The sequence below is a fragment of the Nothobranchius furzeri genome, chromosome 12 (genome assembly GCF_043380555.1).
Source record: "Nothobranchius furzeri strain GRZ-AD chromosome 12, NfurGRZ-RIMD1, whole genome shotgun sequence".
In the NCBI taxonomy this organism is placed as follows: Eukaryota; Metazoa; Chordata; class Actinopteri; order Cyprinodontiformes; family Nothobranchiidae; genus Nothobranchius; species Nothobranchius furzeri.
The window spans coordinates 33,779,182-33,840,129 of record NC_091752.1 but is presented as its reverse complement, the minus strand read 5'-3'; the positions used below and the strand labels follow the sequence as shown (position 1 = coordinate 33,840,129).

The 60,948-nt window shown below is 40.0% G+C and overlaps 6 protein-coding genes across 10 annotated transcripts in view; 4 read left to right on the top strand and 2 right to left on the bottom strand.

Moving 5' to 3' along the window:
* Positions 1-2,579: 2,579 nt before the first annotated feature.
* On the bottom strand, positions 2,580-4,179 carry LOC107376019 (otoraplin). 2 transcript variants are annotated; one of them, XM_015944901.3, is made up of 4 exons: positions 3,980-4,179; positions 3,693-3,832; positions 3,004-3,114; positions 2,580-2,903 (listed from the first exon to the last, which is right to left on the bottom strand). In XM_015944901.3, exons 1-4 carry the CDS (start codon positions 4,104-4,106, stop codon positions 2,880-2,882), a joined length of 402 nt encoding a protein of 133 aa, XP_015800387.1. In that variant the 5' UTR covers positions 4,107-4,179; the 3' UTR covers positions 2,580-2,879. The 2 variants fall into 2 exon arrangements, with proteins under 2 accessions (XP_015800387.1, XP_015800385.1); XM_015944899.3 differs by having other exon boundaries at positions 3,950-4,178.
* Positions 4,180-9,061: 4,882 nt separating this feature from the next.
* Positions 9,062-19,865, top strand: gtpbp2a (GTP binding protein 2a). Of its 2 annotated transcripts, none has more exons than XM_015944898.3 (12): positions 9,062-9,483; positions 10,463-10,489; positions 10,863-11,047; positions 11,212-11,320; positions 11,417-11,614; positions 11,706-11,880; positions 16,558-16,777; positions 16,862-16,997; positions 17,081-17,139; positions 17,222-17,393; positions 17,488-17,652; positions 19,471-19,865. In XM_015944898.3, exons 1-12 carry the CDS (start codon positions 9,286-9,288, stop codon positions 19,630-19,632), a joined length of 1,806 nt encoding a protein of 601 aa, XP_015800384.1. In that variant the 5' UTR covers positions 9,062-9,285; the 3' UTR covers positions 19,633-19,865. The 2 variants fall into 2 exon arrangements, with proteins under 2 accessions (XP_015800384.1, XP_054606323.1); XM_054750348.2 differs by lacking the exon at positions 9,062-9,483 and adding an exon at positions 10,145-10,262.
* Positions 19,866-22,010: 2,145 nt separating this feature from the next.
* On the bottom strand, positions 22,011-27,139 carry polh (polymerase (DNA directed), eta). Of its 2 annotated transcripts, none has more exons than XM_015944897.3 (10): positions 26,788-27,139; positions 26,396-26,530; positions 26,033-26,271; positions 24,536-24,714; positions 24,355-24,458; positions 24,124-24,243; positions 23,761-23,884; positions 23,531-23,596; positions 23,244-23,416; positions 22,011-23,156 (listed from the first exon to the last, which is right to left on the bottom strand). In XM_015944897.3, exons 1-10 carry the CDS (start codon positions 26,922-26,924, stop codon positions 22,286-22,288), a joined length of 2,148 nt encoding a protein of 715 aa, XP_015800383.3. In that variant the 5' UTR covers positions 26,925-27,139; the 3' UTR covers positions 22,011-22,285. The 2 variants fall into 2 exon arrangements, with proteins under 2 accessions (XP_015800383.3, XP_054606322.2); XM_054750347.2 differs by having other exon boundaries at positions 26,396-26,522; positions 26,788-26,924.
* A 1,406-nt stretch (positions 27,140-28,545) lies between these two features.
* Positions 28,546-32,799, top strand: LOC107376016 (polymeric immunoglobulin receptor). The gene is made up of 9 exons (XM_015944896.3): positions 28,546-28,953; positions 29,051-29,368; positions 29,461-29,790; positions 31,284-31,323; positions 31,569-31,657; positions 31,736-31,770; positions 31,938-32,003; positions 32,095-32,151; positions 32,250-32,799. The coding sequence occupies exons 1-9, from the start codon at positions 28,908-28,910 to the stop codon at positions 32,292-32,294; spliced, it is 1,026 nt and encodes a 341-aa protein (XP_015800382.3). The 5' UTR covers positions 28,546-28,907; the 3' UTR covers positions 32,295-32,799.
* An 8,029-nt stretch (positions 32,800-40,828) lies between these two features.
* itprip (inositol 1,4,5-trisphosphate receptor interacting protein) lies at positions 40,829-45,858 on the top strand. Its single transcript, XM_015944894.3, has 2 exons — positions 40,829-40,899; positions 43,705-45,858. The coding sequence occupies exon 2, from the start codon at positions 43,762-43,764 to the stop codon at positions 45,364-45,366; it is 1,605 nt and encodes a 534-aa protein (XP_015800380.3). The 5' UTR covers positions 40,829-40,899; positions 43,705-43,761; the 3' UTR covers positions 45,367-45,858.
* Positions 45,859-46,055: 197 nt separating this feature from the next.
* The window catches only part of cfap43 (cilia and flagella associated protein 43), an 18,139-nt gene continuing 3,246 nt past the window's right edge, over positions 46,056-60,948 (top strand). For both annotated transcript variants that reach the window (XM_015944893.3, XM_070542017.1), the window contains exons 1-27: positions 46,056-47,374; positions 47,457-47,710; positions 47,789-47,885; positions 47,951-48,118; positions 50,628-50,685; positions 50,770-50,914; positions 51,011-51,093; positions 51,161-51,292; positions 51,364-51,480; positions 51,571-51,648; positions 51,722-51,870; positions 51,968-52,071; positions 52,199-52,348; positions 52,477-52,631; positions 52,710-52,874; positions 52,949-53,079; positions 53,683-53,848; positions 55,448-55,531; positions 55,974-56,051; positions 57,509-57,616; positions 57,703-57,807; positions 57,899-58,015; positions 58,403-58,582; positions 59,774-59,980; positions 60,120-60,206; positions 60,340-60,417; positions 60,880-60,948. The exon at positions 60,880-60,948 is cut by the window's right edge and continues 60 nt beyond it. In XM_015944893.3, coding sequence (XP_015800379.3) covers positions 47,346-47,374; positions 47,457-47,710; positions 47,789-47,885; positions 47,951-48,118; positions 50,628-50,685; positions 50,770-50,914; positions 51,011-51,093; positions 51,161-51,292; positions 51,364-51,480; positions 51,571-51,648; positions 51,722-51,870; positions 51,968-52,071; positions 52,199-52,348; positions 52,477-52,631; positions 52,710-52,874; positions 52,949-53,079; positions 53,683-53,848; positions 55,448-55,531; positions 55,974-56,051; positions 57,509-57,616; positions 57,703-57,807; positions 57,899-58,015; positions 58,403-58,582; positions 59,774-59,980; positions 60,120-60,206; positions 60,340-60,417; positions 60,880-60,948 — 3,294 coding nt within the window. In that variant the 5' untranslated portion in view covers positions 46,056-47,345. The remainder of the gene's footprint in view (positions 47,375-47,456; positions 47,711-47,788; positions 47,886-47,950; positions 48,119-50,627; positions 50,686-50,769; positions 50,915-51,010; positions 51,094-51,160; positions 51,293-51,363; positions 51,481-51,570; positions 51,649-51,721; positions 51,871-51,967; positions 52,072-52,198; positions 52,349-52,476; positions 52,632-52,709; positions 52,875-52,948; positions 53,080-53,682; positions 53,849-55,447; positions 55,532-55,973; positions 56,052-57,508; positions 57,617-57,702; positions 57,808-57,898; positions 58,016-58,402; positions 58,583-59,773; positions 59,981-60,119; positions 60,207-60,339; positions 60,418-60,879) is intronic.

The following is a 60,948-nucleotide window of genomic DNA, read 5'->3' as shown; positions in this document are numbered from 1 at the left end:
CTATTGGCTAAGAGGTATGCTATGATGTCATCTGGTATATTATGATGTCATAATGCCATTGTGAGCCTGTGTGTGTGTATTTGTTAGCGGCCCCGCCCTCTCGGTCTGCCAAGCAACAGCATTTGTTGCATTTTTCAAACATGAAGTGGGAGTGGAGTAAGTTTATTGTAGGGGGTGACTTGCTCTTTAAACTGTTCAAGGAGCTACAGTATTTTAAAAAATACAAGATTTGTATTGCTGATTAACATTCTATAGAATTCCACTTGAAAAGAGATAAATTGCTTTCAATCAACCCAGTTCAGGTCTATATTTAGAGCGAAAATCATGCTTTCTGTCCTATAAATTGTAATTAGTTCATTATATGTTTGCTGAGGTATTGCACAATAAGCTCAAGGTATAAAATTGTGCTCGTTTTCTCTCACAAACATGGTAGATATTTCATAATTTATGCTTTTTGATATTGTTTTTTTTTCTTTTTGCCAGTTTAGAATATTTCAGTACTGTAAAAGAGAAACACATTGCTGCAGTTTCAGAATCAAATGGTGATTGCACAAGTTGTAATTCTACCATAAAATTCCCATCATCCAATAATAAGGTTACACTAAGCATGAAATTTTGTTCTTAAAAATGCCATATATAAGAACAAAGTAAGAATGACATCCTGTGGTCAAATGTGGTTACTGCAGGCCACTTTTCGAAGCAAAAAATCACTTTCTCACTTTCGTTCAACAAGTTCCGTAGCTGTTGCCAGTTACGGATCCGTGCCATAACATTCTAGATGACAAGCAAAGATGAGTCATACACAGTAAGTTGATAAGTAGTTAAATACATATCTGGTGTTAGTACTCCTGTGTGTTTTACAGTAGGGAGCACTCACTACACTTGTTATGGTAATTTGTCTCCTTACACATTTCAGGAAGTGCCATTGTTTGCCGTCTTGCTGTTAGCTTGCTGTTATAGTTCTGACGGACTCATTAAAGGGAATAAAACGCCACAATTGACTTAGTATTCACGTCACACACAGCCTATAGAAATTAGACTGCCTGTTTGCCGATGCAAAAGGATGATGAAGCCTTGCTACATTTGAACCTCTGCAGCTGTAGACAGGCTGGTACCGGTCCAATCACAGTGCTCTATCTGTTTGGTGGGCAGGGTGTTGCATCTTCTTCGATAGTGTATGGTGGACTGCCCCGTGACTGACTTCTTTAACGGTCCAATCACAACGATCTTTCTTTTTGGTGGGCCAATCACAGCACTCTATCTATACTCTATCAGTCCAGTAGGTGGGATGTACTGCAACTTAGCAAAACTAAGATGGTGACGGCTCCACAGCGTTCTGATCACAGTGTTCTATTTGTTTGGTGGGACAATCACAGCACTTGGAGGGATGCTACTGAAAAAAACTAATTTGGCGACGACTCGTTTGAAGTGGCTTTGGCATCAAATTTGGACTATTTTGACTTGGGCTTTCCTTTGAATCAATTTATCTGAGTTGGTGAGTATGTCACATTGTTCCTTATCAATACCATGCAGAGACAGACAAAGCACAGATCCCACCAGGGGTGCAGCTACCTACTTTATGAGGGGTATACAACCACATAACTGAACCCCCCCCCCCAATCATTTTCCTTTTCCCTCTTCCATTTTGGCCCCAGAGAGCTTTTTTTTTTTTTTGGTCTTTCTATCGCTAGCTAACCTAGCTAGCTGATCAGATGACAGTAGATATCATTCAAATGAGAACACTTGCGACCCCAGTGCGTATTCGCGGGCGCACGTGCTGGACTCGTCAAGATTGTTCACGTTCTGCGTGTGTCTGTGAGTGTGGGGTGGGGGCGTGGAGCAGGGCTGCGGAGGGACACCCAGTCGCTTGCTTCTGTTAATAATCATTTAATTTACACATGCACAAATAGCTATGAAACACAAAAATGCCCTTTTCCCCATCATTGCTTAGGCGCCCCCACCAGCGTGGTGCCCCTCTGCATCGCATACACTGCATACCCACTTTTTGCGACACTGGATCCCACCCCACAACTAAGAGCTGTGAATGGACCGAGGCCAGACTAAATACTAACATATTTAGGATGGCTTGCCAGGTTACTTCACACATACATTTTATTGTAATACTCAGTTGTTGGTAGTTGAAAAAAGTATCTTGAGATATTTTGAGAGGCGAGCAGTTGCTTCAAATTCACCGTTAGCATTGTTAGCTCAATGTTAGCCTATAGCCTGCTTCACCTGATGTTAGAGTAAAACAAAAAAATGTCCCAGCTTCTTAGGGGTACAAGAAATAACATCTAGGTCACTCCTGTTTACTGGTTTTGGTTCTGTAAACAACTGTGGAGCTTTTTGCCAGCTGGTGTCGAATTATAAATGCCGGAGCTGCAGCACGAGCTCGGAAACCCCACAGGCTTGCAGATTGCAAACAGTGACTACATCCCTCTTTGGTTTTTTTGAAAGGAGAAAAAAAAACAGCCGGCTAAAAATGAAATTTGATACAATGTAGTTTTCTTTCCAAGATGGTTGAGACATTAGACTGTTTTGTGATTATTTCACTGTAGAATTATATTTTGCTCCTTAAAGATTGCGTTTATAGTTTCATGGAAGAAGAATATTACTGTACCACACATGTATGTGTTCTTAAGCATCTAAGCAGCCGTCTGGAAAACTATTTATATATTTTTTCCTTGTATTGACACTAAAAAAATGTCAACTACCTTGAGCCCCACTTGTACTGTAGTTGGGTAGAGTCAACAGCAAGCGTATCAGCCACAAAAGATACTCAACATAAAGGTGGCAGGAAAAGATAAAGCGATGCACACACATGGGTTCGACAGAGCTTCGCCTAAATGGCATCCCTAAAAGGCTGCATCTGCCATGTCCTAATCACAGTAGAAGTCCATGTCCTGAAACAGAAGTGAAGCAGATGTTGATCATTATCTGTATATTAATTATGAAAGATTAGGAAATAGCATCAATTTGTCTGTAAAAGACAAATATACTCACAGTTGTTGGCATCTGGATCGTGTTTTCTGTGAACTTGTGTGTCTCCTTCACCACAGGTGAAGGGAAGTATCCAATCCTACCCATCTGGTCCACATACTGCTCACTGTAAACCTGAAAATAGTAATAATAATAATAATAATAATAATAATAATACATTGCACCAGTTATTTTTTGTTTGTTTTGTTTTGCAAAATACTTTTTTTCACTAAACTGAAAATAATGCAATGCTGGCTCTTTTCTGTCTAGTTTAACCCTTTGATGCGTAATGGTCACTACAATGGACAGGTACTCGAAATTGTTTTATTTCTTTATTTATTTATTTTGCTGTTAAGCACAGCTGTTGAAGACTTTATTGCATTTGAGCCCCTCCATTTGGACTTCAGTAAGTCAAGCCAACATATTTCGTGTTCAGAATGCACGCTGTCCACTGAGGTGGACATGTAATAAATTATTTGTAAATTATTAAATGTTACAAAAAATGTTTGTTGAAATTTGTTTCATTCACACCTATATATGAATGAAAAAAACTGTAAACAAAAATCATGGTTGAAGATTTCATAATTCATGCATCAAAGGATTAAAATAAATATTTAAGCAAATATGTTTCCAGAAATGTGGCTTTCACAAGCATCTAGAGGAAACATGTTTAAACATGTGCTTCTGTGATCAAATGAAAAAAATGTACATACACTTCCAGACCAGAAGACTCCAGTGCCATCTGGAGGTATGAGTTTAGAATACACATACACCATTTGACCTTTTTTGATGTTGATGAATCTGCAGTCCGGAGCTATGAAATCATCCAAAGCTGTGGCCATGGAAAGAACATCTATTGAAACAAAGGAAACATCTTTACTGTTTCAAAAATGCCACGTGCATTTTACATTTCTAGATTTAAAGTAATACTTTGTACACAAAACACTGACTCTGTAATGCCCAGACATACATGAACATTCTGCATCTTTGCAGATCTTACTGTCTGCTAGTTTGCCCATGAAGACGGCTGTTGTGCCCTGGTGCAGCAGTCCCACACAGAACAGAATCTTCAGAGGAAAATTCATTCTGATGAAAAAACAAAACAATGGAGAGCTGTGTGTAAACATGATTAGGTTTGAAGAAGCTAGAGATCACAATACTTCAAAACATTTCTTTCAGCCAAGGCAAAATGGGCGGAGCCCTTACATCACATGAAACTTAACCAATCAGAATTGAGCTTCAGAAATTCCAGACTCTGGAACTGCTCATTACTGGTGAGCCTGACCTTTTCACATCCCACTCTCTTTGCTGTATGAAGCATTTACAGGCCACATGCAAGTTTGGAAAATATTTTGGTTGATTTTATTGTCTTTTGCTGTAAATGAGCTAAACCAAAAGCTAACGCACATGAATCAAACACAAATTTAAAACTGCAGACAGACAGCTAAACATTATTCAATTAAATTCAATTTTATTTCAAGCGCACAAAAAGAAAAAGAAAGAAAAACAATCCACAATGTATCGAACATAAAACATTTTGTAAAAAGAAAAAAGGAAAACATGACATTTTTATAGTCACTGCTGCTTGAAATGGAGTGGGCTGAAGTTTAACTCTTATTACTTCCCACCCCCTTTCAAATTCTAATATAAAATTGTAGTACATTAATTGTATCCATACATTTTACAAAACCAAAAACACTATTGGGGCGACGGTGGCAGAGGAGTTAAGTGCTCGCCCGTAATCGGAAGGTTGCTGGTTCGAGTCCCGCTCAGTCTGTCGCTGTTGTTGTGTCCTTGGGCAAGACACTTAACCCACGTTGCCTGCTGGTGGTGGTCGGAGGGACTGGTGGCGCCTGCTGGTTCGAGTCCCGCTCAGTCTGTCGCTGTCGTTGTGTCCTTGGGCAAGACACTTAACCCACGTTGCCTGCTGGTGGTCGGAGGGACTGGTGGCGCCAGTGCTCGGCAGCCTCGCCTCTGTCAGTGCACCCCAGGGCAGCTGTGGCTACATTGTAGCTTATCCCCACCAGTGTGTGAATGTGTGTGTGAATGGGTGAATGACTGATTGTGGTGTAAAGTGCCTTGGGGGGTTATAGGACTCTAGAAGGTGCTATATCAAATACAGGCCATTTACCATTTATATTACTTTATACAAATTTTTCCAACAGAACTTTCTCCCAGTCATACATCCTCATTAACTTTACATTTCCACTTCATTGCCCTTCATTTTTATAACTCAAAAAAAAAAATCTTTAAATCTCTCCCTGCATTGTTTTATGCTTATACATTCCTTACGCTTTATATTTAAGTTATTCCACAATTTCACCCCATGTACAGAAGCACAAAAACTCTTCTTCCTACTAGGTGCCATTGGCAATATAAAATTTTGTCTTCCTCTTAACACGTACTCTCCTTCCCTCTGAGTAAATATTTTTGAACATTAAGAGGTAAGTCATTACACTTGGCCTAAATGAAATTTGAACAGTCTGTAGATCCACTAGATCTTTAAATTTTAATATTTTGGACTCCAAAAAAGTGTATTGAGCTGTAAAACCCGCTCCATGAACAATCCTTAAAACTCTCTTCTGTAAAATAACAAGTGGCTGCACTGATGTTGCATAATTATTTCCCCAGACTTCTGCACAATACGTGAAGTAGGGCAAGACCAATGAACAACAGAGCATACGTAGAGACTTCTGATTTAAAACTTTCCTTGCTCTACTGATTATTGCTATACTCCTGGACACCTTGCTCCTTACATGGCTAATGTGAGGTTTCCAGTTCACTTCACTATCAGTTAGAACTCCTAATAATTTTATTTCCTTAACATTTTCAGTATTCACTCCGCCTATTTTAGCTTAAATTTTCAAATTGTTTCAACCACTTCCAAACATCATTAATTTTGTTTCTTTAAATTTAATGATAATTTGTTTGTATCAAACCATAATTTGATCTTTTCTAATTCCGTATTTATCTCCTGCACTAACAATTGAAGATCACTGCCTGAGCAGAAAATATATGTGTCATCGGCAAACAACTTCAGTTTAACTGATACTGACACTTTACATAAATCATTAATATAAATAAGAAACAATATTGGACCCAACACTGCCCCCTGTGGAACACCACAAGAATTTTCCAAACTATCAGAACAATAATTTCCCTATTTCACAAACTGCCTTCGCTTGGTCAAATAACTTTTAATCCAATCTAAAGCCTTTCCTCTAATACCATAACATTCTAGTTTTCTTAATAAAATATCATGATTAATGGTATCAAACGCTTTCTGTAGATCGAGAAATATTCCAATAGTGTGCATTTTATTGTCTAGTGAGCTGGTTATTTCTTCTACAGAATCTAACAATGCAAGTGATGTTGCTCTTTTTGCTCTAAAACCATACTGGCATTCATTGAGTACACCATTTTTTTCTAAAAAGTAATTAAGACAAGAGATAAAAAGTTTTTCGAGAATTTTTGAAAATTGTGGGAGCAGGGAAACAGGTCTGTAATTTGTACACTGATGTTTATCCCCAGATTTATAGAGTGGAATAGCCTTAGCTGTTTTCATTTGATTAGGAAATGTACCAGATTCAAAAGATGTATTATAAATGTAGGCAAGAGGTTTCGAAATGGCATCAGTAACATTTCTCACTACCATCATATCAATATCGTTGCAATCATTTGATGTTTTGTTCTTACATTTCAAAACATTTCGAATTATCTCGCTTTCCTCCACTGGAGAGAGGAACATCAAATTTAAATTTCTTTCAATAAAACTACAACCATATTGATCATTTATAGGGTCAGAAATTGTTTATGCCAGCTCTTTCCCAATCCATCCATCCATTCATTGTCTGAACCCGCTTGTCCATGTGGGGTTGTGGGGGGGCTGGTGCCTATCTCCAGCGGTCAATGGGCAATCAGGCGGGGTACACCCTGGACAGAGAGCCAGTCCATCGCAGGGCAACACAGAGACACACAGGACAAACAATCATGCACATACACACACACTGAAGGACAATTTAGACAGACCAATCAACCTAACAGTCATGTTTTTGGACTGCGGGGGAAGGCCGGAGTACCCGGAGAGAACCCACGCATGCACAGGGAGAACATGCAAACTCCATGCAGAAGGATCCCGGGCTGGGAGGCAAACCCAGGACCTTCTTGCTGCAAGCCAACAGCTCTAACCACTGTGCCACCGCGCAGCCCCCTCTTTCCCAATATTTTTGAAAAATACATTGAAAGTATTTGCCACCTCATTCATATTATAAGTATTATTGTCTCCCATATTAAAATATTTAGGATAACTTAACTTTCCAGAAAATGTATGCATTACCTTATTTAATATTTTCCAAGTTTCTCTTAATTCAGATATATTGCACTCTATTAATCTATGATAATAATCTTTCTTAGCATTTCTCAAAATGTTAATTAATTTGTTTTTATATTTTTTATACTTATTTTCTGCCTCTTCTGATCTATATTTCAAGAACAACTTATAGTAATTCTTCTTCTTTTTTATAGCATTTTTTAATCCCTTTGTGATCCAAGGATGTCCTTTGTTCTTTGAACTTAAACATACTTTTCTCATTGGGCAATCCTTATCATACAGTTTTTTAAATATTTTCATAAACTCGTCATAGGCCTCATGAACATTGCTCTTATCATATACCTCATCCCAATTTTGTGCCAATAAATCATTCTTAAATACTTTCATAGATTTCTCTGATCTTAATCTTTTATAGGTAGTTCTTAATGAGGCTTACAGTTGCTGTCAATCCCTGTAAAAACAGGCGAATGATCACTGATGTCCCCTATTAATATTCCACTTACTGCATCACTGAAGATGTCATTTGTTAGAATATTGTCAATTAATGTAGTACTGTATGTCGTTATCCTCGTAGGTCTGGTGATTTTGGGATACAAATTTAGGCTATGAATTGTGTTAATGAAATTCTCTGTTAATTTATGTTTATTTGGATTAAGCATAAATTTAAATCTCCACAAACAATAATTGTTTTGCCTGCTTTTTAGCATATCCCGACGGTGACCAAACTTTGTTTTCCAGTGTTATCTTTTGTCCTAAAGCATTTGAATAGAAATAGGTGGTGTTATTTCAGAAGGTGTGGAAAATAAACTCAAGGTGTATTTGTTTTTCAGACTTGTATTGTTTAGAGTAGGATTGGATTTTTCTTTCTGTGGTACATCCATCCATCCATTTTCGGCTGCTTACCCAGGGTGGGGTCACAGGGGCAGTAGCCTAAGCAGGGAGGCCCAGACTTCCCCCTCCCTAACCACTTGGACCAGCTCCTCCGGGGGAATCCTAAGGTGTTCCCTGTCCAGCTGTCGTGTCCAGGGTCTTCACTTAGGCCTTCTCCACTTGGGGCAGCACCTCGTCCCTGACCCGGAGAAGGCCTTCTACTCTTTTCTGACTCAAGACCATGATCTCGGATTTAGAGGAGCTGATTCTCATCCCAGCTGCTTCACACTCGGCTGTGAACAGCTCCAATGAGTCGGAAATCACGTTTTGATTAAGCCAACAGGATCACATCATCTGCAAAAAGCAGAGACTCTATCCTTAGGCTACCAAAATGGATCCCCTCAACACCTTGACTGCACCTAGAAATCCTGTCCATAAAGGTTATGAACAGAATCGGTGGCAAAGGGCAGCCTTGGGGCCCCCGAGGGATGCGGTCGAAAGCATTATTTCTCTAGTGTTAGAAGAAATTAAGGTAAAATAATTTTAGCAAGAGTTATAATAATTTTAAACATTTAAATAGTTTCAGAAAACTACTGAAGCCACAAATGAGAATTTCTACACATAAAAGTACATTTGACACGTTTCGATATATTTTATATTTGTAAACTCTTGTCTGCGCGCGCATGCTTGTGTTTCTGATGCAAACCTAGGTAAATCGTCGTGCGAGCGTTTGGGGCTGTCGTGTAAACTTTGATAAGAACCAGTTGGGCGGTGTTTAGTCTAACCTGCAGTCAAATGAACGGCACGAACGAAAGCAGCCGCTCACTCGGGATTCGCAGTTGTACAAATCAAGCGCGTCGTGATATTTCTTGGTGACGTAGGTGGACTGTAAACTTAAACGAACTGCTGTGTAGCTGGGACGCCGCTGTTTGTTATGTTTGATGAGTATTAGGAAGGTCGCTTTGTTTTAGTAATGCGGAACATAAACTAGCCGTGTACTTCTATAGCTCACACATGCCTGGCCTGGAAGGGTATTTTAATATTAAAGCAGCATATTAGCACGAGTAGAGGCAAGCTAACAAGTCAGTAAGGTCCCAAAGAAGCCGATGGATGCGCTGGTATCGGAGTTATTTGGGTCAGGAAGTGGGCACTTCTCAGGATCTCAGGGAACCGCGTCCAACCACAAACCAGGAAATGGCAACGGAGTTATTTCTAAAAAGGCTAGTTCAAAGAACAAGAAAGCAAAAGCGCGATTCTCCCGCAACTTTAAGCTAAGCAATAACACTCCTAATCTTCCTCCAGAGGTAAGACTGTAATGATCCTTAACTATTAATAATAATAATAATGCCATTAATGAAAGACGATGAAGTCGGTAAAGCAGCGGACAAGCGGTTCTTTATTCGCTAGCAGGACGTGTTAAGACTTTGTTGGATTTCATTATGTTTTCTGTCGCTGGGGTTAGCCTTTTTTCTTAGAACCAGTGTGTGACACGTAGCTAGTTGTTAAAGGAGAATGAATGAGAGTGAAGGAGCCGTGGTGCTGTTAGAATAATGCTCTTTCTTTTTTCATAATCGACATTGTTTGGTTAACACACGTTTCAGCATCGGGGCAAATGTGCTCTTTAAAAAGCCCCTGTTGTAGTTGTGCGGCGGCTATTATTATGCTAGCTTAGCTAGAGGGGAACAGCTGTGTTTGTAAATAGGAGGGCGGGCGCGCGCAGGCAGGGGACGTGTCTGTAGGAAGGTTAGCGACTTTTGCATTTATATTTAGCATTTATCAATGTTATACTTTATCAATATACTTTATTTAATCACAAACTATCCCAAAACACCACAGGAGGAACTGTTTTGATACTGAACCACATACGTTCAGTTAAGCTGTGTTTACCGTCGGTGTTTAAATGATAAATGACCCGCACTTGTATAGCGCCTCTCAGAGTAAGGACTCCAAAGCGCTTTACACTACAGTGTATCAGTCATCCATTCACACACACATTCACACACAGATGGTGATGAGCTACGATGTAGCCACAGCTGCCCTGGAGCGCACTGACAGAGGCGCATAATACTGACCCATAATAGTGGTTAGTACTAACACTATTTTATTTAGGTTGCAAAAGACAGGTGCTGTTTTAGTAACATTTGTGTAAAGCTGTCAGCAGACTGCCTGTCCATTCACATCACAATGCTCATTCAGTCAGATTGCTTTGCTTTTTAAAACGGCTCACACTTTTCTGTCTGACGTCCGTTATTCCTCTTCTATTTATCTTTCCCTGTCTCTCAGGCTGAAGAGGGTAACATTGAGTACAAGGTATGTAAACCTGTTTAAGAATGTTGTTTAGCTGCATATCTGTTCGTTTTGGTTTACTTTAAGATATCTTGTAATTGTCGCTGAATACTTAGGAAGTGACTCACAAACATGCCAGCTGCATCCTATCAACACTATAAACAATATAAAGGCATAATAATAATAATAATAATATATGTATGTATATGTCAGAAGGTTAAAGTTGAGCGTCAGGGTAGATTAGAGAGCAGTTTTATTACCCTAGAGATGTCTGATCTCCTTAGATTTAGAATTGCTGTAATAAACATAACATTTACAAGTATAATCACTTAATCAGGCTGACTTAACTTTTCATCGTTTAAGTTTTTTTAAAGTTTGTTTTTTTCACGATTTTTAGTTAAAGCTAATAAACCCAACACAAAACCGCTTTGAGCACCTGGCAACACAGATGAAATGGCGACTGCAGGAGGGTCGAGGCGAAGCTGTCTATCAGATCGGTGTCGAGGATAACGGCATGCTGGTGGGGCTGTCAGAAGAGGACATGAGGGCATCACTAAATACCCTACATAGGCTTGCAGAGAAGTACGTCCAGGACTTGTCGGCATTATTCCTTGTATCAACTTGGTTTGACAACATTTGGACTCACAGCAGTTATTTCCATGGATCTGACTTCTGTGTTGATGAGACTGTTCTGATGAGTGGGTGATATTTTATGCAACAATCCTACAACCTTTTTCTTTAACCAGAGTTGGAGCTGACATTGCTGTTCTCAGAGAACAGGAGGTGGATTACGACTCTGATGTGCCTCGGAAGATCGCTGAAGTTCTTCTTCGAAAGGTGCCCGACGACCAGCAGGTGAGCTTTGCAGTTACCAAGCCATTTTTTTCTTAACTTATTTTCTTTTGGACACTTTTCTGCTTTTGTTTACCTTTTTTCCTCCTGCCTCCATAGTTCTTAGACCTGCGAGTGGCGGTCCTCGGTAACGTGGACTCTGGAAAGTCCACTCTGTTGGGTGTTTTAACGCAGGGCGAACTGGACAACGGACGGGGAAGAGCGAGGCTCAACCTCTTCAGACATCTACACGAGATCCAGACTGGACGCACCTCAAGCATCAGCTTCGAGATTCTCGGCTTCAACAGCAAAGGAGAGGTGAAGAAAAAAACACGGCACCTGATTATTTGCAATTACCTGTGAAATCTGTCAGTTTTATCTCATTTGATCTTTTTTTTTTTTTTTCTAGATTGTAAATTACAGTGAGTCTAGGACTGCGGAGGAGATTTGTGAGAGTGCCTCCAAGATGATCACATTCATTGATCTGGCGGGTCACCACAAGTACCTGAAAACCACCATTTTTGGCCTCACCAGCTACTGTCCAGACTTTGCGATGCTGGTCGTCAGCGCCAACACTGGCATTGGTGAGCAAACTGTTTAGATTATTCAACTTTTTTTACTTGCTAACCTTTATAATCATTTCCTGTACACGACTTTCACTTGACTTCCAGGTCACATTAATAATACATTTGTGAGTCTGGTAATGCACACCTCCACTCTGCAGTGGACATAACCAGCTGTAGCTTGGTACATTGCAGACGTGTGATATCTGAGCTTACATAACAAATCTGGCCTCCCTCCTGCCTCCTCATCTCTGGCTGGGACTGCTGTCCCCAAATATCTAAAATTGAATAAATGAATATAACAGCTGCTTGTCACTGGAGGTAGTTCTGTCTCCTCTGACTCTAAACCTTACTCCTGGAAATACATCTGTAAATTGCTTTGCTGATTTTCCTCCGTCATCTGAAGTTGCTTAGACAACGATTATCTGATTAGGGTTTTAGTTTTCCTGGACATTCAAAGGTTGTTGCTTCTGAAATGTAAGCCTTCCAGTGCTTAAAACCAAAAACAATTTTCATGGTACTGGAGTTAAGCACTAATTATTTCTTTACTCATAAAATGAAGTACTTTTAAATTATGTATTAGTACATTTTAATGCTTTTAGTCAGTCGAGCACTTTATCCTAGTGAGGCGGAGAGCAGGAAGCTCTGAAACCTGAGCTGCTAATGGAGCATGTGCTTTGTTAATATTAACCATCTGCTAGTTTTGTGTTTTATTGGGGGGGGGGGGGGGGGGGGGGGGCATTTTGAAGATGTTTATTGCATTAAAGTGGCCATATCATGAAGATTCCATTTTTGGTGCTTTTTAGCATGTAATATTATTGTTTCCTCATAATAAAAAATACCCCCAAATCAGTTTTTGGCTGCATTCATGCATTTTCTTGTTGAAGCTGCAAATTTAGAATTTTATTTTGAAATTCCTGAAACAGCCTAATGGGAGGCTAAGCCTCCTCCCGTTACAGTTGGCTCATGGGTCCCCGGAAGAAAGAAAAAAAGAAAGCAAGCCAACGGGGCTAAAAGAGCAATGTTCCAATCCGCTTTGCCTTACGCCCTGGATCACACATATGTTGTACACATCCCAGTCTCACCAGTAACTCTTTTCTTCTGTTTTAGCTGCACTTGCTAGTATGATAGTTTCAACCCTTTATTGGTAAGCTGTTCAAAAAGTAAGGACTGGTCTGTTTTTTGTTTTTACTTTTTTGCTTATTTAGCCAGTGTGAGTCCATGTGAGGTGAGCTGAGTAAATCAACTAAGAACGACCAAATTCAGAGATGTTTAGAGACACAAAATATTTTGCAGGAAATAATCAACAAAAGAAAAATATTAAAACAAGAAATCTGCTTCAGCTGGCAAAGTAAATTACTGCCAACACCACAGAAATTCAACGCTTTTACCATTGGACCACCACAGCTGACATAGCAACCAAGTTGGCTAAGCCGCTGTTCTAGGCATGTTTTGTCGGAGCAGGCATGGGCAAAGGCCCACTAAAACTAAGCCTTTTATTTCCGGGTATAAATTCAGGCTAATGAAAATAACTCATATTTAAGATAAATTACATCTCAATAGTGCCAACGGTAATAGTTTATCATGCATGGTGCCTACCTTTGTTCTCAAAACTGTAATAGCATGATAGGGACTTTACAGAGTTTTGAATTTTTATGCTTGCGATTGCCCCCTCAGGCCAAAAGTGTAACGGCAGCTTCAATAGTAGGCTCGTGCACGAGGCGCGCATGCTGTACGTGCACACTCCTTAACAAAAATAACAGCTGAGACAGTCCCGTGTGTGTGTGTGTGTGTGTGTGTGTGTGTGGCCCAGAGGATAGAAGAACGCGCAGCTAATTAATTAAATAATTTAGTTCTGTACCTTTCTCTTTTGCACAGCCGACAAGGGTTTAAGATTGGTCAGTCCTCCTGCATGCTCTTGAAAAATTGTTCCAAAATGAAAGTTGAACCCACATCTTTTTTATCTGTGAATTCAATGCCGTTTGGTGAGTCTCAAATAAAAATTTGGGCATCTTACTGTAAAAAAAATACACCATTAATGTAAAAAAGAAACTACATAAACATGCTCACACCCAGAATCGAACCCAGGACTTCTGCATGGGAGTCCAACATCTTACTGGGTGAGCTATAGTGCCAGTGACGATTTCTGTATCTGTAACATTTATATCCTTGATGACAGCTGAAACAGCGTTCAAAGAACGGTTCGGAGCGAAAATGGCTATTTTGTTGCTAATTTGCAGGCAATATCTAGAAGAAAGTTCTACAGAAAGTAGCTAAGGGTCCTCAGAAATGTAGCTAGGTTCATCACTAGGCCTTAGGAACAGCGACAAAGTCGCTGAGTTGGCACTACCTCACTCTCTGCTGCTAAAGCTACGGATAGCAAATGTTACGGGCTATGCCTGAGCGTGAACGAGCATGAAGCAGCCTGCTCGACCCGAGCAGCTCTCTTTTTCTGTGATTTTACAGAAAAACAGGCAATCACAGTAAAAATTCCAGGGCTCATTCTACAGGACCAGGGCATTGCAGGAGAATGTATGAAGAAGAAATGTATTATTTCTATACATGTTTTGGCTGTCAAACTTCCATAATGCCCCTTTAAGTATTTAAACCTATACCATCAGAAGACACAGCAGCCTTAGATGTAGCATACCGTGTTTCTGCTTGTGTCTATTTAAAGAAGGGGCTTGGATATGAACGCGGACATTAGTAAGAACACGATGTGAAAAGCTCAGGACATTCTGTAAATATCTATTTGAAAGCAATACACCTAAAATAACATTTGGTTGTTATGTGTAATGAAGTAGATTACAGGTTATAATCTGTAATCACGTGTTTCTTTTGCAAATGGCAAAGGATGCTAGTACAATTTAATGAACTGTGAGCTGCTGAGACAGCAGTTGCACTTCAACCTGCTGAAGGTTTTAACTCTATGTTTACACCCTGGTGATGTCAGGAAACCTCATAGTTTGTTTTTGTGGTAAATTAATAAGCAAAAATAATACAAACCAACAGTTGTAAGTTGGCTAATGAAACACAAATGAATTTCAGCTTTTTATCGTTATTTTGTCTTTCAGAAATAACATTTCATGCTGTTCTTGATGCACATCTTCATGAAATAAGCTGCAACTTATTTGCATTCACGCAACAAAAATGTAGAGTTTGATGAACAGAAAATGACCAAAATGGATGTAAATATTGGAATATTTCAAACCCCTATCACCATCAAAGTAAAGAGCAGCTGCCCAAAATGTTTGGATAAAAAAACTGACAAATGTTTCATCAGAAAAAAGTCCATTGCTGATGTTTGATGGGGGGGGGGGGGGGGGGGGGGGGAGCATCTTCACAGATTTAGCTGCCATAAAAGGACCACAGCTGTGAAATTAACTGAGATTTTAATAATCTTCTGGCCTCCAAGTGGTTTGTGAATGTGCCTTAATTCCCTTACCTGTGGCACTTTGTGCATTTCAGTGTTTGTTTGCTATAAAAAAAGACTACGCTGTCAAAAATGGGGTCGAGAATGAGCACCGACTCAGCTGCTCCAGACACGATGGGACATGCTGTCTGCAACCCAAGAGCTATGGCATTAATTATGGAACGGTGTAACAGATCAGGTTGTATGTGACAAGCCAAAAGTCAAAGGACTAGTAAACTATCCCTTATCTGTGTTACTATTTATGGGGTTCATACATCACCACTTCAGCCACGTTTACATTTATGAGGGGGGCCTTATTTATTTTGCTCTCGATTATTTACTTTGGATGTACTAAAATTAGACTTCTGCCAGTCAGACAAGAGGTCTGGATATTTTAAGACTGTCGGCTTGTAAAGATGTCCCCCGTAACATTACCTTCACATCTAGACCTTTATTTGAGCTGGTATACAACCTACTGCAAGTGTCGCTTTGATGCAAGTGTCAGCTGTGTTTACAAATAAACCAATGATGAGGCTTCTCCGTCCATTTTCCACAACTAGAGAGATGGCACGTGCAAGTTTTTTCTATATATTGCTGAATATTTTCTTGCATCAACAGCTTTTTGTGTTTTCAATCAATCAATCAATCAAAAAACTTTAATCATCCCCGAGGGGCAATTGTTTCAGTACAGAAGAATTGGTACTGTGGTCATTCGCAACAAGAGTTGTGCTACCGTTAGATAATAGATGAAGAGGGGATTACATGAGGAGAATTGGGGGAGTGAAAAAAAGGCCGAGCAGAGTTACACCCAGCAGGGAGTAGCTCTACTATGGAAAAAAACACCTCAACATGTAAGCAAGAACGTCACAGGGGGGGGGATTCAAGTCCTCCAGTGAAGCCAATTCGGTGATTAAACATCTCCACACCGTCCGGTGACCCTTTCCGAGATGACATCCATTTTGCGCACTAACACCGGTAACGCAGCTAAGACATTGTCCAGCTTGCGATTCACCTCGAGTAACGTCCCAGTCTGTGAGGTCTCCGCCCGGACGGTGCCGTCCATGGGTGCGGGTCGGCCTCCAATCGCTCCCATCATCCCAATTTTTTGGAAAACCAGATATCCTCCCACTCCAATCAGAAGAAATCCAGTGATCAATTTTTATTAATCTTTTCATGGTGTGGAACACCAAACAAAATGGTGTTTTTAAATGACTAAAGGGAACTTTATTTTAAAAAAAAAGAAATTCAGTTTAATATTTAACACACTTTCCTTCTAACTCTGTCAGCTGGAACAACACGGGAGCATCTGGGCCTCGCCATGGCTCTGAAGGTGCCCATCTTCATTGTCATCAGCAAAGTGGACCTCTGTACACGAGCTACCGTGGAGCGCACAGTGCGCCAGTTGGAGCGTGTCCTGAAACAGCCGGGCTGCAACAAAGTTCCCATGGTTGTGAGCAGCACAGACGATGCCGTCACAGCAGCACAGCAGTTTGCCCAATCACCCAAGTGAGCACCAACCCGATTCCCTGTTTGTAACCATGTTTTCTCTAGATCTAGAGTCATAATTAATGCTCATCTACTTCCCTGCAGCATTACACCTATCTTCACCTTATCCAGCGTGACTGGCGAGAGTTTAGACCTGCTCAAAGTCTTCTTCAACATCATCCCTCCTCTCAGCAACAGCAAGGAGCAGGAGGAGCTCATGCAGCAGCTCACCGAGTTCCAGGTAAACTTAAAACCAAACTTCTCACCAGGTTCCTGCTGGTGCTGTTTTATATGTAAGGGTCATTTCACTGCGATTGATTATAGGTAGATGAGATCTACACGGTGCCAGAAGTGGGAACGGTGGTGGGAGGGACTTTGTACAGGTAAGAGTGATTAAGAATTAATGTATTATTCAGGTTTTATCAGTGAAACATCCCTGACGTGCGTTTTGTTTTGGTTGTGCAGTGGTATTTGCCGTGAGGGGGATCATCTTGTGGTAGGGCCCACAGAGTCGGGTCAGTTCCAAAAGTTGACCATTGGCAGCATCCAAAGAAATCGCTCAGCATGCAGGGTACTCAGGGCCGGCCAGGCAGCTACTCTCGCCCTGGGCAACTTTGATCGCTCTCTACTACGCAAGGTCAGGCTGGAGCCTGTCCGATTTGGTATTCAGTGCCAGTTATCACATGGTTTTATTCATATTTGATCAGAGTTGGTGTGTTTTGCACCTACAGGGCATGGTGATGGTGAGTCCAGAGATGGATCCTACCATCTGCTGGATGTTCGAGGCTGAGATCGTGCTGCTCTTCCATGCTAAGACCTTTCACAAGGGCTTCCAGGTTACTGTGCACATCGGCAACGTGAGACAGACCGCCACAGTGGAAGCAGTTTACGGCAAGGTTAGTTCATTCAAAGGCATTTCAATAATTTACTTAGTGATCACTATGTTATAACGCATTCATTTACAAGGTCTGTTATAGTTTTTGACCTCAGATCTACACAGACTGACGGTTGACTTTAGGGAAGTGGTAACCAAAAGTGCTAAAAGAGTACAGTTTATTTATACCAGAACTACATTACAGTAATCATTAATCATATATTTATTTATACTTAATGGATTCTTGTGCAACAAAACAGAGTGAACGTGTCCCAGTTTAGTTTAGAAGAAACTTTTGCAACACTCTGCCTTAGCATGGGCTAGGCTTGGGCGGTATCCAGTCCAACTTCCTCCGCGTTACCAAGGTGTACGGTATTACCGTGACTAATTTAAAATAGACAATGTAAGCCTCAAGTGGAATTGCCAAACTGTTGGTTCGGACCTTCACCGTTCAGAAACTGAATAACAACCACTATTACTAAAACAATAACAACATAACACACATCATTTTAACAACAAAAAAAGCAGCTTATCAAAAGATTTTTCACTGGAAAAACCAGCATGTTTACCCTTTTCTGGCTTCAGCATGTAACGTTGTGGACCGACTGCTGAAAACCTGCTTCGATGAGCTCGTGGCATCGACATATGGGTACTTTGGGGCTAGTTGCGACATCTGGAGAAGACTGGCAGCTTATTTTCCCAACAGAAAAGTGTGTTGTCGTGCCTTATAATAACAGGCTCCAAACAGAAGGCTGCTATTTCAGCTCCGGTTAGCTTGTCTGCAGTTCCGACGGGGCCTGCATTTGTCGCGGTCATCTTTTCTTTGCACAGCTTACCTCATCAGTGTTTACCAGCTCTCCTTTTAAGTTTGCTTCGAACTCCAAATACTCCCAGACTGCAGAAGTTGTGTTTTTTTTTTAGACACCTAATCAGTTGGTGTATGAGCTTCCATTTCTCTCTGGATGCGTCGCCGCGCTGTTGCATGATGACATCGCATTCATAAACTTTTTGGAACGTCTCTAAAAGTCTAAACATTTGAACTATTTATCTAAAACTGAAAATTCAACCACACATCTGCTTATACATTTAATTACTTTTTTAATCCTTGTCTTCTACATGCAGTTTTTTTTTCATGGCGGTGTTCGAACTGACACTAGCCACGTTTACATGCGCACAATTATTCGGATTGAACGCCCAATCGGATAAACGATTCTGCATGTAAACGTGTCAATCGGAAAATTCTGATCAGATTCAGCCCGATCGGGATGAAATTTCATTCCGATTGACACAGCCATTCTGATTGTTGGGAGTAAAATAATGCCCACTGTGCATGTGTGCAACAGCTAGCGAGCCTCCCCGCTCTCATTTGGACTCCCTGACTTAAATAAATGAGGGCTTAAATAACGAGCGCCGGCTTTTAAGTATGATGGCAAGCCGTCCCCGTTTCTGTAATCCAGAACTTGCATTTTGTGGAAGTAAAATAAAAATCTGATTATTGCACAAATCATTCAACAAATGTGACAACTCTGCACATGCTCAACCTGTTTAATCCGATTGAATACTTGGTGCATATAAACTCACAGCATGATCGGATCGTTTCAGTAGGTGTCCATGTAAACAGATTCAGGATTTCTGATCAACCATGATTTGAATCGGATTGGGGAAATTTGGAGTATGTAAACGTGTCTAGTTGCTATTTTTTAACGTTTTTTTTTTTTTTGGCTTGTTTGTGAACTCCAGCAGCCACCTTTTAATTTCTAATAAATAAGGATCTGTGATACAACACGGCCTCCACTAACATTTTGTTTTGATCTCCTTGTGCTTCACCGCTGCACCACAGGAGGAGCTGAGGACGGGGGAGAAAGCGGTGGTTCTCTTCAAATTCATCAAACACCCAGAATATCTAAAAGTTGGGGCTAAAGTGCTCTTCAGGGAGGGCCTGACCAAAGGTATTGGTCATGTCACCATGCTACACCCCATCGCCCAGTACCAACCATCCTAGGACGAGGAGGAAATCTAAACTTCCCTTTTAGACGACAAAAAAACTGTTTTCATAAAAGGTGCTTCAGAAGCAACATCTTGCTTTTATCAGACGCTCAGTCCAGCCCCAGCAAAGCAAAACTCTTCTACAGAATTTATTTTTGTATTTTCACCTTTGTCCAAAGCCATATCACCATCCGGTTTGTTTCTCTTCTTCTGCCTTTAAAATAGCCGATGACATTTTAAAATTCTGTTGTTTGGTGTTGATGTTGAAAGAGTGTGGTGGCTGTTATGGCGGCGATACAAGGAACTCCCTCAGCCACCCGTGCAACACATCACCACTGAAACATGTCAGTGATTTTAAGAGAGGAGGCGATTGTTTGTGTTGGAATTGCTGCTTACCAAGTTTACAACTCAACCCACTCCTAAAATATTTGCACGCACTTTTGCACTGAATTACAAATGCCAGTGTTGATGTCCTTGTTTGCAAAGGAGGTGCTTTTGACATCGGGAAGTGATAGCAGGCAGTGATCCACAGCAGCTAATCTGTTTTACCAGCATTGTGCCTAAAAGCCTCTCATCGTATTTGAATAAGAGCTTTTCCAAAAGTAATGGCCGTCACTTTAAAGTTGGTCGGATAAAAGTTGGAATGTTTTGCCTGCAGGCTGTGCTGTTGACACTTTAAGAACGTAAAAGAAATGACAACTTGATCTAGATTGTAAGTCTTTGTAGTACATATCTGTCCATGAAAATGATTGTTTCTATTCACTAATAATGCCTCACGATAACTTGGTGAGATGGTTAGAAGTCTCTTTGGGTGTTTTTCAAGTGCTTTAGTCACTCAGGGCAGTGTAGATGATGTATTAGACAGCATTCCACATTCAGAGCCAGCGGAGGGTTCTGTTGCTGATTAGGGACGTTTTTAGGGAAAGTCAGTTTTTTTTTCCTTCCAAAGATGTGTGTTAGATGAGGAGTTGGTGTGTGAAGCTGGATACTGACACAGATTTGCTGATAAGTACTGTTGGACGTAGTCGATGTTGTTTGTTGTTACTGACGTCATGAGCTTTGTAGAGGTTCAACACAGTGCCTAGAGAAGCTACGGGAGTAGCCTTCCATTACAACCCAAAGTTTCACAACTTAGATTACATAAGTTAAGTTGGTGCTACGTCTAAAAACAAGCTTGGGTTTAAGAAAACTTGATAATGTTCTGTTCGAGGCAGTTCCCGACCACACCGTCGGTCCTGTATGCATGGTGGACCTGATGTCCAATGTTGTGGTACCCGTGTTTTGATGCACAGGAAACTTAAAGAATAAACATCAACCAAATGATTTTGTATCATTTGTAGAGTTCAGGTGTTTGGTTCAATGCACCGTGGTTGTATTTGATAGATTTCTAGTCGATTTTACAGTTCACAGTTTTTATAATCGTCAACCCTTTAATATCTTAATTCTTTAGTATTTAGGTTCCAAACCTGGTTCCCTTTTTAATTCAAAGTATATTTGATAATTCTGTGAGTGAAATGCAATATTTATGTACAGATCCAATTTGTGTGTCATGAGTACATAAATAAATTCTTTATTAGCTCCTGAGCACCTGTTGTTGATCTTTTTAAGTACATCTGTAAAGGTTTGGGGTTTTTAGCCGTGCCATCACAAACCAAGACTTGGGACTTTAGCGTGACTCACAACAAAAGGTGGGGTTTGTTTACAAGTGGCCCATCAGCTGATGCAAGAGGAAGCAAAAGCTGCTTGTTTGTGTTTTACAACATACCAACACTACAAAAAATTTAAATATTAACCTAAATGGTTTCAGAATTACACGTTAAGTCTTGAGATGATTTCTAGAAACAGAAACTAAATACAACTACAGTTTAAATCTTTTGTAGCATAAACATTAAAGCTGGTAAATTGTAGTTTTGTGTCGTTTCCTCTTAATGATCTAAAACTTAAATTTTTGTCCCTAAAAACACCGCAGGTCCATCTCCTCTGAGATGAAACATACGTGGTCTTTCCAATACATTGCATGGTGTGTTTCTAGAGACTGAAATCAAACTAAAACTTTCTTTCTGCAAAGGTGTTTTGTACTTTTTAATTTGACTTAATGTCAGAATTGATGACACCAGATTGGAGCTTTAGGATTGATTCCCTTACTGCTTTTGGAGGATTTAGGGGGGGATTGGTGGTGTTTGGGCAGCTGCCTTTTACATTTAGAAGAACTGATCAACTAATTGTCCAAGGACCGTGTAGGAATGACTCATTTAATTTGACTTTACAAGTTATCTCAAAGACTAACTGCGTCTTGAATTTGTAATCAAGATTCACACCGACTCCTGAACCACACTCGTCTGCACACTACTGCCATCTGCTGTTACGCCAGAACACTACAACACACTCTCTGCATGAAGTTGAAAATATTTTTTATCTGTACAGGTTTACAAAATAAAGCTCAACAACTAGAAATGCCCTTTTAAATTAAAAATAGGACCCAAAATACACATGTTAATATCCTCATGAAGCACAAAAACAACTGATTCAAAACAAGTCTTGTTGTATTCTGGTTGTCTGGCTTTCCTCTGGTAAAGATAATATAAAAACATCTTTGTGTGTGTGTGTGTGTGTGTGTGTAAATATATATATACACAATGTTCAGAAATAAATACTCATGCCCTAAATGTTTAGTTCTTTTTGAAGAAAGCATCTAGAGTACCCACACTGCCCCCTAGTGAGCGTTGTCTCTTTGGTGCAGGACCTGACTGACCTCTGGTTTTTGTTTTGCCTCGGGACGACCGAGCAGATGGAGAACCACTGGAGGAAGATGAGACGGTTAGATTTGGAGGCAAGCTTCCTGAATTTGTAGATGAAGACAGTGAATTCTGGAGGTCCAGGGCGAAGTGATAGTCACGATGCTCAGGCATTTCCCACACCAGAACCTCTACACCACAACGTTCACACTTTAAAAGGTCTCCTCCTAGCGCACTAGAAGTACTGTCCAGATGGCTTTCCGGTTCCTCCCTTACCTCTTCTTCCTGTGACTGTGTTGGTATTAACTCTGGGATCATTTTTAACTGCTGGCCAGATGCAAAAGCATCAGTGCCTCTACCGGCACATGCATCATTGTGACCTGAAGACACGTTAGAGCTTTTTTCAAGACTCTTCCTATGAAAGAAAGAGGAGATGCCAGGATGGGAGCTAGAAGAGTCAGTTTTAGAGTGGGAGACACTTTTGAAAGGAGATTTTTGTGAGTCACTTGCCATCTCCAGCTGGCAATCGGTGTCAGATTGATCGCCAACAAAAGGCGGGAGAACTTCCTCTTCTGTGTCGCTTTTAACTTGCTTTTGTTTTCCAGCTGCTTTTTGAAAGAAGGACTGAATGGTACCATGCTGACTACATGGAGGCTCTGTTTTTACGTCACAGGATGGCTGGGTGGAGGAGAACAGAGTCTGGGTTGAAGTTCCTTCACTGGACAGAAATCCAGCAATCCCCCCAGCAGACGGAGCATCACTGAATTTACTAGCAGAGATGTGTAGCAGGGTGAGGGGGGGAGACCTGGAAACATGTCAGACACATGATCTAAATCATGCAGCATTCCCTCAAAACATACATCAGCCTTTTACGTCATCGCTCTTTAATTACCACGCAGCCTGGTGGTTTCCTGCTTTGTTGAGACTCTTGATCAGAGCAAAGCTGTCACTTGATATTTTGGTCGCCTCGTAGCGTGCTAAAGCACAGCATCGAGAGAAGCCGGTCGGCCGCTTATCGCCAAGCTGACGCACGCCAACCGTCAGCTGCTTTGCCACACGATTATTCTGTAGTGCAGCCAGAAAACACGGGTGTGAGACTAGTGGCGTGCTACAGGAATACGAGGACACAACGAGCCAAGCTGTAATGAAAAAAAGCGATTACATTTAAATAATTCTCACCACTTCTTTGTCTTTGGCCAGCCTCTCCTCCAACTCCAGGGCCAGCTGATGAAGCCAGTACTGCACCTACACGGAGGTTTGATTTCAGCATCAGGACAATCTTTGCAAATAATAAATGGAACTAAATAATGACATTTCTCATAGTTCTGGTGTCTTTTCCCCCCACGTCAGAGGCATAAACCTTTCAGAGAGTAACAGATTATGTTGAAATACTTTTGACAGTCCTGTACCTGATCCTTAGTAGCCAGTGACGTCCTCCCGGGAAAGTTTTTACTGCAGCCAATGGACTTGGGAAGCTGTCTGGGTTTCACAGGTTCAAACTCGATCCCCCGACACAGGTCAAACAGCCACTGGCTGCAGCGTTATGTTGGTCATAGAGAATTTAAAAAACATGTCAGCAGTTAAGGTCCATTTCAAATAAATACAATTCTGTGTGAAAAATGTCAACCAGACTGTCAGAAAACTTAAAATGGTTATTTGAATTATGTTTTATTTTCACACCCCAAAGTCCCAAATCTCTAAATCTAGTCTCGAACTGTCCTACAAGTAGACCTTTTATTCGCCAGTAATCCTGTGAAACTGCATTTTCTCACCCCGTTTTTTCTCCAAAGTGCTGCCCCAGTTCAGCCTGAGAGAACCGAGTGAGATCTCCCATGTTCTCCACTCCCAGGGTTTCTGTAATCGACACGCCCAGCTTACCCCCCAGGTTTCGACTGCACAGGAGAAATTAAAAGTACACGAGTACAGACTTGTATTTTTCCACTGCTACATCAGAAGATCGGCGTTTTTGTGATGATTAAATTCTTGTGAGACTTTAAACTCACATTTTACTGACAGGCAAAGAGCTGAAAAGTTCCCCCACAGAGTCCAAAGGTAGAATGGTTTGTCTGTTAGGTTTGTTCAGCCCACAGGCCAGCTTTGCCAACACCTTAAAAGTAGATGGTAGACCATGATGGCTGCAATAAAATGAATGTGGCGTCTGAATTGTAATAGAATTTACCGTACCTTGTTGTGTGATATTCCCGCTGAGCAGCGGAAGCCTGTGTGTTGTTCCACAGCTGCTCTCATTTCCTCAATAATGAGAGCCCCCACGGTTAGCTGCAGCTCTGCAGAGCTGTGCTCCCCCGAAGATGGAGCAGGTAAAGATGCCAGCCACTGGAGGAGACCTCTGGATCTCTTCTCCTCTGCGGATAAAAATCAAGACTATTTACACAAATTCAATTTATAGTTTTAACATTTTAGATGATGTTACTTCCAACTAGGGCTGAAACGATTCCTCGAGTACCTCGAATAATTCGAGTACAAAAAATCCTCGAGTCAAATTCTCTGCCTCGAGGATTCGTTTAATTCATATTTAATTAATTCGTGGCTTTGCAGTCGCCCGTGGTCATGTTTCACCCGGACTGAAATAAGTGACGCACATGCCCACTGGACTGCACACGCGAGTAGCGAATGTAACTTAACTTTCTCTTAAGCCATGGCGGACAACGTGGACCCCGGTGGAGTGCGAAAAAGACAGAAAATGTCAAGATGTGGGACCATTTTTCACGTCGTTAGGCGGAAAACGTACTCCAGTGTAAATACTGTAAAATGGATTTAGCCTAGCACAACACCACATCCTCCATGCTGCTGCAGCGCCTGTAAATGTCACTTCTGCAAGCGGACTCGGAGCCTCTACAAGATAATGCATTTTAGCCTGTATTTCCATATATTCTGCGGACACTGTGCGACTTTTTCGTTTGTAGCACTTAGTTTCAGCTCACACCGTACGTCTGGTAGCAACACGTCGGACTTAAAATGTGCTAAAAAATAGCATTTTTACACAAAACGTCGGACTTTTTATTGTGTTATTGATGTTTGTTGTCCCTCGGGATTGCTGCAGGAGGACACGGGTATTTATGAGAGGAAAACGAAAGAAAGTAAATAAATGTTTTGTGATCAGTATAATTTGACAAAACCACAGCAAACATGCTTTCTCGACAATCCTTGTTATTGTGTGAGTAAAAACGTGTTGAAATTAAAACGGACGTGTGTTAATAGGGAAACAGCCGGCGAGCTGTTTGCGCATGCACCGTGAGCGGTTCTGGTTCTGTTTGGGCCGCAGCCGCTCGCAGCGCTACTTCCAACAGTTATCCTCCTAGTTTCTGTCTGGCTTGCAGGCTAGCAGATTCTCGCACGAGGGGAAAATCGGCTCAGGTTGTGTACTTATTTTTTGCACAGCCATTTGTTTACTGTGAAGTAAAGTTGAAGTGCTGAAGTTTTGAAAACTAATTTTGAATAAAACTTGAAGAATAACTGGCAATTGCTTGCTCATTTTAACAGGTCTTTCATAATTATAACATGCTATTTGATATAATGGTTTACAAATACAAAAGGGTAATTTATTAGAGTACTCGATTAATCGAAAAAAATATTCGATAGAGTACTCGATTACAAAAATATTCGATAGCTGCAGCCCTACTTCCAACACAGAGTTTAATGAGTAACAGATTAGTAGTTTACCTTTACCCAAAACAGGACCTTCAGGGCCACCTGCAGAAGACGGTTCTTGGCTACTTTGTGGAAACCCCTGGATGTAGGTGGTTTTAAGAAGGCTGGGCTCTATTTGTATGTCAGCCATGTTTTTCAGCCTCTGCTGAACAGCAGCTGTCAAATCCATGTAGGCCTCGTCAATGCTGGCCCGCTCGATCACAGCGAAGCGAGACATCACCTCTATCACCTCCACACTAGCGTCCCTGTAACTAAAACAAGTGACTATGCTTTATTATGTTTTTATTCACAAGTAAGGTTTAATAAAATATGGATTTACTATTTCAACAAAAAGCAACAAGGAAATTTGAGGTGTGTATGGTCATCTACACTTACGGAGTTAGATCTGCTTTGCCACGAGACTCGCGAACTCTGGCTACCTGGAGATCTGTACTCAACTGCTTAGCATCATCCACCCACATGGTCTTGGTAACACCGTGAGCCCTGGCCTCGTAGCTCACAGCTATAATACTAACAGAAGATATTATCAGGAATACATTTTTAACATTTGCACAAATAGAGGCTTCACTTTGCTCCTGCTTTTGCTACAGTGACATGTATAGATACGTTTTGAGGAGCTTGTAATGTTTACTAAGCTGAAACTAGACATTGTATACCACACCAAATAGGAAAATAAAACACAACTTCCGGTTTCAATAGGCGCAGCGTCAACTTATCCAGATGAGGTTTATTTTATGGTTAAAACACATTTTGTGCCGGAAACTCACCCGCCTCCTTTCCACGTCTTGTATTGTGCCACCACGCAGGGAATGTTCTTCAGGGCTGGATTCAGTCGCTGTTCCACCTGGACGTAAAAACAGTCCATGTCGACCAGCGCCACCACTCTCTCCTTCCCGTATTCCATTAGAAACCTAAAGACTTCGTCACTTAAAATATATCCGCCCGTTACGTAGGTCAGGTACAGCTGGAGGAAGGTATGTATATTAAGAACAAGTAAAGAATGCGTCTAAATTCAAAGCTATTAGATTTCGCGCAAAAAATCCCAACCGCAAACGTCATCAAACGTGGACAGTCAAGGAAAATCTGTGTTACGTTGAAATATGTCCCCCGCCTCGAAAAGTGCGTATATTTGTTCCCCTTTGATATTAAAATCAACGTTTATGATTAAAATTGTGTTAAATTATATTTATAACGTTTAACCTATTAAAATGTGTCATTTTATCCCTGTGGTAGGCACATTTTAAAGCAACCTCATCAAAGCACCGTAAAACAGTAAAAAGAAAAGGTAGGATTTTGGAGATAAATATCAGTAAAATACAAATATAAACATAAAAATCTAATATTATTAATGATAAGAAAACATTAAACAATACGGCCAAAAATAGATTTCTGTTGTGTTCTGACTCTTGAAGGCAGCAGAACACTGCTGATATAGATATAGAGGTGCTGTGGAGAGTTCAGGGAGTTCCAGAGATGTGCTGAGAGAAAAAATGAACGTCACTCCTCCCTGTAATAAAGAAAGTTCATATAGACAAAGTTATTGCCTACCTGCTTGCCACCAACCTCAAAACGTAACAGCCTGCCTAATAAATTACACTAAAAGAAAAAAGGTGATTTGAAATAGGCAAATGTCTTGCCAACACTTGAAGTACTGGAATGCATCATTAAGTGGTAAAATCCGGAATCACTATTCATACAGTTGTGCAAGTATTTTTTTATTTAGTTATTATTTTTTTTTCTAAGTAATTTGGGGCTGATTGTTGCACTTTATGAACTAACTTCAATAGCTTTTCTTTTATTTGGGCAAACAAGTCAGAAAATGAATTCACAACATTTCAAAAGTGAGTTCATTAAAAGATAATTCAAGTTTAAATATTTACTGAAAATTGCACTTTGAGGAACATCCTTGTTTCCTTAGCCTGGTTCTCTTCTCAGATTGTTTAATATTTTCTCTTTTAAAACAAAGTCATTCCAACAGCTATTTTTTCCTAAAGTTATTGAGAATATACTGTATGAGTGTAGACTGAACAGATGGCAACAAATGGAAAATGTCAGTTTTCTGAGGGTAATAGCTTGTCAAAACATATTGGAAAAAATAAGTAAGCACTAGTTTTTTTAACTATGAACCCAATTTAAAAAAATCAATTATAAACTGAATTAGTTATGAACTGAACTGTGAAATAGCTCATCTTTAAAGCAACGTTCCCCCACACTGATAAATAGTTTGTATAAGTGAAGACATTCTGGCTTTATCTAAACTAGCTATGCTGTTAATGCTCATTTTAAAACTGTAAGTTTTATTTTGAAATAATCTATAGGAAGTGGTAATGAATAGCCTACTGACAGTAATTAACCCGGAATATCAGTATATTATATTTTCTGATAAAAATTGGCCACCTGTATGTTATAACATACAAATTGTTGTGTTACAAATGTAAAGATGTAAAAGTTAGGTCTATCTTGCTGTTGTACTTAAACCCAGTTTGATAAACATGAAAAGGTCATACGCAGTGTGTGATTTGTGACAAAAGCGGGGCGGCGGGGGGTGGGTGTAATTTTTTCTGTATTTTATTTATGAAAATTACAACATGCTTTTGTCAGCCAATTGCAAGGTATTTTTTTCGTATGTGAACCCTTTTGAAACTGACAGAGATAAAATACACAAAAAGGGAGAGTTATGTTGACATCCATTTCATCTTTGTGCGCATGCAAACCCTAACTCTGGTCATACATGATGAAAAAAAGGATAAAGGCCCCTGAAAATACTCTTCCTTCATTTGTAATTTAGTTCCCTGTGAATGAGTATCAGGTACAATGAGGAAGTAAATTCGACTGAGGATCACCAAAACTGTGAGAAGGCTTGTTCACAAACAGTCTCCATGCCAAAATGATGTTTCCAGTTGTTCTTCATCTCATGCTTGCTGGACTCTTGGGTAAGTCAGAGAGGCTTTTTGCTCTAATAATATTAAGGTGGAGAATCACTGCTGAAGTAACCAATGCATTCGAATGTCATATCCTGTCGCTCTGCAGGAGTTCATTGTAACATTATAACTGTGACTGAAGTGTCGGTGCAGACCGGGAGCTCCATCTCAATCCCATGTCTCTATACGGAAAGGTACAGAAACTCTATTAAATACTTGTGTAAAGGAAAACAATGGATCTCTTGCATCAAAGTTGCTGAAACGACGCAAAACAGATGGCAAAGATTTTCCATTTCTGACGACACACAGCTAAACATTTTCACAGTGACGATCAATAATCTGACGAGTGAAGACAAGCACTTCTGGTGTGCAGTGGACAGATTTATCCAAGATATTAAACAGCATTTTACGCTATCAGTTACATCAGGTAAATCCTTGTTAATCAAATCATCTAATCAGTCTAATCAATTAAAAAAATGTTTAAATATTGGTGTTGGGTTTTGTTTTACTCTATTCAAGGTACTCCAAGTCTCTATGTGAATCATCAGGAAATAACGACCTTTGAAAGAGGAAGTGTGACCATAACTTGTCGCTATACTGATCAAAACGTAACTGGCTGGTGTAGGCTAGGTGGCTCCTGTGTAAGAGATGATTCTGGATCGTTGGATGGAACAACTGTGAAAATAACAAGAGTCTCTGATGTCTATGAAGTGACCATGACCAACCTGACGACAGAGAACAGTGGCTGGTATTGGTGTGCCAGTACAGACCTTCAGATACCCGTGCATATTATTGTTCATAACTTAAGATCAACTATGACTGTACCTACACTGAGCTCCATTCCAGCAGGTAAGAAACAAAAGTAACCCATGTTGGGTTTTCATATTAAATGTTAATAGACTGGCAACACCAGAAGGTTGATTCAAGGCGGATTCAAGCAGGGGAGGTTCTAGAACTACATTAAAGGGGGACCAAGGAGGGGCCACTTGCTCTGTTCAGCCTGGGGCACACCGGAGGCGGACGCGCCACGCGGCGTCATCATTTTAAATAGAAGCCATTACAGTTGATGAAAGTGGACACACGGGGAGCACTGCACCATGTCCCAGAAGCGCCACGCCAAGGCGCTTGAGATAGGTGCCAGCTCTACCAGAAGTGCCGCGGATGCTTACAACATTGTGGAGAACTTTACAACAGACATTACGACACAAAACGGTTTCATGGCACAAACCCAGCCACGGTTTGATAACTTTAAAGTACTAATGATCTTAAAATATTTTAATAAATAGCGTACTTACCCACTGTTAATGAATTAGAGTCTCACAAAACACGACAGCAAGTCTGATCAGGTATAAACAATAGAGTCACTTCCCGCTTCCTGTTACGATGTGCGTGATGTTGTGAATATCGCGCGACTTTCCAAGTGGCGCGTCTGCCTCTGGTGTGCCCCAGGCTTTAGAGAGGCACGTTTGTTAACAATACCCCCGCCTTTAAGCATTTCAAATATAGTGAATAATTACAACAATAGAGGGACTTGTTTTAAATATGTTTTTAAAATATGTCTCAACCTCTCTTTTCAACTTAAGATAAATTCATGCCTGCTTTGGTTTCACATCTTCCATTAAGTGATATTAACACCAAAAATATGTGCTTTTTAATGCTTAAGCCTGATTTATACTTCTCAGTCAGCTCGAATGTGGAGTCACGCACATGTGTTGACGGAGATGTTTTCCCTTCAGACTTCTCCGTCTCCTGGGCAATGTTGCAAAGCAGTTCCCCACCAGAACAACAGAGGGTGTAGCGCTGTATTTACTAATGTGTTTACATAGTTTTAATGCATTTCAGAGACTTTCTAACACAGACAAATTTGTCACTAAATCTGCTCTACCTCTTCATGTGATTGGTACCTCTAAACCCACGTGTCTTGTCTTTTACATCCACGAATAAAATGCTTGCTACAAATCTTTGTACTCCTTCAACCATGGGTAAATAAACGCGGATATTGTCAGACTATTCCCATGAGGAGTTCTTCAATCTGTTTCACATCTGCCGCTAAATATCTTATTTTTTTATAGGGAAAGGGCGGTGTTGTTCATGAATTTAAAGGAACCAGCTTACTTCATAAGCTTGCGGTTTCTGTCACTTCGCGTGTCTCCACACACATGCAGACAAAGAAGTATAAATTACGCTTTAGGGTCTGCCTTCAGCAGGGGGGCACAGGAGGAGTCCAAGCTAGCTGTTAGGGTGGCATTGCCCCCCCCCCCCCCCTCAAGAAACACCCCTGGATTCAATTTTAACATTTCAAAAAAGATGTTTGACTACTTTGAATTTTTCCACATCAACAGACATCACTGGAGCCTTTGAAGATGTAACATCTGGAAAGAGGTTAGTGCCCTTTTATCTATTTAAATGTACATTCTTAGTTTGTCCAGATTTGATCCAGCTCACGTCCAACAACTGCTGGAGATAGACACAAGACGCCATGAACTGGAAGAAGAAATTATTAGCCATCAATAAAAAAAAGTTTCAGTTCTTTTTCCCTCAAAACCAAAAAAATAAAATAAGTCGTGCAACAGAGTTTAAAGTAATGCTTTTGAGTATGTGTAATGTGTTCACTTTGATCTCTGCAGTTCCGTGAAGATGATTCTCATCACCATCCTGATCGTGCTTCTGTTTATCTTTCTGGCTGCCCTTTTGGGATGGAGGATGATAAAACAAAGTAATCACATGGGAACACAGTTAAAACAAATGAAACAATATGTTATTTTGACCTTTTTTTTTTTGTTTTCTTTTGCAGGAAAGAACAAACTAGATGTGCGTGACATCCATAAGGTACGGTGGGACCATTTCTTGTCTTTAGGTCTGCTCGCCTTCTCAAGAGACTTCTGTTTTCAATTAAATGTGAACATGTGTCAGACACTTTGATGATTTCAAAATTTGAGTTTGGAAAAGTGAATTGTTAATAATAACGATGAATTATTTCTATTAATCCATTACAGAGTTCACAGACGGTTGTGTTCTACGCTACCGTCGATCACAATCAAAGACCACAGGCCCAAATAAAGGTAAAGACTGCATAGAAGGAGTAAAGCAGGGGGATGGGTGAGGAGTATGGCTACATTTAACACATATATCTGTTTATAAATTTTCCAAAAGGACCAAACACTCACAGAAGATGTGACGTACACCACCATCCAAATAAATTTGACACAGGTGGTAAAAATGGAGTTAATTTCACAAGTTATCTAACTGAATTACTCTGTGTCACACGTTTTGCTGGTTTAAAAGTTTCTCTGTGTTTATTTTTATAGACAACATCACCAGAGGGAGCTGTGATCTACAACACTCTGCAGTAAAACAAGGCCAGATGAAATCATTCAACTGTGGACTTTGTTTCTTTTATTAGTACGTTTGAAAACTGTTCAATGCAGATCAGAAAGAAACAACATGTATAACTGCTTGAATCAACAAACTGAATACTGATCTAAATCAGATCCCAGTCATCGGACAAAAGCAAAGGAAATAATTTTACATGTTGTAAAAACATGGTTGAATATACAATTCCATTTTTTTTAGTTCTTCACTAATACACAGAGTAAATAAAGCTTGTTTTTTTACCTTTTTTCTGAGAGTTAAATATAGTTGAAAACATTGAACGTTGTTCCAACAGTATAATGTTTCATTTATACAGGTTAATGCTCATTGAGAAGGACTCCATTAAAGCTGTTTTTGAAACAACTGCTTCTGTATTATTTTTTAACAATAGTGCACTCCTGTTTTTGAAAAATTGGCTATACACACATTCCTCATTCGGAGAAGAAAAACGGAGTTGTGGCTGAAAAAATGCTTGTATGCAAATTAAAAGGGCCCCATAAAGTCATAACACTCTTCCTATTAAATATAACTGTTTTAAGGAAGTCACAGTTTCTGTGCATCACTCTTTCCTGTGTACCAGAATAGCTGTTAACGTGTGTGTGTTAAAGTGTTCTCCTCAGTTCACCATCTTGTATCTGGCTCCATACTTTCCTTTCCTCAACCCTTTTGAGGAGTGTTTCAAAGAAAATTGGCAGGATGATAAAATACAGTGAGCCAACAGGGAGCCCTTCATAAACAAACAAGTAAAGATGCATGAATGAATTTTTTATGGAATTCAAATTTAATTGTTATTGTCTGGATTAAAATTATTTTAGGATCATGCAGCTTATATAATTTAGAGTAATTAATTTGCATAAATTATTTATTCAACTTAAAATTGTATTCAGAAAGTCAACAGAAATAAGAGGCTGAAAGGAAAGCCTTTCCCTACTACAACGTTGTAGAATCTCTGAACAGAAACAAATCTGATTATCAAGCAAATTAAAAAAATATATTTTAATTCTTGAAATAGTTGCACTAACTTGTGTGGGGAAAGGGCTAACAGGCAAGCTAATAAAAAAGCTTCAACTGGCATTATGCTATTTTCAGAGGCTCCTGATAACGTAGCTGTTACGGCCCTGCTAAAGGGAGAGACAAAGCATCTGTCTTGTGAGCAAACAAATGTTGCTGTGCTTGTGCAACCAGCTGATGGGTGCTTGGGATTTTCCTGCTGACGTCCCTCTGGTTCATCATTGATATGTGTTCAACCAGCAATTGCTCTGAGTGGCTGCACCTGTGAGTGCTGCATAAAAGGCTGCTTGGTGCAACATCTGAGGGTCTGATCAGAGGGAGCGCTTGCCTGTGTGGCTTTATAAAAATACTCCTAACTCACACCATGCGTCCAGACCTCCTCCATGTTGTTGTGTCCGCAAGGATTGTTTTCTGTCTGTTTTTCTTTCCATACTGTCATGTTAACATGTAGTGTCAGTGCACAGGTGTCCTCCTGTGATTGGAAGAGGAAGGCATGGAGAGATCCTGATTGGGTGGCTGGGAGGAGCAGACCTGATAAAAAGAGCCTGATGAGGAGCAGTTGTGTCCCTCATTCTCTGCCCATCCCAACCAGCCACCATTTGTTTTTGAGCTTTGTGACTAGATTGTCTGTAAAATAACTATCAGTGTGAGGATTTGTAGGGATGAACTGCCTTTTGCTTGATCCCATTTTTCTCCTGTTTGGTTAGCCAGGGAGTTAAGTTTGGTTTGTCTTTTGGTTCCTTTCATTTGTAGGTAAGATGGTTGTTTAAGTTAGAGGTGTTTTGTTTGTTACTTTGGCCTTGGTTCACCCTGAAGCTTAATCCTCCCTCACCCTTAGTTAGCCCTTAATCCAGTCTCTGGTTCTTCTTGTGTCAATGAATTATTGTAAATATTCCCTTTGGTGTGGTTGCTTGGGATCGGTGATTAATGGTGGTGGTGACCCTAATATTAAACACATTATGGTGATCATTGAACCTCATTTATTTTGTGTGTTTTAGATCTTTTATTGTCTTAAACAACATCATACGTCTGAGTTTGTCCTTCCTGATTGTTCTTGTAGCTGTGTTCATCTGGTTTAAAGTAAGACAAAGTAAGTCTGCACAAACTTCCTTATTCTCCAACTTGGGCTATTTACAGCTTAGACTTAAACCAACAGCTTTATTTTTTTTATCAGAACAATATAAAGATGCTAAAAATGTAACACAGCTTATCTTTGAGCTTTCTTGATAATTCATCAAAGGTTTCACTAACAGCCTCAGTAAAAAGGTTTTACACTTTGATCACAGCCTGATCTTTTTGCAGAATATTTCTAAACAAGTGGTATGTTTTTTTTAAGTTATGTTGTTCTTCTGAAATAGTAAAGTTCTCATGCACTTTTAATTTTTTTTTATTGCAAAATTTGAGAAGGAAGCAAGGGGAGGCTGTAAAATTTGGCTCCTGTTTTCAGTTGTTTTTAATGTTTTACTGTCTTTATTCCCTCTTTATACTTTTACTTTTTTGTTTCGAACAGCATGCAAACAATGCTGTTACCAACCAGGAGGACATCTAAATTTTAAATCTCTTGCAAGTTCATTTCTAAATAAGCATTTTGTTATTTTAGATTTAGTTGACCTTTCTCCATTGGATTATTGTTTGACAAAGTAAAAGCTTTGTAAAAAAAAATCTAACCAATATATGAAAGCACGAACATATTTGATTACTTAAGCAATTTCAAAGTGACTGTTATCAATCAATCAATCAATCAATACTTTATTAATCCCAGAGGGAAATTAGAGTTTCAGTACACACAAGTCAGAGATCAGACTACATGGGCAAGACACATGACAAGAATAGGCGACTGTAGTCATTCGCAACCGGAGTCGCGCTACCTTAATAGAGATAAGACGGTAACGTTAGGATTGGTTCAGGTGGAGGGGGAAAAAAACACAGCATCTGTCTGCATTGCTTCGTGGAGGTTTTAGTTGCTTGCAACTCAAGGCTACCAGGGCATCAGATTCAGATAACAAGAATTGGTTTGGGTCAGACTGAGATAATTTTCCTCTCTGCCGTCAGTCTTTAAACTGATCATTTCCAGTCCTTCAGTGAAGCCAATTTTGGGTTTTTTAACCTGTCCATACCGTCCGGTGACTCTCCGAGATGACATCCATTTTGCGCACTAATACCGGTATCGCAGCTAGAACACTGTCCAGCTTACGATTCACCTCGAGTAACGTCCCAGTCTGAGAAGTCTCCACATGGACGGTGCTTTCCGTGGGTGCGGGTCGCCCTCTTAGGGTCTATTCTTGCTAATAATCAGTTTGATGCTCACACATGGAGACATAATACCCTTTTGATATCTTATAATCACGTTTGAGTATAATTTTTAATTTTTTTGAGTTGATTGAGAAGTCATTCTCATTTACAACGATGATCTGGCCAAGAGGCAGCAGCAACAGGCACATAGTTAGCTTCACATCAAAGAAACAAAACAAGATAAAAACAAACAAGATCAGAATAAGAAAACAATTGGACATGAAGACAAAGGAGTGTTCTCATATGTACAGGCTATAAAAACAGACTTTAAGTACTCAAACACATTGATCAGAAAGTATTGACTGCAATGAATTATTGAAAGTAGAGAATAGAATATAAGTAGTGAGCTTTAGTGATTTTTGCAGCTCATGCTAAAGCATTGGAAGCAGCAAACTGGAATGATGAGCGGCCGAAGGAGGTGCAAGCTTTGGGAAAAACCATAATGATTAAGTTACTGGAATGTAAATTGTGCTGGTTGTTGGAAGTATTGAGTAATGAGTGAAGATATGACAGGTTCTACCAATGATTGTTTTGTATATGAACTGATACCAAGGTAGCAACCTGCAGGAATATAGTGATGGGCAGTTAACGAGTGAGTACAGATCACAATGATGAGTAGTGAAAGGGCACCAGTGATGGAACGGATTTCTGAGTGAAAAATGGCATCGAGTTTTTGGGAAGCAGTCCTATAAATGATGCCACCATAGTCTAAGATGGGAAGGATTGTCATTTTGAGCAAGGTTTGCTTTGCAGAATGAGTAAAGGATGACTTGTTGTATAGAAACCCAATTCTTGACTTGACTTTAGAAAGTAAAGAATTTATGTGAATGTCAAAAGAAAGATTGCTGTCAAGCCAGATACCCAGATACTTATAGGAACTGACAAGTTTAGTTCTGTACCATCCAGGGAAACAAAACTAGGGTGGAAAGTTGATTGAGGTAAGTTACGGTTGAAGATCTTGAACTTTGTTTTACTTGTGTTTAAATGAAGATGAAGGTTGGAGAAAGCATGTTGAAGACAAAGTTCTTAATAATCACTTAAGATGCTGTAGCATCACGGAAGGTCCTCTAATTTGTGGCAAAGGTCACATTTACCCAGCTGGGTCAAGCTGGGTCAAACAATACTTTTAAATCCACAGATTAACCAAGGAGCCATGATGTCTGCTAAAGAACCATCTTATCTGCTGCTGTTCCATCCCAGGAGAAGGACACTTCAAGTTCACGATGATAATAATTAAATAATATTAACAAAACTCTTTCACTTTATTACTGTTTATTATAATCAGCATGTATAATCACTTGGTTCAGTATAAAGGTATTTTAATTACATGAAATGAATTATTATGCTTTGGGTATAATGATTAATTGTAATTATGATTGACAGTAATGTGTTCAGCAAAGAAGGTCACTTCCACCTTATCCATCTAACTCAGAGTTCATTTAAACAATAACTGCCAACACATGTTTTTGACGCATGACCAAAGCTTTCTTGCTGAGAGAGTGGGAGTGTTCTGAGAGCTTTGTAAACTAACCATCACCAGCTTCAAGTCAGTTCTTGAACCAACAACATCCTGAGGAGACGGGTCAGCCGCCCTGATCCTCTGCAAGCTGTTCACTCACGCTGATCAGAATAGCTAAGAATCAACGTAACCTGTAACCAGCTGACGAAAACTTCTTCCAGAAGTTATTGATTTCTGAGTTAAGTTAAGGCGAAAAACTCCTTCAGAGCTACGGATGTTGAGACGCCAATAGTTCATCAGTCGTGTGACCCACAGAGACAACCCAGGACTGATTTGGTCGCATCGAGGTCCTTCTACCATCCTCGTGCCCGGAGGAAATCATCTCCACTTGACATCTCGGATCCGAATGGGGGTCTCCGGAAACTGGGTGAGGTAGACACTAATCGACAGATGACGTTTGATGCTGTTTCCTCTAAGTAAACGACTCAGGTAGCCGCAAAACATCATTTTCATCCAGAACGCTTTTCATCTCTCTGAAAGAAACCTGAGAATTCCATTCACGCATCCAAACTCGCATTTCCAATTTAGCTTTCATCCAGCCACAGGTTTGCCTTTTAAAACAAGTTTAATATCAAAGCTGTTAAAAATTGTCATTAAATTGTCATCCGTGATTTGTCGTTTATAATTGTCGTTCAAATCCTTAAGTTTATAATTGTTAGTGGTAAAATTTCTTCATTTTTAAACTTGCCTCATTATTGAAACGAAACACAGAAAAGGTATATTTCTGGTTATTGAAAAGCAAAGATTCCTAGCTTGATTCGAAAATAAACGCTTGCTATAAAATTTAATTATCTTAAATTAACCATTAATCTTTGGATTAAAATGAGACCAAGTGAATTGGTGTGTGAGCTTCTATTGATCATATAAGTATCTTGGATATTTATACATGATATAAGCTCATATGCTAATAAGCTCGGTCATTCTCAGAATTAACAACTGATAGCAAACAGTGTTGATTCTAGTATGTATTCATCTCTACAGATGCATAAGGTTTAAGGATTTTATAATTACACAATGCAACAAAAAACACCGATTCTGTGATTCAATCATTTATTCAAAGTATTAAAGATATCTGATTCAGAGTCTCGTATTTTATACAATTTAGTAAAGAATGCTTATTCGGTTATGCTATAAAATGAAACAACCATATTTACACAATAAAATTTGACACCTAATGCTTCACATATTAAAATGCCTTTGACATACTTGACGTGAGCTCAGAAAACCACCAGAGCATCATGTGTTTTACTGGTGACCCAGGTTAAATTGCACAAAGAGCTATAAGACTTGAAACCACAAAGGTATAGGTGAGTAACGACTCTGAGGGCCGAATCTCCCAGCTAGAGAGTAGGGCTGGGACAACGTCTCGACGTAATCGATTACGTCGACACCGGCGTTTGCAGTCTTTGGTATTATGACCTTGTTTGAGACAACCATAATAAAGTTTGTTCTCCTTTGCATACTTTTTTCTGTTTTCTAGAGACAGTTTTAAGAAATCTGGACACTGGTGGAGTGGATGTGCAATTTGACACAGAGAACATGAAAAATAATTTGATGTTTTTATTATTGACTGTGTGTTACTTTGTTCAGTTGAATTTCTCTTAAAAACATTTGCTTCCCTTTTGGTTCTCTTGTGTTTATTTTGTCACTGTTAGTTTCAGAGTAACGAAGAGAATGAATGGAGGTGACTGGGTTACATGCAACTTCAGCTTCAACAGAGCGAAAGGATGCAAAGTCACTAAAACTTGGAAACTCACCACCTTCCATTAAAGTCATTGTTACCTGTCTGTTCCATCTTGCGTTTATCCAATATGGTAGTTTATGCAGTAAATTTTGATTTTCCTCGAAGTCGTTAAGTATTTGCAAACCCTTTACGTGAGGCATAGCGAGCATGCATGCATTTAGGAAGTCCACAAAAGTTCTTAATCCATCAGCATCTCTGGACTGCACCTTTGGCCAGTTTGATAGCTTCTCTCTGAATGATTTCTGTATCATAAAGGGCTGGCCATATCTTTGGTTTAACTTGTCCCAAGCATCCTTATATGCAACTTCATCACTCCTGAAGAAAGTCCCTTCAATGCATTTGCGAGCCGACCGTGTTACATATATTTTTAAATAGTACAGTTTATCTGCTGCTGAGATGCCCTTTCGATCAATCAGTGATGTAAATGTGGATTCCCATTCAATAAAATGTACTGGGTCGCCAATGAAAACTGTAGGTTCTGGTGTAGGAAGTTTGTTTAATCTTATACTGTCTTGAACTGCCTGTAATAGCTGGGTAACACTAGGGGGAGCTGTCTGCACAGAATCAAAGGCGAGGTAAAGCTGTTTGGGTGTGATATTTGGGCTCACCTGTTCATCTGTAATTGACTGTATATACATCACCCGCTTGTAGTAAATGCCTGTCATATGCTTTAGCTGGCTTGGGCCGCTTTCGCATCCTTTTGTGCACTCAGGCGTTCTAACTCTGCATTTTGAACTGCCACCTGTTTTTTATGCTCTTAGAGTTTATTTTATTTTTTTCTTGTCTTTGTTGCTCCAGCGCGACCTCATATTAAACTTCTTTTGCTGCTAGTTCTGCTGCTGCTTCAGCTCGTTTTGCTGTAAGATGGGAGGCTGAGGATCGCTGGCTGCGATTTGATGCTGCAGTTGATACGTATATGGAAATGTCGAAGTCATGCTCTAGAAGTTCACGTAAATGAGCTAACATTTGTTATTTGCATTTGATTGAATCTTTAATGCCCTGTTTCTCATTACTTTCATCATGAAGTGAGTCCTTTAAGTCTTGAATTTCCTTTTGCAGAGTTGTAATCTGTTCATTTAGGGCCGTTTCACTTACTGTTGCAGCCTGCAAGTCTTCCATTTTACTTTGCCTTTTTTCTCAAAACTTATTGAACAAGGTGATAAGTATACTAACAAATTGCATACAAAATTGAACAAAGAAGATGAAACATATGCCAGGGGGTGCACTACAGAAATGTTACACACATCCAAACAAATTATAGGTGTGCAAATAATTATAGTTTTTAAAGCTTTTTTGTTTAGTGATCCACTAATCAATTTTATGTAAGATAGAGTGTATTTTACTTTGCCGTTATCCGTTCTATTTCGTCTAGTCTTAGCCCTTAAGCGAGCTGCTATTGGAAGGGTGATCTCAGCATCAGCCAATCATGAAGAGCTTAAATGTACGCCCACCACGTGGGCACCCCTTGTGGATTATATAAGTGGAACGACCCCATCGCCTCCGTTTTCTCTTCACGCCAAGCTTAAGAGCTTCCTTTAAGAGCAATTATACAAGAAAAATCTACTCACCGACTATGTCCAGCGACGCCAATTCCTGACCAACTTCTACCCTCTGCTGGACGTTACGGGTACTGCCATTGAACCTTGAAACCACACCGCGCGGCAGGAGGGGTTGGTCAAGCTCTTACTGCATGGTTCAGTCAATATTGAGAAGGCCAGAACTGATGGTACATGACGATTTATTGAGCCGTCTGTATCATCCACCAACATAAGAGCTAAACATATGTAGCATGGAAAGAAAAATGAGCAATTAATTCCACCAAAAATCCCTAATTTTATTTAATTTACTTATATAATTACTTTTATTTTACTTACCCTAAACAATTGTTTTATTCTCATTTTAAATATATATTTTTAGACATTTAGAGAAAAGTTTGTTTGGGTCATTTATTTTGAATAGCCTCGTTCTATGACGTCACTTCCCCCCCACTCCAGTCGGTTCGGAGCTGTAATGGGGTGAGGTAAGTGTTTCACGGAGCTCCTTCTAACTTACTGTTTGAAAGTTGCACTGAAGGACAGGATGTTGTATGACCTTTTAACTAACATGTTGGTAAGGTGTTTGACTACTGTTGCACAGTTTGATAGCGAATGGGATGGTTTCATCAAGGTTATATCCTCCAGGGCCGTGCAGAGAACTTTGAAGGGGCGGGTGCCTCTTAGTCGCAGCATACGTGTGAACGAGCCGACTCTGTTTTTCCCGCGCTACGCGGCGGCTCTTCATGTGATTCTTTTATCATTGACAGATGAGCTGAGATCGGCTAGATGATTTTCACTGCTGCTGAACTGTGTGTTAGCCCATTCTGTGCAGCTGGAGAATAAAAACACCATCAGTTGAGCTGAACCTGAACCTCTTGAGTGATTCGTCGTTTACACAATGTAGAACGTTTCTTGTCTGGACAAAGCAGTGCGGCTGAGTCCAGTTACACATAAACAAATAAATAAATAAAACAGCTTCATTGGGCTCTCCAGAAGCCTCTGTGTAATTCCTACCCTGTCCAGGAGTGTTAATTATACAGTTTTTATAAAAACACCTCAGTCATTACTGACATGTTCTAATATTGTCCGACGAAAAACAAAATTGTCGGACATGCCGTCTCATCTGCTTCTTTTCTAAACTCACAAAAATCTGTCAGTTACAAAACCATTTGAAAGCCACTATTTGTGGATTCTCTGAAAGTTTCCATGGAGTCCATGACAAACTTTTTTTTTTTATTATTGACTATCGTCTAATCTCACAGCTGAAACAAGCATCCTTAATCTGTGCACAGGAAGCTTACCGATGCTGTAGTAAAACAAAAGGTATAATTTCTTATTAATAAAACGTTGTTGCAGCACTAAAGCAGCAAAAAAATGAGATTTAGCAATAAATATGCAAAACATTTACATATGATTTGTTTTAGAGCCGTTTTGTTGGCAGAATCTGATATTAATTTTAGCTCTTCACCTGGAAAAAAATGGGTCCCAACGTGGTCTGTGTTGTGTTGCCATAGTGTGATGTCACCGGTAGGCACAGATCTCCTGTCCTCTTTTTTTAGAAATAGAAATATGGTTACCCTCTGTTAAATCAACTTTACCATCATAAACGTCCACCAGGAAAGCCCGCAGGTAGGTGACGTAGGCCGGTCAACAGAAGCTTTTCCTTTTTTTTCCAATAAGTGTGCGCTTCGTTAAACTTATGGCTCTGTGTTGTTGGACGCTAAACATAGAGACCAAATTATGTAAGACACCATTCCGTTAGTCAGCGTTTCATTTGTTCCACATTTCAGCTTTCTATTTTGTTGCTAAGACAACAGAGGAGGGACTTATTAAGTCTATTACATCAGTGAGGCAGATAATGTAACTTTACAAAACGCTCTTTCCCAAAATTCTGTAACTTTACAAATTTGGCCTTAGTTTGTGTATTTTATTATTTATTTAGTAGAAAGAACAAAATTCCAAACTGGAGCACAGTTTTTTGGAAAAAAGCAATTATTCTATAAAAAAATTTGACTGCATTTTAATGAATCTATCCATTTACACCTTCCAGCGTGTCCTGGGTCTTCCCTGGGATCTCCTCCCAGTTGAACGTGCCCAGAAAACCTCATGAGGGAGGCATCTAACCATATGCTTGTGCCACCTCAACTGGCTCCTTTCAATGTGGAGGAGCAGCGGGTCTACGCCGAGCCCCTACCGATTGGCGATGCTTCTCACCTTATCGCTAAGGGAGAGCCCAGACACCCTGTGCAGAAAACTAATTTGGGCCGCTTGTGACTATAGATGAAGTTTGGAGCGTAAACCCACCAGTAAAATTAGAGCTTCTCCTTCTGGCTCAGCTCAATTATTAGAGCTTTGTTTTTTTAAGTAAAATGTTATGTAATTGAGCATTTATGAGTGATTATAAATGAACAAAAAGTTTCAAAGCAAATCAAAATTCACTTACAACTAGGGGAAGAAATCGGCTGTGCATATCTGCTGACCATGTATCCTACACATCGGCATCTTGTTCTGCTACAAAATCTATAACTTACAATTGTCTTATAAAATCCTGGGAAGCAGAGACTGAACTTTGCTAGTTAACTGTGCTCACCAACTTCTTAGTTTCGTTTTACTATAATTTAAACTGGGTAGAAACTAGATAAGACAGGACATGTAAAGACGTTCCCTAAATGTAGCCCGCTGATGTGATCTTGAGTTCGTGGTGATGCTGGCTCATCAGAAATGCTTTTGAATGCGCCTCGTTGGGCCTCTTGTTTGGCTCCGTGTTTGTTTTGATGGAGGGATCCATGTAAGTGTTGGAAAGCTTCCCGGTGAATAAGTCATGGAAGTCTTGCGGGTTTCTGTGGATTCAACAACTCTGATCCTGCTGCCCTTTTATTCTAAAACACAACAACCCATCATCGAAAAGTGTTGCAGGGATCTCATGAGGTGCGTGCGTACTTCCTCTTTCATACATACCAGGGGAAGTCCTAAATGTACCCTCATTTTCTGACTTTAATAGCAAAAATTATTTGATAATCATATCCAAAAGCTAGGAGTTATTGTTTTTAACTTGTTTCTTTATTTGGAATGGAACAATTTCTAAGATGTAAATCCTACGACGCATTTAGTAGGTAAGTGGTGATATTTTTCTAAATGTCTCAGTCTTCCTTCCTTCTCTGTTGCAAAGCCCGACAGTGGATGGGTGTGTCACTCTGCATAGTCTCCGTATTTAGTATTGCAGTCTGTTTCCTGCAGTGGGTGGAGTACCTCATACAACCAACTGAAACTTTTTAATGTTTTCATTTCAGGATCTGAGGTGCAGCAGCAGCAACGTCCGTGGCGTGCATGCTAAAGTCTGACTCAAGATGCAGGGAGCCATTGCACGGGTGTGCATGGTGGTGGCTGCTGCCATATTGAACCGCCCCTTGCTATTTCCCAAAGAAAACATCACGCTGCCAGAGCAGGATGAGGAGATGATGGCCCGCATGAGACAACACGAGGAGAGGCTTAAGAAGGAGCAGGCCAAGCTGGAGAGAGAGTTCTCACAGAGGGACTCCAGGCAGGAGGAAACCAGCTCAGAGGAAGGTTATCGGTGGTACTTTTGGAGCACCGTGTCCTTTGTGATATTCTTTGCAATCGAGATGTGCAGGGTGGACCTCGCTGACCCCAAAATCTGTCCTGTTGAGGATGACGATGAGAGTGGATCTGTCCCGCCCAGGATGATGGTACCAGATAAGCAAATTCTGAGGAACTTCTGCGACAAATGCACCTACGCTTCAGGCCACGAAAACTGGAGGGTGAGGGAGTTTGTGGAGGGATTTACCGATGACTTGCTGGAGTCACTCAGGAGCATGTGTGACAGAAACACAGACATGGAAGTTGGGGATTTTGTGGGAATCGGAAGCATGTTTGAGTCTTGGAAGGTGTGTACGCCTCTGATGTGTGACCTTATGGTTCCCTTTTCACCTCCAGATCCTCACTCCTTCCAGTATGATCTGTGGTGCAGCTCCTCCAGGGACATGCCTCCAGACATGCAAGGTTGTGGCAAAATAAGTGTGAGCAGACTTGGGGAGGAAGAAGTGGGCTGTCTCTGTGGCTCTGCAGACTTGGGAGAGGACATGCTTTGTCTGTTGCACGGCAGGAATGATGCAGTCAAATTTGCACTCGGTCCAGACGAGCTTCTGTGCTCTAAAGGAACGCATTTCTTAGCCAAAGATCAAGTCATGAAGTGGTTCCAGGTCTCTGTTACCAAAGCGTGGGGCCGCATATCTCACAAGTACGACTTTGAGGTCACTTTTCGTAACCTGGATTCTGCTGGTGCTCTGAAGATCCGATTCCGCTCTGGGAAAGTCGTCGTTCTAAACCTCATCCCGGTGGTCCAGTTGGGAGACACCGATGCTTATTTTGTCTCGCATTTTCCATCGGATCGCGACAGCTTACCAGACCCATACTGGCCTCTCTCTTTATCCGTCTACGAGAGAAACTTGATGAAACATTTAGCCAAACACCTCCCACAAACCTCGTGTCACCTACACTGCCTCCAGATCGTTACTTTCCTACACAGGAAGCAATCAAGACTGACGGGACAGAGTGCCCTCACGAGCTACCACCTAAAGACCGCCGTGGTGCACTTGTTGCTGAGAACAAGGACGGCTGCGTGGGGCACCGAGAGTTTGGAGCGCCGCCTTCAGGATGTGTTCAGCTTCTTGCAGAGGAGCCTGCAGGAGAAAAAGCTTCATCATGCTCTGATTGGGAACAGCAAATTGCCAGAGGAAGTCCAGGTTCCTGAGATATTTCGCAAAGCAGAGCCTATCAACCTGTTTAGGTCATTGGTGCTGCAGACGGACCTTTACGCTGCAACTTTGAAGCATTTTCAGGAGATGCTGAGAAATGCACCCGTTCTCCTGGAAGAGTACACGCCTTATTCATCGAATGGAAGCTTACGCCACAGCCTACAGGAAGGTTTATGAGTGCTGGCCACTCATCGGTGTTCCGATAAAACGATGGCTTCTTCTGTTGGATGTATTGACTTTTGTATAAGTTAACCAGGTTTTTTAATCATTTGCATTAATATAAATGAAGGATTTCTTAAACAATTGTTTTTAAAGAATGTTTATGTTTATTACCCCTCTTACTTTAACTACTGGACCAATATGACCATTTAACAAACAATACACTTGATTATTTGTTCAGATATTTACAAATTAGATTGCACCTAATAGTAGTTCAACTCTGTTTGGCTATTAGATCTCTATACAGACCTGAGAGGTGAAACGTTTATTTTTTAATTCTTATGAAGTGTGACGTCTTGACAATCAAAAACTACTTTTTAAAAAGTTTTTTTGTGTTTCATCCCCTTTATTTTGATTCAGATGTTTTTTTATTTTAAAAAGTTGCTTCTGTGTTTAGTTACGACGATGTTCAGCGGAGAGAAATTAAAAACCGATCCAAGCTTAAACAGACATATATTTTTTATCTCGACTCGTTTTTCTTTTACACCTTTTCTTTCCAACATGTGCCCTGTTTACCTCCAGCCTGGGGTGCTTCTTCTGAAAACACAAAAGGAGAGAAGTCATAGATGATTGTATTCGAGTTTTGAGGTAAAGACCGCTGAAGACTGTGCAAAAAGCTCCTAAAATGTCTCTTTTTACTTTGGAATTTCACAGTTTGACTGCAACTCAAGTCTTTTTGATGCACAAAGTGCAAAGTGAATATTTGTATTTGTGTAGAACTATTTTGGAACATTACATTTTCTGCTACAAATCAGCTGGGTGTAGCCTATGAGAAATGTATTCTTCATCAGATTTCTGGTTTGGTAGCTGAGTAAAACAAATTTGCACTAAACTTTGCAACTTACTGCACTCAATTTATTAAACATTTTGTTTATAATATGTGATGTCTTAAGAAACACAAGAAACCCAAATGTGCAGATTTTCATGCATTTTGGCTATATGTGATCTAAGACTGAATCAGGTCCAAAATGAAAGGTTTTTTTTTAGCCTCTTGCATCAGTGATAACTTTGACTAAGTTCAATCACAATTATCAAAGAATGGGAATTTTGTGAAAAACAAAATAATGCCATAATCAAACATTGAATTTTGCAAATCTAAAAGGCTTGGTTAAGTGAATGCGAATTATTTCAAACCTGCAACAAACAATTTGAATTTAAAGTGCTGGCATCATAGGAGTACTCTGTCACTCATTTTTCTACTTTTCAGGGTTGCTGGAAGCTTGTGTTTATCTCCAGCAGTCACCGGGTGAGAGGTGGACCACCAGTTGCATGCTCACTCACTTTTAGAGTGTCCAAGCAACCCAAATATGCTTATGTTTCACTTGTGAGACTAAACACGAGTACTTGAATAAAACCCACATTCGCATGGAGAGAACAGGCAACAGCTGGGTTTTGAACTTACAACATTTTTGTTGTGATACAGCTGAGTTACCAACACCGTAAAATGATCAAGTGTAAAAATACTAAGAAAAAACAACTCCTTTTTGCAAATAAAAAGAGCTTGACAATATTCGTTGATAGCAACACTGATGATGTCACTAATAACTCGCACTTCCTGAATTTTTGCAATTAAATTCTGGGAGGAAAGTTATCAAACAAATAAACCCAAAATATTCCAGAACCTGTCCTGTTTGCTCTTTTTTCAATAACCTTACTTTTACATAACTTTCTTCAAAATAAAGTAAATGGTTAGCAAATACCTTCGCCTTTTCCAAAACTACCGAATATTATTTTGGTAAGATTGTGCAAAAAGAACCCGGAAATTGCTATTGAAGTGGGTGTGTTCAACAATGAACAGCCAATCACGTAAAACGCTTGTTTTCCTAAGAGGACCTGGCACTTTGGTGGTTGCTATGGATACGAATATACTCTTCTGTCGCGTCTCTAAGAATAGTTACACGCATTATTAGTTTTGTCTAGTTTTTTTATTTTATAAAATGGACGAAATTGGAAGTTTAGAAATCAAGTAAGATTCCGCTTTTACTCTTGTTTCAACTTTAATTAAAATAACTTCTCATAATAAGCTAGCGGTCTTGTTTTCCGTGCAGATGGATCCAAGGGTTTACCGACAAGAACCTGAAGTTTGTGGATAACTCAACGGTCTGTTACAGTTCTGGTAATCATATTTGTTTCCTGAACCTGGAGACAAAAGTAAGAGATGTGTTTCAGAGTCCTGGTAGAGGGGTCGCTGCTCTGACCGCTAGCAGCAAAAGTCGCATTTTTGCTTTTTCGGAGCAAAAACTGTCCCCGTCTGTGTTCGTGTACAGCTTCCCTGAGCAACAACTGAAGAATGAATTAAAAGGTACTCAGCTCTAGTTTCACACGTGATTATTTTCTCAAACTCGTGTTTCTTTATAGTGAATATTGATCATTCCTGCAGGTGAAGCACAGCTGGATTACACATCGTTGACATTAAGTGATCTCGGTCCATATTTGGGCAGTTGCTCTTCTTTTCCGGACCACACCATCACAGTGTGGTAAGCATCTAAAAGCAGTGCATCATAATGCTCATGGAGCTATGTTAATTGCCTGTGTGATCCAGGAACTGGGAAGCTGCTGAAGTCATTTGCACACAGTCACAGGCTGGACAGGATGTCATATCTTTGATGTTCAATCCTCTGGATTGGCTCCATCTTTGTGCTCTAGGCACTAGAACCCTCACCGTCTGGACTATAGATAAAGGTGTCAGCCTCACGTCCCTGAAACCAAGGTAATGGAGTAAAAACATGAGATCCAAACACATTTACACAGGTACCTATCAAAAAATCTGAATATTGTGAAATATTTAAATAATCTGTGTCATTCATTACAGAAAGTGTAACTCATATAGTTAAATAGAGTGAAATGTCAAGCCCTAATTATTATATTTTTGACTGAATAAGAAAACTAAAAGTTTTCTGTCTCCTAAATCTAGAAAACTGTGAAAAATTCAACTACTAGAAACTCGTGTCACGCCCTAATCCGTCAGTTAACCCACCTGCAAGGTTTTCTGAGCCTCTAAATCAGGGGTGCCCAATCTGGGTCTGGACAATTCAGCTTGTTTTAGATGTTCTTCCGCTCTAACACACTCGATTCAGTGGCTGAATCATCTGCTGATTTCAACCAGGTATGTTAAAGCAGGGAAACAACTAAAACCTGCTGGATACCAGCAGTTCAGGACCAGGTTTGGGCACCCCTGCTCTAAATGGTCTCAGACCCCGCACACACGTAGCTGGGTACCCCACAAAACAAATATATTTTTCTACGGTTTGACCTTACATCCCAAAGTGAAGCTAAATATCACCAAAGGTGATTCTTTCAAAAACCTCCAACCAAGGTGTAGATTTTTCAATTCTTTGTTGTTAGCATTTGCTTGTGGGCGTAAATAACTGAGATTTTAGGTTTTGCACCATCGCTGCCCATGACGAAAATGCTCTGGCCTCACATTTGCTGTGTTTACACTCGCTTGTATTTATATATAAGCTTATAAGCTTAATTACTGCTCTGTGCAGAAGACCACAGATAAAGGACCACATCAAAGGCAGTTATTGCCACCAAGTTATTTCATGTCTAATTAATGTTTTTCAGCAGATACTGCAGATTTGGGGAACTACTGCCATCTACAGGCTTGGCATGCCTATGAATTTGTTTTACAAAGCACTGGAAACTTTTTTGCATAAAACAAGGAATGGACCCAAGGTTTGTTTTTTTACATAGATGGAGGGGGTAGGATATTCTGTTTTGCAAAAACCCTGCTACATGTGACCTAGACTACACAATCATAGTGAAGATGTGGACTGGACAGATGCTCAGAAGGCAGTCACTGACACATTTTACAATGAAGAAAAACCTTCAAAGATCTTGGGTGTGTTCTTGCTGTGTCTTTCTAAATCCATGCTTTCGTTCTTTTTTAAACACAGAAACAGTTTTGTTTACCTGTTAGTAGCTACAGTTTCGCTGCCGGCTTCTTCAGGCTGACGCTGATGGTGGCGCGTCACTTTCTTCGAAACTGTAGCTACTAACAGGTAAACAAAACTGTTTCTGTGTTTAAAAAAGAACGAAAGCATGGATAAAACCTTCAAAGGTCGTTGCTAAAGAAGCCCGTTGGACACCCCCCCCCCCCACACACACACACACACACACGCACACACACACACACATGGAGAATCTATAGTCTATTGTTAAGAGTCAGGAGCAGGGGTGGATCTACTAAATTATGTATGGGGTGGCAGAAGAGGGGCAAACATTTTTCTAGGGTGGCAATGCACACGCGCACACACACACACACACACACACACACACACACACACACACATATATATATATATATATATATATATATGTATATATATATATATATACATATATATATATACACACACACATATATATATATATATATATATACATACATATACATATATGCAACAAGATATTGTACTTTGGTTTAATTGTTCACTCAGAAACATGTTTTCCTTTTTCTTTTCCCAGTATTTACATATTCGTATTTGTTTTGGGTCCTCATTTAATAAGCTTAAAGGCTCATCACAAAAATAAAACACATAATAAAATTATGTCCTTCCTACAACAGCTGAATGCGGCAATTTCCATGTTGTTCAGCAAAACAATTTACACATGCATCAAGATCCAAAGATTTTGCCTGTTTTGATTCAATGCTGAGTACAGCCTAGCTTTTCTCTGTCAAAGCAGACTGCAAATAGGTCTTTATGAGCCTGAGAGTTGAAAAACTTAGATTTTTCTTGAATTTATAGCTGCCAGCTGGGGTGGCAGCAGGGGTAGCAAGGCTTTCTTTTAGGGTGGCAACTGCCACCCTATGCCACCCTTGTAGATCCGCCCCTGGTCAGGAGGAAGATGAGAGACATCAGAACCAATGATGCAGATGACCTGAAGGCTGCTATCAAAACAACCTGGGCTGAGCCACAGTTTGATGGCCTCCATGCTGCACTGATGCAGAAATGTATGCAAAAGAAAAGCCAACCAACTATTGATGCATATGAAACGTACTTTTCAGAAGCTGGACATTTCTGTTTAAATTATGCTTTTCAAAAACAAACCTATCCCATGTAATATTGTGAAAGCTCTGATCATCTTTCAGTGTAGTGTGTTTGATTTTCTGAAATGAGTGACAGAAAGCATTCATTTGTTTTTTTCTGTATGTTTATTTAGATTATGTTCAAACATAATCAACATTATTTATGCTTTTTTGTGCCATGATGCAGAGTCATAGAGCTTCCAGTGACTGATGGCTCATCCACTGAAAAGCTCCAAGCGTCTCATGTCAGTAACAAAGTGTGCCATCACACCTGATCATGAACGAATATTGAACTTTTCCCATGTAATTGGTTTCCCATGTTTCCACAGACTGAGCCGAACAGCAGAGTCCCAGTAACTCCTGCTGCCGTCTGCTGGCCAACAGCATCAGAACTATACGTGGGCTGTGAGGAAGGTCTGCTGCTCTGTGTTGACTTAAAAAGCTACTCTGTCTCAATCCTTTTCAATCCCACATGTAAGTGAACCTAAACAAGATGGGACCCTAGAATATCCTTTGATGTGTTGTCCGACTCCTGGAGTTGTCCTCACCTCCTGTTCTGTATGTGTGCAGCTGCCGATGCTTCCCCCGAACTCAGAAAATTTAACTTTAGAATGTTAATTTGGACAGAAAATGGTGTCATTGCTGCAGGAAAGGTACGTTCTGACCCATCCCCTAACATCAGGCCTCTGGGCAGAACATCAATCATTTCATTTCTTGCAGGAGAAGGTGGTTCACCGTCTGCAGATCAAAAGGAATCAAACAAGCATCACACAAACATGGCAGTTAGAGCGACCTGTAACGAATGCTCTGCTCTCCCCAGACACTGAAACATTACTCCTATCTTCCAACACTGTAAGTACACACAACGTCCAAGCTGTTGACGTGAGGAAAACATTAATGAAAGGAAAATCTTGATCCTCAAGGGGCAGATCTATCTGCTCAACCCATCTCGGTCAAACCAGAGTGTGAAGGTCCTGGATGTTCCCACTGGCAACTTTCTGGCTGCTTCTTTGTTGCACACTGACAGGAACACTTGTGTGGTAAAGCGCTATTGTTACTTTGAGATGACATTACCTTATCAGGACTAACAGAAGTCAGATCAGTGAGCTGTAAGGCTTTTCTTTCTGCAGTCATTGACAGAAAACGGACTCCTGCAGCTGTGGTCCTCGGATGGCACCTTACTTGGCTCCCTGCCTTTGCAAGTTGAGGTGAGACTGACAACAATTAAAGCAAACTTTTAAACCGATTAAATGGATATAAACACAGTTTGCTTCTGTTTAGGTGACAGGTCTTTCCTGCTGTCCTATTGCATATTATGCAGCAGCTGGAACAGCCTCAGGAAGTGTCCTCTTTGTTGATCTGAACATGGAAGAAAAGCCACGCCTGGTGCACCAGGTTCATCTTTTCCACACTGCTGTGGCTCATGTGATGTAAGCATTCTCCATCGCTGCACCTGTGTTCTAGTCTCATCATATCTGCATGTTTTAGTAGACTGTTAGGAAAGTAAATAAAGGCATATCTTTACAGTTTTGATCAAGAGGGACACTACCTTCTGATCAGTGGCTCAGATTCACACCTCTATGTAATTAATGCAAAGCCGTCTGCAAGCTTTACCGTCGTTGGCTACATAGGTAAATACTCATTTGTTCCAAGTTTATACAAATGTTTTAACAGTCCAGCAGGAAGTAAAGCAATGTTTAAGTTAAGTCAAAGGCTAAAACTGGTGCATAGATGCTAATTTATGGGTTTCTTTTTCAGTAATTTCAGGATGCATTTTGTTGCTCTCCACTCAGTGCTTTGGCAATGCTGACAAAGTTGACGTTCTTGCCTTGTGCAGCGACCAGGAAGGCAAACCTGAGGACGGTAGCTTGTTAACAGTGTTCTCGCTTCCTGTTGAGGACATCACAGGTACAAAGTAGAGAAAATAAACAGAGTGACTGTCAAGCGCATGCTACTCTGTTATTAGTGCTTCAGAAAATACAACCACAGGGTTTCCATAACATTTACAGATCTGACTTAATCTGCTTTTAATGTAGATTGTGCTGACCGCCATGGCTGCCTGTCTCCTCAAATGCTCAGACTGAGCAAATACAAAGTTCCTCTTCCCCTCACCTCCTGTGCTCTAGGAGTCGGTGAGGTCCTTGCTTACTGTCAAAGGAATAAATCGCTTCAGCGATTTCAGCTTCCTGAGGTTTGGTGCATCCATCGTTCAACATATAATCTTGACATTGTCAAATATGTCTCTCACACATTAAAGCTCTCCTCAAAGGTGACTGACGATCCCTTCAGCCAACAAGTGGTCCAGATAAAACCGGTGCAGGAGGTTAAACATTACCCGCGGGGCCCAGCCTCTATCCTTTTGTCTCCTAACTGCCTCTGGTTGGCTTCTTTAGGCCGGGATGGTTTCCTGCACATCAGTGAAACTGCCTCCATGGTACACACTCGATTATTATTATTATTATTTTATTATCTCTGGTGTTTCTGATGGCGCTCGTACTGCACCTGTAGGAGCAATACACCGATCTGTTGTGTCATTCACACCGACTTGGCGGAGGGCGGAGTGTGTTCTTCTCCAGAGATAGCCTCACACTCCTCACTACTGGCTTCAACGATGGCTCTCTTGTGTGCACTGATTTCAGGTATAACAGCCCTCCCTGTTTACATAATGCACAGCTGTGGACAGCAGAGGGAACTGTTGCTCATACTAGTTTGGTGCAGCGTGCAGATTTTCCGCCAGCAGTGGGGAGCAAAAGTAAATAAATACAACTTAGGGCCCAGTGGGTGGTACTTTGTGGTTCCAGGGGAACTCTGACCCCCTCTGCAGGAAAACAAAGATGGACTGTAGTAAAAGTCACATCTTTGTGAAAAACATCCCACTCACATTCCACATTCTCAGCCTGCTCATGCACACGCTCAAGGTTTAAAAATAGCTGCCATCCATTCAGTTTTAATGTTACAGAATTTTTAAGAATCATTTGTTGATTTTTGTGATTGTTTAGCTTGATATGTCAATAGAAATATTGATGTTTTCTTAAGTTTGCATGATTTTATTCAGATGAAGCACAAAAGGCTACAAAACTTCTAAATACATGTTGATAAAATCAAATGAGCATGAGGACTTAGTGGCAGTGATCAGAACAGAAATGATAGAGAACCATACAATTCATGCTGTTGCTTTATGGAACAATAACTAACAAGCACATTCACTTATTCATTATGTTTTTTTTCCCAACTGCTCACAGAATTAGAGATGTGGAGGATGAAAAGGTGAAAAACGCTGCCCTGTGTAATGACACTATTGCTCACACACTGAAGATAGTCTTTAAAGGTGAAAACCCCATCCTTATTAACCTTCCCGAGTTGGGCCCGCTGTCTCCTGGTGACAGAGAACAATCATCAGAGAGTGAGGTAAGAGTTGCTTTTTGTTGTTCAAGCCTAAAACGTACGCAAACTTTTAGGAATTAAAGAGATACTGTGCAACCTTTTCATATTTTAAATCATTTTCTTGAGCCAATATGTGCTAAAATGACCCTTTACATGGTTAATGAAAGGCCACCAAGCCCCAAGGGGCCATTTTGGTCTGAATTTTATGAAACCAAGAAAGAGTGGCTACAACTGCAGTTCCACACTCATCCGCTAGGGGCTGGCACCAGAATTGAGCAAATCCTCATTGACTCCCATTATAAAAATGCTAATTTCACAGCAGAAATAAACATGTTTATAGTCTGGTTCAAAAGTCTGTTTAAGGTTTGATAGATCTACTGTCATGACAACTCTGAGGGGAGTGAATTGTTTTTATAACTGCTCCATTTAAATGTAATAAAATGCTTATAATTCTGAATAATTAATGAGCATTAAAGCCACATCAGAGCTAGCGCTAGACGCTAGTGCCTGGGAAAGGTCTCAGCCTGGGCCTCACGTTAACAGATGTTAGGGCATTTCCACTCTCTGAACTTTAATTGTGTCCTCTGTGTGTTCGTGTCCGGATTTGGACAAAGGGGGCAAGTTGTGGTTATTGACTGCACTAACAGATCATCCAATCAGTTTCTGCTTCTTTTTTATCAGTAAGTAAAATTATATTTCTGTACTGAAGTGTATCTTTTTAAGTTAACAATCTATAGTTGAAACTTGAAATAGTGGAATATTTATTTATAATTCAACCTAAAAGGTGAAACTAATACATGAGATAGACTCATCACATGCAAAGCCAGATATTTCAAGTCTTCATTTGTTATAATTGTGATTAAAATGGTGGCGTTATGGTTGAGGAAGCCACCTCACCTTGGAAAGATCTGCAGTGGGGTGTACCACAGAGTTCTGTCCTTGGGCCCCTCCTCTTTGCTGTATAATTCCTCCTCCTCCAGTCTCCTCCTCCAATTGCCTATTTTTGCTCATTTTAAATATATTTTTAAACATTTTCTAAATGCTTTTTATATTTTCACTTTTTTGTTTTTGTTTTTGTGAAGCCTCTCGTGATTTTTATCTTGAGAGGCGCTATAGAAATGATATTTTCTTCTTCTTCTTCTTCTTCTTCTTCTTCTTCTTCTTCTTCTTCTTCTTCTTCTTCTTCTTCTTCTTCTTCTTCTTCTTCTTCTTCTTCTTCTTCTTCTTCTTCTTCTTCTTCTTCTTCTTCTTCTTCTTCTTCTTCTTCTTCTTCTTCTTCTTCTTCTTCTTCTTCAAGGGCCGGTGTCCAGCACATTTTAATGGTTTCTCTGGTCCAACACACTAGATTCAGTGGTTGAGTCACTTGTGCAGCAGCTCATCAGGCTCTGCAGAAGCCTGTTAATCACCTGCTGAATGAAATCAGGTGTGTTGAAGCAGGGTTAAAACTAAAATGTGCTGGACACTGGCCCTCGAGGCCCAGAATTGAATAACCCTGCTTTAGATGGTCTCTCAGTTCAGCAGAAATACTGAAATAAATGGACTTTTGCATACAAATTCAAGCTTTTGAAGTTTGTCCTGTAAGTATTTTTACTGCATGTATGTTTTATTGTTTACATTCTGCAGGTCAGTGGTGGACCCTCTTTGGATGTGGCGATAAAAGATGCTTCCCACTCAACCCTCACATGGCTGGAACGTAGACGAGAAACGGTCGGTTCCAAGGTCTAATATTTGCGGTGACGACATAAAAGATGTAGATAAGATTTTGTAGATTTGTATCTTGTTTCTTGGTTATGTTGTAATCTATGGGTTATGAAAGGGCCCCTTTTACCTGAGTGTGTGTCAGTTGCTTCAGATAAGACCTGAATTGTTTTTGGCTTGTTGCTGCATTGTACAAAAGACTCATTTATCATCATTTACACACGGAGCGAATAATTAGCAACTTGTACAAAATCATAAAGATGACAGATGAGAACTTGTAAGACTTGCTGGTACTTCCTCACTATGACTTCCTCACTATGCCTGTACATAGAGATGAACTGAAACTGAATGTGTGGGAAGTGTTGATGTTCATGTTACCAGCATTACCTGCTGGTTCAACTGGTTTTCTAGCTCTGGTTTAAAGTCTAATTTTACTGGTTGTATATTTCAGATTATAAAAGAAGATAATGAGCAATATTCGGAGGCAAAGGAACATCTGAGGAAAAATGTCAGAGAGCTGTACGACACCGTAAGTGAGCTTTTTGTCATTTATTTACTATTTTACTTGTTGACCTTTATCTGGAGAAGTGTAGAACTTCTCAGAGATTAGTGTAAGTGTAGCAGCGTTTTACCAGTGCTACTGCCTTAAAGTGACGATGTGTATTTTCACTAGCGATAGGGAGCAGCACATACTTAAATCCTTGCAGGCAAGCAGTATTTTTGTGTTTGAGTAAGACCATACCAACGGATGGCCATTAGGGTCAAAAATCCCTGGAAGCACAACCTCCAGCAAAATGAAAAGCACATCAGGCTCCCTTGAAGTCACTGGCCGCAAGTGAAGAGGTAAACAATGTTTATAAGTGGCAAAAGTTTTTTAACCATTTGTTTCTAATGCATTTACTGATTAGAAACAATGTTTATAAGTGGCAAAAGTTTTTTAACCATTTGTTTCTAATGCATTTACTGATTAGAAACAATGTTTATAAGTGGCAAAAGTTTTTTAACCATTTGTTTCTAATCAGTAAATGCATTTTGTCCTCATGGGCTCCTGTAGAAGGAAACATGGTGTCTAATGTGGCGTCGCCCAGAGACTTAGACCCACTTCCATTTATTTTTGACCTGATTTTTATTGTTATATGTTATATAACTGTGCATTGTTTAATTAATTTTCAAAAACATTTTAATGGATTTTTCCAGGTTAATGGTAAAAACTACACATTGCCTCTTTTAAGAATAACTTCATTGAAAAAACATTTTAGTTATTATTTCTGATTATAATTGGTCATTTGGCTGGCTGAACTTAAGAAATAGTCTCCTACAGCCGTCTCCTGCATTAGCTTCTGATAGAAAATAGACGGTGAAACTCTATTTGAAAAGCCTGACAGATCTACGTCACACTGTCAAATAACATACACGGACTCACCCGTCTTGACTAGCGACGGGAAAGTCTGCTGTTGTGTTAGTGTCCAAAAAACAGCAGATAACATCTCCGCTGGTAAGCTAACCATTAGCATTAGCAACTTCACCACCCAGCAGAACTCTTCCAGGCTTGTGTTATTTGTGAAGGTAAAACATCAACATTGCAAAACAAACCGAGTCATTGGTGGTCACATTGCTGTTAGCCAGTCAGAGGTGAGATGTCCAAATATCAGGAAATAAGACTCTAAATTCTGCCATCTGAAGCTCAACTCTGATGTGGCGTACTCCTGGTTCCTGAAACAGACGCACAAGAGCTTTTTCCCCAGAGTACGACTCACAAGACATTCGTTCTTACCAGAGACCACTGCAATGTATTAATAATATGAGTAAAGTTGATCTTTAAAAATAAATACAAATTGAGGCAATTGGTTATACATCTCTGTGAATATATATTAAAAATGCTACTTTCAACATAACAGTAGCACTTTTTATTTTTAACTGATTAAACAAGTTGTCTTTTCTCATCAAAGGTACACGTGTTAAAATATTATCTCCTTTGTGACACAGTTTCAGAAAATGCATCGAGAAAATGAGAGCATCCCTCCGGAACAGTTCTGCTTAGATGTTAAGGAGCAGAGGAGACTCCAGGACGTGGTGGAGCAAGAAATTGAGAAGGTTCTGCTAAATCCAACAACCCTTAAGGCAATAAGTTTGAAGGTGTGTTTGATGTCTACCTGTAATGCCTTCTCCACATTTATCAGGTGAGAGCTGACATTGAGCAGGGTATTGCAGAGAAATGTTACCTCTACGATGTCCTGAAGAGAGAAAGCTGGGAACCTTGGATGGTAAAACGTAGAGCTTTGAAGGTATGATGTCTTGAAGAAATGTAAGATTTGTATTTCATTTTTTTTTTTTTACATTTGTCAGCTCTGACTCATTTTCTGCTGTCTACCACAGGCCTTCCTCTCTGATCAGGTCATATGGAACTATCCTGTTGAAGGGCGAACACAAAAAGAGTTGGAGGACCTCCGCTGGGTTCAGAACATTAGAAAATTTGAAGAGGCAGCCTTCACTGTAAGCCAGATTTAAATTGTGATTGACACAGCGAAGTACAGCACGTGTGATGAGTTAGAGGCAATTCAATCCATGCTTGATGTTGCAACATATTCTAAAAGCCTCACTGCAGCCGTTTTTTCTTTTCTCATTTCCCCTGTACGTATATTTTATGGCTAAATCATTCAAGTCAAAACAAGTTTACTGTGGAGAATTAGTTTGACGCTTTGAGTCACAGAGCTGAATCTGACCTTTTGCTGCTGTAACTTTTTTAAGTACTTGAAAATGAGCCAGTCCATTAGTGTTGATGCTCTAGATTTATAGCCATGCAAGCTGCAATGATTCTTTTCTTTGTATTTAGTTGATGAGCTTCTGGTTGTGCTGTTGACCTCCATCTTTAACCTGCAGCTTCACAGTGAGCAGAAAAGTTCCAGCGCACAGGAACAGCAGGACGACAGTCACAAGCTGCAGACCACTGCTCTGACAGAAAGCACCGCAGCTCACTTAGGATTTTCAAACCCTCACGTCTACGACCATCTCAGCTTGCTGACAGCAGACCAGAGAGTTAACCAGGTCATTCTGCTACAGGTAGGGACGCGCTGGATCTCAGTGGGAGTGTGATTAATGTGTATTTAAATGCAGCAACATATGGAAGCCTCGAGAGGCCAGAGAAGATGTTGGAACAAAGTATTTATTTCCTAATGACTTTTATAGACTAATAAGAACAATTCAAAGCTTTTGTATAAATTCTTGTGAAAATTTTTAATTTTTTTGACACAAAAGAGGTTTTTTTAAAAGGGGCCATTTCATGGAAACTCTACTTTTTTGAGCTTTTTACCATGTGATGTTGTTATTTCCTCATGAAAACAACCCTAAACCTGTTTGTGGCTGCATTTATGCATTTTCCTGTATCAGCTGCAAATTGAGACTTTTACTTTGAAAATTCTGAAAACGGCTGAATGGGAACTACTTCTCTCCCTGAAGCTGGTGGTCTCAGTTATTCTGGATATTCTGACAAATTACTTCTGCATCGGGGGACAAAACACCACCATAAAACCATGCATCCGGCCTACAAAAACACATGTGATGGCCAGCACAGGATATGAATGTTAGGCGACTTTTGTTTTGTAAGAAACTTGGTAGTTCAGTGTGCCAAGGCGGGTGCTTAAACTACCTGAACTACCAATGCCAATCCAACAGCAGGCTGGCCTATGATGCTCTTGTGAGTGGGTTTTTCTGAGCAGGACTGGGCAAAGTTTCACTGAAACAACCCATTTCATTTGTAAATTCAGGCTGACGAAAATAACTCATTTTTAGGATAAATGACATCTCAATAGTGCCAACGGTGATATTTGACCATTTATTGTGCCTACCTTTGCTCTCAAAGTTTTAAAATAGCATGATATTGAACTTTAAAGCTAAAACTACAAGGCGCTTCAAGCAGTAAAATATTAATAAATTATCAAAAAAAAAGATAATAAAGTTTAAAAAAGATAAAAGAAGAGCATAAGATTTTTATTTTGCCCTCAAATGTATGCAAAAGTGGAATTCAAAAATGTTTTTTTTAAATTATACAATGTGTTTATTATTGTTTTAGGGCTTTTTTGTTACTTTTGAAAATAACCCTTTATAAAGCCTTTACACACCTACTTTTTTCATTTTTATATTACTCAGTCATAATATTAATAATAATAACAATCAAATTTTTAAATGGGAGAGCCAATTTAGCTTCAGTGGTACCAGCCCCTCTCTTACTGCCATCATCATCTCCAAATGCAGGATTTGATTTATCACATCAAGATGTCTTTCAACTCCGAATTTGAAGCCCTGCACAGCCAGAAAGAGCTGGAGCTCAAACGTGTGAGGAGCGAGAATAACCAGATGAGGGAATGGATGCTGGACCTGGACCTGGACCAGGAGCTGTGGGAGCCCGAGCAGACCGACAGCGAGTGGCCAGAGAGGCTGCTCACTGTGGACCAGTCTGAGGTCTGGATGTGGACACAGTTCACCTAAAGTTCAACAAACAAAACACGTTGAGCTACTTTGTGGTTTGTTTGTTTGTTTGTGTTCATGCTGAATGTGAGCTATATCTGTGATTATCATCATCACCTTTGACCCGTTTTAGATTAAAGCAGAGAAGTACCTCCCCCCGGAGTGTCTGGAAAAGAAGGGGAGGAGGAAGCTGGAGGAGGAAAAGCATCTCGCTGCTAAAGTATTTATTTCTGGTCAACATGTTTAAAATACTTTAACACATAAATCTTTTCTACTTTTGTTTTTATACAAGATGTTATTTATCAGACAGTTTGAGCCTCATTAGCGGCAATAAAAGCAGGCCTCTCTTTCAGAGTGACACCAAAGAAAGGGCTCTTCGTGAAATGATGGACGGAGTTATCGAAAAGCAGAAAAAGGACATTTTTAAAGTGGTAAAATATTATAACATTCAGTTTTTATGTTGACATATATAAATATTACAATAGATGAATCAGTTGCCGCTGTTGTGATAATATGCTTTTACTAGTTTGATCATTGAATTTTGAAAATATTTAACAGCAAGCCCAGTTAAAATCTATTGATTCAGAATATAAAATCTCTTCTTGATAAACGTTTTATTGTAAATATTTAAATTACATTTTCAATGTATAACTATCATTTATTGTGAAATAGACCACATATTAAATAAGAAAATCAATGGAAGAACCTGTGTTTAGTGTTTATCAAATGCTTTATTCTAAATCACGCTGTAGCAGTAATCAATAACCAATAATATGATTTTTATAGGAGTTTTCTTTAAGCTAATGGCATTAAATCAACTGTTTTTAGGCTGTGTCATTTAAATTGGACAAATCAACAACGACTATATAGTTTATTTAGATTTTCTTCCACAGGAAATCTGTCAGCCTGAGTTTGTTCTGACTAAACCTGACGCTGACTGGACCGAGGAGGAGAAACAACGC

Coding starts and splice junctions, on each gene's coding strand:
- LOC107376019 (XM_015944899.3), bottom strand. CDS start 4,106: ATGTTTACACACAGCTCTCCATTGTTTTGTTTTTTCATCAGAATGAAT. Junction 3,833..3,949: donor CAAAGATGCAGAATGTTCAT/GTATGTCTGGGC, acceptor TTGTTTCAATAG/ATGTTCTTTCCATGGCCACA. Junction 3,115..3,692: donor GAGTCTTCTGGTCTGGAAGT/GTATGTACATTT, acceptor TACTATTTTCAG/GTTTACAGTGAGCAGTATGT.
- gtpbp2a (XM_015944898.3), top strand. CDS start 9,286: ATGGATGCGCTGGTATCGGAGTTATTTGGGTCAGGAAGTGGGCACTTC. Junction 17,394..17,487: donor ATCGCTCTCTACTACGCAAG/GTCAGGCTGGAG, acceptor TTGCACCTACAG/GGCATGGTGATGGTGAGTCC. Junction 17,653..19,470: donor TGGAAGCAGTTTACGGCAAG/GTTAGTTCATTC, acceptor GCTGCACCACAG/GAGGAGCTGAGGACGGGGGA.
- polh (XM_015944897.3), bottom strand. CDS start 26,924: ATGGAATACGGGAAGGAGAGAGTGGTGGCGCTGGTCGACATGGACTGT. Junction 24,459..24,535: donor CGGGAATATCACACAACAAG/GTACGGTAAATT, acceptor TCTACTTTTAAG/GTGTTGGCAAAGCTGGCCTG. Junction 23,885..24,123: donor CACTTTGGAGAAAAAACGGG/GTGAGAAAATGC, acceptor ATAACGCTGCAG/CCAGTGGCTGTTTGACCTGT.
- LOC107376016 (XM_015944896.3), top strand. CDS start 28,908: ATGATGTTTCCAGTTGTTCTTCATCTCATGCTTGCTGGACTCTTGG. Junction 29,369..29,460: donor TACGCTATCAGTTACATCAG/GTAAATCCTTGT, acceptor ACTCTATTCAAG/GTACTCCAAGTCTCTATGTG. Junction 32,004..32,094: donor GACCACAGGCCCAAATAAAG/GTAAAGACTGCA, acceptor ATTTTCCAAAAG/GACCAAACACTCACAGAAGA.
- itprip (XM_015944894.3), top strand. CDS start 43,762: ATGCAGGGAGCCATTGCACGGGTGTGCATGGTGGTGGCTGCTGCCATA.